Raw genomic sequence first — 71,417 nt, 5'->3', positions numbered from 1 at the left:
TACCCAATGCCATGGTGCTCAATGAATAGCCTTGCTTGGACAATTGTATCTTACAAGTCAAGATGCAAGCAGGCCTTGTGTCGTATGAGCCCAAGCCAAGAAACAGCCTTCCAAACATGGCCACATCTCTGTAGCTGTTTTATTTCTAACTGGATAATGGTACCTGTGTGTCTTCACTTAGCAGTCTGCCAAGAAATAAGTGTACTGATGCAGATGTTAAGAGGTAGCTTTGTTTCTGGGTTTTTTGTTATATCGTTAGGCATCACAGACCATTGTTTTAACCTGGGTTAGTGGAATCAGGAAGATCAGGCTGCGATAGATCCTTCAGTGCACATTCCATTTGAAATAATTGGTCCTTAGTTACAAACCAATGAGATACTGCATTATCCGAGCATAACCTTTGGTTGAAAGACTGGCTGAAGAGAATAAAAAGGCAGACACAGCATTGCAGGAGCTAAAATGAAGCAGCCAGAGGAAGAAGCTGTAGCAGGGCTAGTGCTGAACTGTTATTGTTGTTGTTTCAATTTATATACCACCGTTTCTCAGAAGATCCCGGGGCAGTGTACAACATCAAAAACACATTGCAGAATATCAATGATATAAACATAATAGCAACATAATAAAAAGCATACTGACAGACAGGCTAAGAATAAAATAGTCATCATAATAACAGTCCTTTCCCCCCAGTCCTTTTCACAGGCCATAGATGATTTAATAGCCATAGGCCTGGGTAAAGAGGAATGTTTTTGCCTAAACACATGTAAGACATGTAATGATGGCACCAGGCAAGCCTCTCTGGGGGGAGCATTCCACAGTCAGGAGCCACCACACACAGAAAAGCCCCCTTCTCTTGTTGACACCCTCCAAACTTTTCCCGGATGGGGGACAAAGAGAAGGGCCTCAGAAGACAAGTGCAGGGTCTGGGTCGGTTATAGTGGCAGCAGGTAGTGGCTGTCCAACAAATAAGAAATTTGCGCACCAGGGCTGAAATTTTATAAGGCTGATGCTGAGACCGTCTACAGGAAAGAAGGACTCCAATGAGGCGGGTGTGTTGTTTGGGCAGCCCATGACCTCCAAACACACTATCTTGGCTTGCGCCCTGGTGAGGTCACTTTGGTGCTACAAATGCAGCAAAAACAACTCAGGAGGCAGCAGTTATGAATTTATATGTACGCTGGACATATGACTTAGGTTGACACTGCATTCAATGAGGTCCTACTACAAATAATCATTTTCTGTGTGAAGGACTTAAAATAATGAGTAAAATACATAATAGCAAAGCACAGAACAAACAGAAAGGCCTCTCCTATGTAACGCATAGAATGAATACAGTATACAGCAAGCATGAGTGCACGCTGAGCATTTGAAAGTACGCAACAACACTATATGCTGGCGGCTCCTAATAGTTTCATGTGTGAAAAGATAAGCCAAAGCCAGTTTTAGATGCTCTGTTATTTTAAGGCATTAATGTACTATTTGTACATTTGCCAGTAACCTTATCTCGCTGCCGCACATGATAATTACAGCAGGGTCCTCCCCACCAGAGACTGTGAGCATGGCTTCACTTTCAGTCTTATTTTTGCAAGACTCCTCTGGTTCCAGTAAAAGCTCTTTATGAGCTTTTCGCAGCTCACACTTCAGCTGTTGTTCAGATATGTGCTGTGGTGGTTCTCCTGCCCTTTCACCCTACAGCTTCTTAGTTACATAAGCGACTTAAGCCATGCATTGCATCAGTCGGAGACATTTTGCACTTGATCTCTTTATTTCATTGTTGTTGAATCAGTACTCTGTCTGTGTGGATGTAATTAAAATGCTGTTTTATGAGAATGAAGTTATGCACTTAATTACAGGGCCTGGCATAGGCATGTGCAGGAGATACACCATACCGCTGCCTTGGGTCGAAAGGAGACCAGGGAACTGAAGGAGGGGAGCCAGAAGTTTTCTGGGACCTCAGAAAACGTTTGCATATATTGCGTAAAGACTAGCATTTGCATTTTGTGTAAGACTACATAAAGAGCGGGTGGCACTGTGGGTTAAACCACAGAGCCTAGGACTTGCCAATCAGAAGGTCGGCAGTTTGAATCCCTGCGACGGGGTGAGCTCCCGTTGCTTGGTCCCAGCTCCTGCCAACCTAGCAGTTCGAAAGCACATCAAAGTGCAAGTAGATAAATAGGTACTGCTCCGGCAGGAAGGAAAACGGCGTTTCTGTGCGCTGCTCTGGTTTCACCAGAAGCAGCTTAGTCATGCTGGCCACATGACCCGGAAGCTGTACGCTGGCTCCCAGGAGATGGGTGGGGTATAAATAATAAATTATTATTATTATTATAGTTGCATTGTTTCAAGTTATATTTGTTAAGGTATAATAAAAAGGGGGGAGCCACTCAAAATAAGAAAAGAAACCCACCCAGGATATTTCATAGTGCTCTGCTTCATTAATACTATGAATAGAAGACTGGATAATTATTCATCTCTGTGTACAGTGGTACCTCGGGTTAAGTACTTAATTCATTCCGGAGGTCCATTCTTACCCTGAAACTGTTCTTAACCTGAAGCGCCACTTTAGCTAATGGGGCTTCCTCCTGCCGCCGCTCGAATTCTGTTCTCATCCTGAAGCAAAGTTCTTAACCCGAGGTACTATTTCTGGGTTAGCGGAGTCTGTAACCTGAAGCGTATGTAACCTGAAGCGTACGTAACCCAAGGTACCACTGTGTTTTAATTTGGACTTTCTCTGACAAAAGGAGTAGTTAATTTGGAATTATTGGTTAAATTAAGAAACAGTGTTGCTCAGATATAATACACAAGGAAATGTGAAGTCTCTTTTACAGCTGTGCACAACTCGAGTTATTTCAAAGTTTGCAGGGGAGCTCTTGCTGCATTGTTGTCATTTTGATCAAACGAGCACAGCTGGGAGCTGCCATTTTTACTTATATTTATAATATTGCTTACAAATCTGAAACTGACTGAAAGAATGGTGAAGACTAGAAAACATTTTAAAAGCTGGAACAGAGGGAGATCAGTTATAGCATGAGGTAAAGGGCAGTTTTAGACAGTTGAGATTAGGACCTCTGTGTCTAAGTCTGTACTGGTATCTGCTGAAGGCTGGGATTCTAGTGGGAAGTGGCAGAAACTTCCCTACAGGATCCAAAAACATGAAAAAGATAAGTCACAGAGAATGTGACCTAGCTTGATGAGTGCTAAAAAGGTGCCTGCTGTCTGAGACAGGCGCTTACATCATCTTAGAAGCATCAATCAAAACTGAAACTGAAATGGTAGAAACTTTTAAAGTGCATCATCAATGTTGTTCTATTCTTGAGAGAACGTGGTCTAGCATTTACTGGTTTCATCCCCTAGAATTGGAGATTCAAACAATAGCAAATTTTTAGACTCATTAAACTGCTTTCTTGGTGGGACCCATCCTTCAAGAAAACTTGCTAAGTGTAGAAGGAAAGGAGTGAGCAGCTTGAAGTTCATTATCTGTCCCCTGGCTCACAAAATGAATTTATTGCAGAATGCCTGAATCTTGTAAAACAACACATTTTGCTTGAGAGGCAATCAGCAAAGTACTTTGCAGTAATAGTATATTCCACACACCAGATTCCACCCATATTGAACAAACAGCATTTCTTTTCAGGTGTATACTTTTAAAAGAAACACAGTATGAGATTGAAGAAAAATTTCTCAAGTTTGCAGATTGTAGCAACAAAAGGGGGGAAGAAATTGCTCAGTTGATAACTGATTCATTGGAAGAACATGTTGTTCCTCTCTGTGATTGTAGAGCTCAAGCCTACAATAATGGGGCAAATATGGCCAGAAAATACAACACAGCACAAGCAAGGATACAAGAACAATGTTCAACAGCATTTTTTTTTAACCTTGCAGTTGTCTCACATTAAACTTATCTGGAAATGCTGAAGACATACATGAAGCAAATGTTTTTTGGAACAATTCAAATTGTTCAGTTCTTTTCATTGTATGTCTGAAACATGTGGACCAGATTGTGTTGAATGTGTAAAACCTTTTGCAACTCACTTGCTTAGCATGAAATTGGCACTGGAATACCCCCTAGAACTAAATTTGATGGACAAAACAATAAATGAAGTCCATGAAGTTTTATTATATGTGACATCTTTTGCCTGTGTGTTAATGTCAGCCGTGTGGTACAAAATATTAGCTGGCATAACAAAACACACAAACAACCCCCCCCCCAAAAAAAAATTAGCTGGCATAAATGCAAGAAGGTCATTCAAGCTACAGATGCCACACTGGATATTGAAGTAGCAAACACAGAAGCTCTTCTCACAGAGCTCTTGGAAACAAGAAATAAAACTCTACCGTATACTACAGCACACCTGATGCTCACTTGGAAGAAAGAAATGACACAGATGATACTCCAGAAGAGGCCTGCTTCCGAAAACGTGTGTTTGACATTTTGATAGACCATGTTATAGCAGGATTAACCATTCATTTCAATGCTGTTAAGCAGTTGACCGAAAAAATTGATTTCTTGTGGAAATGTCTCACAATGTCCGTAAATGATGTGGAGAGAAAAGCTCTATCACAGCAATATCCTGCTGACCTTAATGGAGATGATTTTGGAAAGAAATGAAACATTTTACCCACAGCACATAACACACATTTGTAAATGCACAGTTAAAGCCATTAGATCTGTTGAACTTGTTAACAGAGTACAGAACTTGCCGACCTGTTTCCAAATGTTTGTGTTAGCTTAAGAATACTGCTAACAATTCCAGCAACAGTAGCTTCTGGAGAGAGGTCATTTAGCAAACTTAAGCTAATTAAGAATTATTTAAGGTCTGCGATGTCTCAGGAACATCTTGTGGATTTGGCCTGGCTAAGTATTAAATCAAACCTTCCAGAACAATTAATTTTCATGCTGTGATTCATTTTTTTTTTCCACATAAAAGGCCAGAAAAGCTTTTTTTAAAAAAAGTAAATCCTAAGTTTATCTACCTTTTTTAAACTAATACTAATGTCTTCTGATGAAGTGATCTGCATTGCAATATAAAAGGATGTTTCAGTGTAAATTCTTTCTGCTTATCTGTATTGTAGCATAAACAAAGATGTTCAAATCAAATGTGCTTTCTTATCTCTGCTCTTCTTTTTAATTTCGTTGTCCCCGAAGGGGGCAATGACAATAAAGATATTATTATTATTATTATTATTATTATTTTATTTTATTTTATTTTATTTTATTTTATTTTATTTTATTTTATATATATTTATTTGTGGTAACAAGTACTGTTGGTGCATCTGGTGCATATTTGCCAGAGGTAGTTTAGAAAATTTCAATAAAGATTGGGTTGGGGGCGGGAGAGATCTTGTTGCTTTTTAAATGGAATTTTTATCTTTAAATAATTTGTTGGATCCCGTATCTACCTGGCTTAAGCTGAAATCAAGTGTTGGTGGTTGTTCTGAGTGCCTCAAAAAAATAAGTCAGGTCTTTGAAGACTATTGAGTGTTGTATAAATTTACTTACGGTCAGGCAGCATTGCGGCCTGGTCAATGATCCAGCAGCAGGTCTGGGTCCGGGGATTCCCCAGGGGGCGGTCCCAACCAGCCAATGCTTAGGTCCACCCCCTGGGAAACAAATTGAGGCAAGCCCAGCACGGTTGTATTGGTGTTGTGGTGTTTGGTAAGTGGCACACGTGTACATTTTTGTAATGAATTTGTTTCCAGTGCAGACATTACAAACAACTGTGGAGAATGATGGTTGGGGCGGGGGACTTGCAGGAGAGGACTGGCAAGTCAGGAGAGGTGCTTCCCCTACTGCCTGTCAATTCTGTCCTGCAAATGCCCCTCCTGGCCATGATCAGACTTTCTTTTCCGCCATCGGCACTCCAAAACCAAAAAGAGAACTTGGCCACATAGAGCACAAGGGGGAGAAACTGCTCAAGGCGAGAAGTTGTGGTGGAGGGAAAGGGTTGAGCATCTCTCTTTCCTGCCTTCTGATTCTCACCTGCAAGCATCTCCTATCCTGTTACTGTTATCTCTGCAAACACAAGCTTACAGACATGTATTTGTCAAACTCCTGTACAGTGGTACCTCAGGTTACAGACGCTTCAGGTTACAGAGTCTGCTAACCCAGAAATAGTACCTCAGGTTAAGAACTTTGCTTCAGAATGAGAACAGAAATTGCGCGGCAGCAGCAGGAGACCCTATTAGCTAAAGTGGTGCTTCAGGTTAAGAACAGTTTCAGGTTAAGAATGGACCTCCGGAACGAATTAAGTATGTACCAGAGGTACCACGGTATGCAGGTCTACCCAAAGATGTAAAATGGCTGTTCTTTTCTAAGAGAACAGTTAGGCTGAAGTGTGTTGAACATACTAATTGTAAGGCATAGCCCTCTCAACCTGTTAGCCATTTTTTCTATATCCCAACTGTAAACTTTTATGTCTGTTAAAAGGAATTCTCCTTTTTCACACTTGTCCCCCACGCTGACCTCTCCCTCGCCATTTTCTCTGTTTGAAAACAACCATTGTGAGATTGAGAACATTTGTCTTGGAGGCTGTGGTGTATTCCAGGTCAGTGTAACCTCAGGAAGTTGCCTCATAAAAAGATGTCCTATGTCATCTGAGCCAAAGGATCTGTCAGCAGATCAGCTGGATCTCCCTGTACTGACAAGATCACAGATGACTGAGCATGGAGATATGTAAAGAAATACCCATGCCCTCTAGATACATCCAAGTGTGCCTCCCTTTCATAACACCATCTCTCTCATCGTCACCCAAACAAGGCACAGTGTCTATTGTGCTTTTCCACGCCATTTTAAGTGTTCTCTCGCTGCAAGTCTTTTCCAGTGATGCTCTTAGTAATCTTTATTTGCCTTCAGCAGGCTTTTTAGAAATTAGCTTCCTTTTAGAAAGCTGGCTGCCAGATGGTCTCTTTTATATTTTAGCTTAATTTAATCTTGAGGTCATTACTATTGGAAAATATTCTCTTCTTTGTCAGTTTCGCCCCCTCTTCAGCAAGACAGCAGAATAATTTCACTGTTGGTACATAAACATGAATGGCAACTCACTGTGACTGCATACCCTCATCTGCTCTTCAGGGCGACTTTGTGCATTAGGTTGGATATAGCTCCTATTAGTTAATTGCTCAGGATTTTATGCTAATTGCCAGATATACAGTAAATGATTTCTTAGTTTTGTTTTATATTACTTGCTTTGAAACACTCTCTGCGGAACTGGGTTGTAAATCATTGCAGAAAACTATTTAAGTTTTGATTTATACAGATAAAAGAGGCAATGGCTAATTAACAATGGTTTTATTGTAATGCATATACAGCTTTTTTTATTCCCTTCAGCATTCTCATTTCAGTACCAAGGGATGGTACTGGTAGTTTTATGCATGTGTTGGAAAAAATACTTAAAATATTTGGGGGGGGGGGAGGAATACTAATATTGAAGGATGACATATTTTGCAACAAACGTGTGCCTGGCCTATTCCAGATAACCTACATTTAGGCAAAACAGCCTAAAGGGAGGTAAAGAGATGCACAATTAGTGAGGAAGGAAGGGTACATAATGTAGATATTTACAATGAAACAAAACCAAAGATGTGTTTTTAACTGGCTCTTTTCATCCTATAGTATTACTTACAGGTGTAATGGGTCAAAATAAATAAATAAAATTTAAAAATTGTATAGTAGCACCTTAGAGACCAACTAAGTTAGTTCTGGGTATAAGCTTTTGTGTGCATGCACACTTCTTCAGATACAGTGGTACCTCGGGTTAAGAACTTAATTCGTTCTGGGGGTCCGTTCTTAATCTGAAACTGTTCTTAACCTGAGGTATCACTTTAGCTAATGGGCCTCCCGCTGCCATCACACATTTTCTGTTCTCATCCTGAAGCAAAGTTCTTAACCTGAGGTACTATTTCTGGATTAGTGGAGTCTGTAACCTGAAGCATCTGTAACCCAAGGTACCAGTGTACACTGAAACAGAAGTCACCAGGGTGGGGTGGTGTAATGGGTATCATTCACCACCCATGACCTTGTAGATCAGGCATAGGCAAACTCAGTCCTCCAGATGTTTTGGGACTACAACTCCCACCATCCCTAGCTAAGAGGATCGGTGGTCAGGGATGATGGGACTTGTAGTCCCAAAACATCTGGAGGGCCGAGTTTGCCTTTGCCTGTTGTAGATTATATTTGTTTCTTCAAATTCCTTTGTATGCTTCTGGCATAATAAAATCATGACTTTGTTCTCAGTGAGAAACTCTGGGCATTGTGTGTGCTTGTTCTGTTAATTGTGAATGGAGTGCAGAAAAAGGAAAGATAGAAGAGCTCAAAAGCCCTTGATTATGAGTGATGTATTACTATTCCCTGCATAAAGTAGAAATTGTGAGAAGTTTCTTCTCCCCGCAACCCATCAGAAAGTACCTGTATATCTTTCAAGGCAAAGCAACAGAAGGACACGGTGGCATAAAGCACTGAAGATTGAGACTTATTTAAAATTCTTTATTCCATTCAAGTAACAAGGGAAGTATGAACTATTTCCTTCCAGCAGGTTTTTCTGCCCAAATTCCATTGATTCCCCCCCCCCCCTTTCCCTGCCTCCTCCAGCCCTGCTTGGAACTTTTCCAATCCCAGTCTCTACAGAAGCTCCAATGGGTACATAGTTTGTCCTAAGATTTATATCTTCTCTTGTCTAAAACAAAATGTTTTATAATGCCTATTGGAGCATTGGGCTTAGCTATTTTGAACAACTGTGTAATTTCCACCCCAATTCTCTTGCTTCTTTCTTCCCTTTTGAAATTAAGGAGCTGCCACTCGTTTGGAATTTCCCTACATTACTTTGTGTGCATTGGAGTGCTGCCATTCTGGAAGGGAAATGTTCAGCTTCCTCGGAGTCTCTATTTCTGGTTCTTTGTTTTCTTTGCATGTTTTCTATAATAATAACAACAATCATCAACATCGACCATCAGGCCATTGAACTCCTATATTGTGATAACTAGTAATGGTTTCAGGCTGGTATTTAGGCTACGTTTTCGGAGCTCCTTGTGGAATGTTCTTGGAAACCATAGGGATAGCTACAGATTAATATTTTTGTCAGCGAAATGTAGCAAGGATATCTCTCATTACTTAATCTCCTTGAGAAGGCAATGGGTGCTATGATTTGCTGGTATTTTCATTTTAAAAGGAAATAATAACAGAAGAGGACTTTTCCCCCATTGCAAATGGACTCACTGCAACTTAACTTATAGGAGTCTTGTTAACTAGAATGTCAGGTCCTACACACAATACAAGATCTCTTAGCATTTGATCTGAAATGTCCAATTCACATTTTTCATTCTACTAGCACTGCTAAAAATTAGTACAAAGACCTGTTGAATATGTGAACACATATATGCATGAACCCCTCTGAAAACATCTGCATGTGCATTATCATAAAATGTCTCAAGTATTCACTTGATTGTCCTCATTATTTTCTACTGAATTTGCCTTTTACATATTTGGATAATATGGATAGCAGAGTCTGCCATTTTCAAATGTAAGTTATAAGTTAGACCAAGTTCTGCCCTCTTCTAGACCTGTGTGTTGAACTAGCCTGAGGAATGAAGTGTGATTGATCTGCTTCTGATTCTAACCACCTTCGGCCATCCCCCATTTTCCCCCATTCCCCCATTTTCTCTGGATTTAATTTCTCTATTTATAACCAGCAACTTAAAGAGTTGAGATACAGTCAGACACACCACTGGTCATTTTGAACATTTCTTGGGAACCTCTTTTGGCCAAAAGGCTCAACCCCTGGCCCAGCCTTTGGCAGACCAAGTTTGACAAGTGAGCAGGGCCACCCAGCTGTCATCTGATGTCATGATGTCATTGGGTGATGCTGCACATTGAAGCCCTGTTTGTTGGGACTAAACAGCACAAAGCACAGGGCAAGGCAGTTGCAACGTCCTTTTGCAAACAGCCCTGTGTTGCCTTTTGAGTGCTGTGGTTTTGGGGAAATGACCTCAAGGGCGAATTGTTACCCTGAGCAGGCCATGTTTGGCTCATGAACTAGATATTCTGCCCCCCTGATCTACACAGTACAGTTATTCTGTGCCTGAAGTTGGTAGAGAAGGTGATACACATTTGACATGGGGAACGCTCATTGGAGGTTGCTACTCGGTTTGTCCCTTCTCAAGATGTTGTCACATTATGCAATGTGTTGTAGATGGAGCTGCTTTTGAAAATGATCTAGAAACTCCAGTTGGGGATATAGTGGCAAGACTGTTAACTGGGACTGGGTGATATAAGCACATCACACCCGTGCTTTGCCAGCTTCACTGGCTTCCAGTCCGTTTCCAATCCTAATGGAAGATTTTGCAAAGTTTTTTTTATTAATTGTTATACATAGGGTATAGTGCAAACGTAGCCATGCTCTGATGTGATCAAGGTGAATTCACCTGTGTGACTTTATGCCAGGGGTTGTCAGCCTGGTCCCTACCGCCCACTAGTGGCCGCTTCAGGATTCTAGGTGGGCAGTAGGGGGTTTTACGGCACAAGCTGAATCCTCCTTCCATTGAGCACTGGTTGGCGGTAAGGAAATTTTACCATCAAGAAAGATGCATTAGTGGGCGGTGGGTATAAAAAGGTTGACTACCCCTGCTTTATGCAATGAAACAAATGACTGTAAACAACCCTAAAAGTGTAACAACGTGCAACTTGGCTCCCTTAGCTAGGAAGACTCTCTTTTAAGACAGAGGAATTTTAAAAGGCAAGGGGGAAATGGTAACTGACGGCTGATGATAAGACTGTGTACACATGTAACAAGTAGTTCTGGGGAGGAATGTGTCGTAGTTATTTTATCACAGTGAACACACTTGGAAGTCTTTAAATATAAAATATGAAATGTGCCTCTTAGAACAAAGCAGGGAGGAGAACTAATGCGTTTTATATATCTTCATGCTCCATGGTACTAGATGGCGTGGCACAGCACAGAAAATCTCTTACGAATGCACAGTGTATTTTGATGTGTGTTGCTGGCAACTCATAGATACAAAATACACAGTAAGCAGAGCTCTTCCACTGACCCTGTACACAAGAATACTAAGCCCTAAAGAGGCTTTGGTTCTGACAGTTAAAGGACATCTGGCATGGAAAGAATATGAACACTGCCATGATCTAATGGATAACTTGTACTGAACATATCTGAGAAGCAAACAACAGAACTTTGGTTTTGATTCACTTTCTTTTATTGTGCATTTACTTTTAGCTAATGCTCCTTTTCATGCTCTTTTCAATAACGTCAAAGGCAAACAAAAAAGCAATAGGAGGATCAAATATTTCTGCCCCATTCGTATTGTGAACTTGTCACTTTCTTGAAATCTTTCAAACAAAATTATATATTTTTGAATGGCACTTTACAGTAAAAATGTTTAAATAAAAAGTGCAAAAGCTTGGGACAAATCCTTGGCGTATTTGATTCTGTCCTCAAAATATACTCAGTGGTAAGCCTGCTCCACCAGCTAACATGCATTTCTTTCCTTTTGGTAACTGTGTAGCTCACAAAATAAAACAAAAAACCTTAACCTTGTTTTTAAGTAAATGCATTACATGAAAAATGGAAGTATTTTGCAATCTTCATGTATGTTCACCGAACATTTGTATAAATTGTACTTCAGGGCAGGGATAGGTGTGTTCTTCCAAGGGTTGCTATGGCAAAGTCAGAGAATGAAACTCTGGGAAGTGATTTGATAAAAGCCTTTTAGAGCTATTGAAGGAAATGTTAACTTGGATGCCAGCAGCAAGACTTCTTTTCTTCGTCACAATTAATGAGATTTGGGGGCATTTAATTTCGTAGGAACTATCTGAAGCACAAGTTATGCTCAAGGGCATGACATGTGCCTTAATAAATTAATTTAAATAACAGTTATGGGTTAATTTCTCTTAATAAATTGATTATACAACAGAAGGCTTTATACTAAAGCCCATCACACTCAAAGAACCAGGGCTTTTTAAACAAAACACTGAGTACAAAGTTAACAACTGAAACAATTCAGTTGTTAGGCATTTTCCTCACCAGGGATAGGGAACCTGTGGCATCAGATGTTGTTGGGCTCCAGTTCCCATCAGCCTCAGCCAGCGTGGCAAACACACAGGGATGATGGGAGCTGGAGTCCAGCAATATCTAAATGACCATAGGCCCCTGATCTAAACAATGAAAAGTACACTGGGTGTTATTCCTGTTTCTTTAGATTACAGAGTCTTCCTGTGACCAATCAGGCACACAGGGAGCACTTTAAATATTCTGTAAGGTCACTGGAAGCATACTGCTCAGGTAAGGTTGCAAGAAGATGTTCTTAACAAGCTATGCAGAATTCTTCTTTTTTCCATTAACACGAACTGTGTCTGAACTTGTGACTGCAGCTGAGTCAATATTTAAAATGGGGAGCAGCCCTTTGATATTCAGGTAGTGGCTCTTACCTATTTCGTGAATTGATCGAAACGATCTAGCAGAGACACACTTCCATGTAAGGACTGACATTATTTTTGCCAGGTAGTGAGGTTTTTGAAAATGAAGTGTTAGAAGTTGCCTTCTTGAACATGTGATTTCTTTCCAAACTAAAATACGGCAGTGGGGGATGTTAGGTGTGCAACATCACACATGCACAGTGCATACTTAGTGCAGGTGTTGGAATTGCATGAGTGTGCCACACAGTGCAACCACTGCAAGAGATTAAAAATGATTACAAAAGCCAATTTGGAAAATGTTTGTATGTATGATCTATGAGGAATATCCTAAGTTATTTTGACTAACCCCTGTGTTGGGAAAGGGAGCGTGGGAACAGCAGACAATATAAGACCAATGTGTTTTAACAATGTGAGGCAAAATTGGAACAAAATAAAGGGGATATCCTGCAGCGGAAAAAGTCTTTCTCATAGACAGCTGTCCATTTCAGTTTTCCATTGCTTCAAACAGAGAACATTAAGCTGGGTGAGTTTCTTCTTCCTTTCCCATTTCTGTTCCATGATTTCAGTTTCATTGGACATGTCATATAGATAGATACATAGATAGATGGATTAATTTCAGTGTGGTTTACAAGTTGCTAATGCACACAGTGGACATCTTTCACAGAGTGTTGCTCTTTGGATCTAAAGATTTGTTTGGCGGCATGTCTTAAATGGCTTGTTCCACCATACTTGTGGAAAAACAAGCATGAGTTCTAGTGCCTCTTTTGCCATTGTTTCACACACACACCCATTTGCCCTCTATTGGACCCCTCATGTGGCCACACTCTTTGCCTCTGCCATGTCCCTTACAACCACATCCATATCCCATTGAATCGCATCCACAAAGACCTTTCCCTTCAGAAATGATGGGAGTGTAGCCAAGCAATGTCTGGAGAGCCCCAACTTCCCCACCTCTGACATAGGGCATTTTTGCTCTGAGCAACTGATGGCCTCTGGGCCAAATCTGATCAGCCTAGTGTGGAAGTCAGTGGCATTGGTAGCAATGGAGCCTGTTGGCAGGCCAATGTGAGGCGTTGCTGTTGACTTCGCTGACCCAGGGTTTTATGCTGCATAAGGGACAAAGAAAAAAACGGCCGTTTTCTTCAGAAAGTAAATGGTGTGGGGGAGTGTGGAAATACAAGATGCCAATTATTTGTCTTTTTAAAGTAGCCTCTCTGATAGTCCCATTCATGCAAAGTTTGTCCTTGTTTCCATAGTGAGGCTGGTAATTACAACTGCCCTTTAGCATACTCGAGAATGGAAAGGGTTTGGCTTCTTTCTTTCTTCTCCCCACCCTTTTGCACAAGCAGTACATCTTATGTAGCATTCTGAAAAAAGGATAGAGAGCCAGGTATTTGCCTAGATGTCAATGTGTGCAATTAGCTGGAGAGTTCCTCTGTGCTCTTTACATGGCTTATGGCTCTACCAGCTGGGAGCTTAGTTTAAACATTTCAACATTTGGGAAGCAAGCAGGGCTCCATTAGAGCAAACAGTGAATAGAAATAAAGCTAGGAGGCTGGGATGTTTATGGTTTCCTTCAGTGCAGAAGTAGCTAATGATATAAACACAGGTTTCTGTTTTAAACCTGATGTGTTTTATTAATGAGCAGCTGGCTGCTTTTTCTTTTTCTTTTTTCTGTTTCTGAGCAGGATAAAGATTTTGTATCGCCAATGCTGGGTAGAAAATAAATGGAGTATTAATAGCATACCAGAGTGTGTCATTTCTGAGAACTCTGGTTATGTCACCATTTCTTGATAACAGTCCTGCCCCACCCCACCCACTTTTGATGCTCATATGCAACTTGGCCTGAGAAACTACATGCGCATCGGTCTTGGGTTGCTTGTTTTGTCCGTGTTTGTGAGATTGTCAGGCCCATAGTCTGTTGTCAATCCCTCCGTTAGTCAAGAGAAACTCAGGGTGTGGTGAGGAAATCAGAAATAAACCCAGGAATGTGTTTCTGTATAGTAGAGAGCCCCAGACTATACAAGCAAATTCACGTGATGTGTATGTAATCTAAAAACATTCTCTCTCTGCCCTCCTCCCCCCCCCCCGCCGCCCCAAATCCCAGTGAAGCACAGTAGCACTGCCAAAATGCTTCTTCCAAATGTTGGCAGCAGAAGAGCACACAGGTGCAAGCTTTCAGATGGCCAAGAGTCAAGCAGAAGAGTGGCTTACTGCTTGCCAACCTGGGAGCCAGATATATGAGAAGGGTGCTTCTTCCAGACCATCCTGGCCATGTCTTAAGATCTTCTACAGGAAACCTTCCCTATCCAGACTATGTTATCCAGCCATAAAAGAGGGTTGCTGTTGTTTTTCAGTGACGACACTCTGGCTTTGCTAGCCAGGCACCCACACGACAATCCTTTGGCTGCCAGGTTAAAAGACTTTATTTACCCAGTTATGTTGTTTAAGACAGGAGCGACTAACCCAGTGGCCCTCCAGATGATGGATTCTGATTCCCATCATCCCTAGCTAGCATGGCCAGTAGTCGGGGATAAGGCGAGTTGTAGTCCATTAAAACCTAAAGAACCACAGATTAGCCACCTCTGGTCTAAGGTTTAGCTTACATAACAGTTTTAATTGCTGCCTTTTCTCATATTTGTTGTGGATAAATTATGTATTATTAGTTTTTGTTGTACACTGTCATAGGGTGGATCGAGACCAGGGGTCAACAACCTTTTTCAGCCGTGGGCCGGTCTATCGTCCTTCAGACCATGTGGTGGGCTGGACTATATTTTGAAAGAAAAGAGAAAATGAACGAATTCCTATGCTCCACAAATTCTACTTATGATTCCCGGACCGGATTGAGAAGGCGATTGGGCCGCATCCGGCCCGTGGACCTTAGGTTGCCTGATCTAGACAATGAAAAAACCTGCTATAAATAAATCAGAAATTAGATTGTTATAACAAAAGAAAAAATTCTTTATGGAAAATTGTGTTTTAACATTCTCTGCTCTCTGGCGCCATCTGGTGCTGCATGTTTTTAGCACATTCAAATTGCTGTTTCTTTACTAATGTCCTTGGATTCTGAACCCAACAAAAAGTGGCATATAAATGTTTACAAATAAATATTTCAGTAGACTGCTTGGGCTTTGAAGTTTAAATGGAGAGTAGATTTTGTGGGAAATTGTGGAGAAATCATCAGTTCCATCACAATATGCTGAAGCTGCATAGTGTTCTGTTGTGTACAGAATTGTGGTATTTTTAATAGTGTAATTTAAGCTTGTGTTTTCTGTGGTGTTTATGATGAAAAGCTGTGTAGGATGGTTTTTAGAAAAGGTGCTGAAATAGTCTTTTAAATTGTATTAAACTGTATGTAAATACTGGTAATGGTGTGGTAGTATGTGAGAGTGAGTTTGCATTCTTTTGCACTTGGGTCGCTAGTGTTGCATTGATAACCCAGTTCTAACAATATCAATATCCATGGAGTGGTTATCTAGATTATTTTTTATGATTTGGCTGTGATTGTAACAGAGAGCACAACACTGGAGATAAGTGTTGGGGGAAGTGATTCTGTTCCATCAGGAGAAGACATGGACTGTTTAAAAAAGAGAGATCTCACTTCCCAACTTGCTTTTCCTGCTTTTAAGGCTTTTCTCGGGTTTCTAATTATTAATATTATATTATATTATATTATATTATATTATATTATATTATATTATATTATATTATATTATATTATATTATATTATATTATATTATATTATATTATATTTATACCCCGCCCATCTGGCTGGGTTTCCCCAGCCACTCTGGGTGGCTTCCAACAAAGTATTAAAATACAGTAATACATCAAACATTAAAAGCTTCCCTAAACAGGGATGCCTTCAGATGTCTTCTAAAGGTCTGGTAGTTGTTCATCTCTTTGACATCTGGTGGGAGGGCATTCCACAGGGCAGGTGCCACTGTCGAGAAGGTACAGTCATACCTCGGGGTTGAAGTAGCTTCGGGATGAATATTTTTGGGTTCTGCTCCACGGCGACCTGGAAGTAACGGGTTTTGCTGCTTGCACATGCGCAGATGCTCAAAATGACATCCTGCGTATGCACAGACGCACAGTCGCGTGTTATGTTTGCTTCAGGATGCGAACGGGGCTCCGGAACAGATCCCGTTTGCATCTAGAGGTACCACTGTATATGTAATCGTTGGATGCTTTACAAGCATAATGTTGCACCAGGCACAAAATGTATTCCTTCTTGATAGCTGAATTACTTGAATTTCAAAGAACCTGAAAAGTTCTTTGAAATAATGATAAACCTTAAAAAGAGATCCAGGTTAAAAGTATGTAATGTGTTTCCCATACACTCCCCATTCGCCCCATGGAATGGAGTATAAATCAAAATTTTGACTGCAGGAAAAGAATTTACAGGCAGCTTGCTTTTGTTTAAAGACTTGTTTCTCATGAGGCTTTCTATTTCAAATATGATTGTACATGTGTTCACTTGTGTACATGAATTCTTATATCCTAAGGAAGGTATCCTTTGTTGTTGCTTGAGGCTCAGGTGGCCACGGTGTCACGAAGTGCCTTCCATCAGCTTTGGCTAGTGTTCCAGCTGTGCCCCTATCTGAACAGGGACTGCTGTTGTTTATGCTCTGGTAACCTCTAGGTTAGATTACTGCAACGCGTTATACATAGAGCTGCCTCTGAAGATGGTTCAGAATTTGGTGGCCAGGTCGCTTTGAACCTATTCCCAGCCTGACTGCACTGGCTGCCATTATCTTATGATTGAAACATTCTACTTCACAGACAAACTAGCCCATTTGTACACATCCCTTTTGAAATAATGGGTTGCATTCAGATTGCAGTGACTTATTATTGTTAATTATTTCTTCATGCAGGTAATGTTTCCCCAACATTCAGTTTGCATATTACCATGGCTGCTAGCTAATGTGTATGCAAACTTTATGTAATGTCTTTTTTCAAATCTCTGCTTGCATACACTGTAAATACTGTGGCTCTCGTGACATTGGGAAGAACAGTTGCTCTTAGCATCCTAAAGTATTTAGCTGCTTTGACAACTCATGACCAGAGTCCATACAGACCATTCTGTCATTATTTCCAATGATTCCAATGTGTGCATTAAAGCTCTCTTTATTTTCCCCTCTCCAAGTGTAGCTCAAGAGTACTGCACTCAGTGCTACTCCAATCTATATTTATTGGGGTTTTTAAACAAATGATTCGTGTATAATGGTTTTGCCAATCACAAATCCCCTTGATGTTGCTGAATGGACTGGATTTGGGAATGAGAGGAACATAGCAAATTTTCACAGCTAAGAGAGAAAGAGGTGTTTGTATCTATTTGTAATCCTATTTAATGAGAGTGGCGTTTTCCTTTTGTAGATATGTATGAATCAAGTTAATCCTTAGGAAAAATGCTTGTTCAGTGTAGCAAGCTACTAAAAGTTTATTTTGCACTCTCAGTCTGTTGCTATGACTCTTCAGATTGGCCCACTGCCATGAACACCCCCAAAAACCTGGAAGCAAGCAGAGTTTGGTTTCTCACAGATCCTTTTCAGAGGGGTTTTGATGCATGGTCTTCGCAAATTGACACTGTCATCCTGCAATGGATGATAGTACAGAGAGTTACTGTTTCCTTTTCAAACTGTAAAGAATGCTAGTGGTCGCATTGAAGCAGGATGGATAGATCAGGTCCTGGGTTTATTATCCTGGCTTGTTAAATACATGTTAAATCAGGTTAATCGCTCTGAATACTCACAAATGAATTTTCCTTGAGAACTTCTGTGTAATGTGATAGTGAGTGTGAGAGAAGTGCTCCTCTAGAGTAATCCCATTAAACATAGGGGTGGCTGTTAGCCCAGGCTTCCCAGTGAATTTATCATATTTCCTTCTGTTCTTCCTGTATCCTGCTTATTTGTTTTGGAATTCTTCAATCAACTTTCAAAACATTTCTAAAATCTTTGGCCTTCCAACTGTGTGCTTGTTTAGCTAGAACAGAAGGTTGAGCGAAAAGAAAGCCCAACGTTCAATGTCTATATTGGACAATATTTTTATGATGGGAGGAAGAAACTTATATGCTAAAATGGGCACCACATTGACAGTATTGGTTGATTGATACCTTTGGGTATTAGAAATTCCTGTAAAATACTGTATATTGCCACTTTGTTCATACACCTGAGGTGATAAAGATGTACATGTAGATATGAAATTGGGCTTGAATATAATCATGGCAAACATGGGAAATGATTTCAGGACAGATCTGATGAAGCTGCAGTAAGTATGTCTAGAAATACTGTCCTAAGAGTGTTAAAAGCAATAAGAATAATAGGTCTTCTTAGGAGGTGGCAAATGAAGTAGTAGCAGTAGGACTGTAATCATCATGATTGGGTACACAAAGTGTTGGGAGAACAAAATTCTATGCTTGAGGAATAGTTTGTCATAATGGTTTTTGTAACTTGTTACACAAAAAATAAGTTTGTATGTCCAATTGTGCTCTTCTGTTTGTGAAAAGACTTTTGACCCATTGAAGCCTTCCACCAGTGGAAGTTGTGGGAGGGTGATTTTTGCTGATTTCCCCCTCCTTCCATGTGTTTCTCCAGCTGTTGTTGGACTAAAGCTCTCATCATCCCTAGCTAGCAGTACCAGTAGTCAGGTATAATGGGAGTTGTAGTTCAACAACAGCTGGAGAAATACTCATAGCCCCCCCAAAAAAAAACCTGCTCCAGAGAGTTTAGGAAACTTTCCAGAAAAGTGTGGGAGTGTGGAAAGTAGCAAAAAAGAACCTCACTAAATCAAAGTAGCAAAGTAGCAAAAAAAGAGCCGTCACTAAATCAGAGGAGGATTCTTTTATTTTTATGGAAGCAACTCACAATGGAGGGGGTGGACTCAGAACTCTTTATGTTCAGTACAAGTAAACGTAAAGGGACCCCTGACCATTAAGTCCAGACATGGACAACTCTGGGGTTGCGGCGCTCATCTCACTTTAAAGGATGAGGGAGCCAGCATCCGCAGACAGCTTCCGGGTCATGTGGCCAGCATGACTAAGCCGCTTCTGGCAAACCAGAGCAGCGCACGGAAATGCCGTACCTATTTATCTACTTGCACTTTGACGTACTTTTGAACTGCTAGGTTGGCAGGAGCTGGGACCAAGTAACGGGAACTCACCCCTTCGTGGGGATTTGAACTGCTGACCTTCTTATTGGCAAGCCCTAGGCTCTGTGGTTTAGACCACAGCACCACCCGCAATCAAAATGGAAGAGAAAGAAACTATTGCATAGTGATCCACATTGTGCCACTGTGGAATATGAAGGAGATACAGTCAGCAGAACTAAACTTGGGCAAAAGTGGAAAGGATGTTGGCTGTTTCTTCTGAATTTTTTTTTTTTTAAATCAAACGTGCCCTCTCTTTGCATGAAATAATCCATTTTCTCTTAAATTCAGTATATATGCATCACCCTTTTCTGCCATCCCATATGTTTAATATCTGTGTTTAAAACACAGTGTTTTGTATGTCACCAGGGGCTTTAAGAATGACCGGATTTTTGTTGTTGTTGCAGCTCTTAGGCATTAACCAAGAACAAAATGGGGAAACAGAACAGTAAACTGAGACCCGAAGTGCTCCAGGACCTCCGAGAGAACACAGAATTCACAGACCATGAACTGCAAGAGTGGTACAAAGGCTTCCTAAAAGATTGCCCGACTGGCCATTTGACTGTTGAAGAGTTCAAAAAGATATATGCTAACTTCTTCCCCTACGGCGACGCCTCAAAATTTGCAGAGCACGTGTTCCGCACTTTTGATACCAATGGCGATGGGACGATTGACTTTCGGGAATTTATAATCGCATTGAGTGTCACTTCGCGGGGGAAACTTGAGCAGAAGCTGAAATGGGCATTTAGCATGTATGACCTTGATGGCAATGGCTACATCAGCCGTGCAGAAATGCTTGAGATAGTACAGGTAAGTAAATCGATACAGGAAGGGCACAGGAAGTTCACCCAGTACAGTATAATTCATTTACCTTGTATACTTGAGTATAAGCCGACTTTTTCAGCACATTTTTTATGCTGAAAATGCCCCCCTCAGCTTATACTTGAGTGAGGCGGCGGCAGCGGGACAAGCAGCCCGAAAGGAGCCCTTTCTCACCGCTGGTCCCGCCGCCGCCACCCGCCTCTCACAAGGGCAGGCACAGGAGCCACATTTGGGAGAGGGGCTGTGCTGTGCTGTGCCTCTCCCAATCGCAGCTGCTATGCCTGCTCTTGTAAGCGGCAGAGGTGGGCAGTGGTGGAGGGACGAGCAGCGAGAAAGGCGCCCTTTCAAGCTGCTCCTTCCTCCACCACCGCCTTTGCCGCTGTCACCAGCAGTGGAGGAGGAACCAGCAGCCAGCTTCCTCCGCCACTGCCGCCACCACCAGGTTTGTGGTGTGGTGAACCAGCTTATACTCGAGACAATAGATTTTCCAAGTTTTTTGTTCTAAAATTAGGTGCCTCGGCTTATACGTGAGTATATATGGTATCTTTTGTTAACAAACATACATACTACATATTTTAACACTTAAAGGTGTGCATAATCCAGATCAGTGTGCCACATGCCTGAAGCACATTACAGATTAAATTCTTGTCATCTTGTACCAGACTACCAAACAGAAAATATTTACCGTATTTTTCGCCCTATAGGACGCACTTTTTCCCCTCCAAAAATGAAGGGGAAATCTGGGTGCGTCCTATGGGGCGAATGCAGGCTTTTGCTGAAGCTTGGAGAGCGAGAGGGGTCGGTGCGCACCGACCCCTCTCGCTCTCCAGGCTTCGGGAACACATCCGCAGCCTAGGCAGCCCTGCGGGAGGTCCCGCAGGGCTCCCCACGCTGCGGATAGCAGCCTGCCGCCCAGCGCGAGGGGCGCCCTGAAGCAGAGCACCCCCCGCGCCGGGCAGACATCCGCAGCGTGGGGAGCCTTGCAGGAGTTCCCCGCACGGCTCCCCACGCTGCGGATAGCAGCCTGCCGCCCAGCGCGAGGGGCGCCCTGATGCAGAGCGCCCCGTGCGCCGGGCAGACATCGGCCAGCCCCACAAGCTCGGGGGACAGCAGAGAGGCGCAGCGCCGCCATCCCGCTGTTCCTCGACCTGGTTCGGTTTCCCCGACCTGCTTTTGGGGGGGAAATAAAGGGAATTTTTTCCCCCTTTATTCCCCCCCCAAAAAACTAGGTGCGTCCTATGGGACGAAAAATACAGTAGGTACTTATTATATATTTTACAGACACAAATCTTAGAACCAGTTCCAAATGTGTAGCCCTCTGCATTCACGCATCATTCCTCCCAATGAGTACACAAAACACACACACAATCTATCAAAATGATGGGCATTTTCTAGGAAAACATAAGGGCTGTGTATTTGTTATGCCTAAAAATGTAAGTTGGCATATAAACAAGCAAATGCAGTATCTGGAGAATACATTATGTACATATCATAGTGAGTGTCCTGATTTTTTTTGCAACAGCATAAACAACGACCAACATGTTCTGCTTTTTGTTTATCACTTATTTCCCATAACTTGCAAAATAAGCTTCCACTGCTTCCTTCAAGGATGCAAAACTGACTTCCTGTATTTTGCTGTTCCTGTAGGCAATCTACAAAATGGTGTCTTCGGTAATGAAAATGCCAGAGGATGAATCAACTCCAGAGAAACGAACAGACAAAATATTCAGACAGATGGACACAAACAATGATGGTATGTTTTTTTGCAGCAAGTTCCTATAACAAACACAATTGGAACACTGGTACGTGTATGCATGTGCTCATCACCCCTTAATCTCTAGGGACTAGAGATCTACATGGCCACAATCTGTGACAAATACATTTAAAAAAAACACCAAAAAAACCTGAAAATCTTACATTTCCATTTTTTAAAACCAAACCATGTTCTAGCGCTTTGGCTGCAGAAAATGTAGTCTGCTGAAAGCAGCATTTGTGAGGAGTGATGCCTGGGCATGCATTTTTAACCCTTTCTCCATGCCCTAACTTTTCTCCTCCAGGACCACAGTCCCTGCCAAGCAATGCTTTGCAACTGAAATAAATTTAGGGCATAAGTGCCAACCTAGCAGTTCGAAAGCACGTCAAAGTGCAAGTAGATAAATAGGTACCGCTCTGGCGGGAAGGTAAACAGCGTTTCTGTGCGCTGCTCTGGTTCGCCAGAAGCGGCTTAGTCATGCTGGCCACATGACCCGGAAGCTGTACGCCGGCTCCCTCGGCCAATAAAGCGAGATGAGCGCCACAACCCCAGAGTCGTCCACAACTGGACCTAATGGTCAGGGGTCCCCTTTACCTTTAGTACTTTTAACCTCGTTTGTACAGTTTATTCTCACTGCAGTATTTTGAGCATTTTAGCACATATATTTAGTTAGCTACTCTTTTGCATAACACAGCACTTGTACAGGTTAAAATATTGTGTCAAATCCATTTTACCCAGTGCAGCACAGTTAAAACTGTCAGTGTGCTGCATCATATGAAAAGGGTAACAATTCAGTTATAACTTCGAGTCAAACGATACATTACCCAGGAGAGCCTAACTGCATCACCAAGTTTCTCTTTTTTTTGCTTTTACAAACTGCTGTGGTGGAGGACTCCAATTCTGATTAAGAAGTGGGACAGTCTTCTTCCAGGTGTTTTGTTAATGACCTGAAGAAAAGGGGGAAGGACCAAGATGTTATTTGACAGTTGCCACTTAGTTGGATTCTTACCCATCTATAAAGAAGTGAACTAAAATTTGATAGGACAGTGGGTGTGACTGCTCTGAGACCGCAGTTTGAGACCAGCCTAACCTCAGGGGATTTGGAATCAGTATTTAATTACAGACAGTGGGATCTCAAAATATATCCCCAAATGGGGTTTCTCCATCCCATGACTCATATCCCAAACTGTGGAGCCATTCTCAAATACTAGTGGTGCCTTCAGGGAGATTGTAACCATAAAGAAAGACTTACCGTATTTTTCGGCCCATAGGACGCATCACGTTTTTTGGGGGGAAATAAAGAAAAAAAAATATTTTCCCCCCAGGCGCTTGTGGGGCAGGCAGCGGGGAGAAGCGCTCTTCTCCCCCCCCCCGCCTGCCTGGAGATCAGGTCCGGGGACAGCAGGGAGACGCAGCGCATCTCCCTGCTGTCCCCGGAGTGGTGGGCAGGCAGCGGAGAGAAGCGCTCTTCTCCCCCCCCCCCCCGCCTGCCTGGAGATCAGGTCCGGGGACAGCAGGGAGACGCAGCGCATCTCCCTGCTGTCCCCGGAGTGGTGGGCAGGCAGCGGGGAGAAGCGCTCTTCTCCCCCCCGCCCGCCTTGCGATCAGGTCCGTGGACAGCAGGGAGACGCAGGGAGTGTGGGGCAGGCAGCGGGGAGAAGCGCTCTTCTCCCCGCCGCCCGCCTGGCGATCAGGTCCGGGGACAGCGGGATGGCGGCGTTCCGCCTCCCTCTGTCCCCCGACCTTGTGGGGCTGGCGCTGGGGCTCTCCTGAAGCCTGGAGAGCGAGAGGGGTCGGTGTGCTCCCACCCCTCTCGCTCTCCAGGCTTCAGTGAAAGCCTGCATTCGCCCCATAAGACGCACCCACATTTCCCCTTCATTTTTGGAGGGGAAAAAGTGCGTCTTATAGGGCGAAAAATACGGTATTTGGGTATAAATCACCAGTGTAGCTTGCCCCATAAGCTCCGGGGATAGCGGGGAAGCGCAGCGCGTCTTCCCCGCTGTCCCCGGACCCCTTTTGAACCAAGGGGCGGCAACGGGGAGAAGCGATCTTCTCCCCTCCACCCCTTGCTTCAAAAGAGGGGACAGAGGGGAAGGCACGTGCACCTTCCCCTCTCTCCCCGGACCCCTTTTGAACCAAGGGGCGGCAACAGGGAAAAGCGATCTTCTCCCCTCCGCCCCTTGCTTCAAAAGAGGGGACAGAGGGGAAGGCGCGCGCACCTTCCCCTCTCTCCCCGGACCCCTTTTGAACCAAGGGGCGGCAACGGGGAGAAGCGATTCTCCCCGCTGCCCCTTCCCTTGCTTTAAAACAGGTCCGGGGACAGAGGGGAAGGCGCGCGGCGCTTCCCCTCTGTCCCCGGACGGTCTCCATAGGATTTTCAATGCATTCCTATGGGAAACCGTGCTTCGCAAGACGAAAAACTTGCAAGAAGAAAAAACTTGCGGAACGAATTAATTTCGTCTTGCGAGGCACCACTGTACCTTTCATTTGCTGACTCCCCAGTTTTCACTGAAGCCCTCTGCTGGCTGGTACTCTTAGAAGAACATTTACCCTAGAAGAGGTGGGGTAACAGTTGTTGGATGCACCGTATTTGTACTCTTTGAATGCTCGGAGAGCTTCCTCAAGGTTTTACAAGCATTTCATTAACTCTTCTGGCGCCAGTGCATTTTGGAGTAGGCACAGTGCATCTTTCTCTCTCTAGTAGCATCAAGTTGTGGAAGAAATTAATTGAAGGGCAAGTATAACAATTTTAAGTCAGAGATCCTGCTACTTTTAATTGTGATTTTCTGAAAGGCTATAAAAGAGAGAGAAATAGATGCATGTTTCCATTGTGTAATTTCTGTCATGCTGTATCCCTGGGATTTCTAGGATGATTTGATCAAGCACAGATGGCCTCCACAGTATGTGATGTCTATGGAGGTTATATCTGTGTTCAACCAAATCATCCTAGAAATAACTTCTAGGGCTGGGCGCTATATCGTCCAAAACCAGTTTGAAGTTCACATCGTGATAAGCTTCATAATATTTGACCTGGCAATATATCATGAACCACAATGCATGTGATAGTTAGGTGGTACCTGGTTTTCCACATCGCACTACATCACCAGCTGAACGTTGTAATCTACCATAATATCTGAAATAAGGATTGAACTATGCAGAGGCGAAGAAGCTAATGTCCTGGCAACTGCTACTGCTTAGGGGTCTAAAACAGATAAATGACGATATTATCAATCACCACACAATTTCATCAGCAGGCAAGCCAAAATGCACCCAACAGGACTTTTGGTTTGGGGCTTGGCTACCAAATGGTGGTATTCAGGACAATCCAAAGCATGGCAATGAGTCATAGTGAATTCAAATAATCTGGGCCTGCAGCAAGGGTGTCACTTTCAGAGGTTGCCCTGTGTTTCTCATAATGTGTAGTTCTGCTCTAATTTGGAATTAATGTAAGCCATTTACTGAAGCACAAATATTTCCATTGATGCAGATAGCCAAGCATGCAAATAAGCTAAAGTAGAGTAGTTGGTTTTTATGTCTACTTAGTTTCAAATAGATCCCATCTCTTGTGGGGGCGCAATTAGTGCCAGCACCGTCCGTTAAGAGTTTGGGTGTAATCTTCGACACCTCCCTTTCCATGGAGGCGCAGATTGCAGCTATAACAAAGGCGGCATTTTTTCATCTCCGCCAAGCTAAACAGTTGGCTCCTTACCTCTCTCGCCCTGACCTAGCCACTGTGATCCACGCGACGGTCACCTCCAGACTGGATTATTGTAACTCGCTCTACGTGGGGCTGCCCTTGAGACTGACCCAGAAACTCCAGCGGGTGCAGAATGCCGTGGCGAGACTCCTTACGGGGTCCTCACTGTGAGATCACATTCACCCGGTGCTATACCAGCTGCACTGGCTCCCGGTGGAGTACAGGATCAGGTTTAAGGTGCTGGTTTTAACCTTTAAAGCCCTATCCGGCCTAGGACCCTCGTACCTATAGGACCGCCTCTCCTGGTATGTCCCACAGAGGAACTTACAGTCTTCAAATAAAAACATCTTGAAGGTCCCAGGCCAAAGAGAGGTTAGGCTGGCCTCAACTAGAGCCAGGGCATTTTTGGCTGTGGCTCCGATGTGGTGGAACGCTCTGTCCCAAGTCCCAGGCCCTGCGTGACTTGACATCTTTCCGCAGGGCCTGCAAGACAGAGCTGTTCCACCAGGCCTTTGGCCAGGGCACAGCCTGACTCCCTCCTTTGGCAATCTTCGCGGAGCTCTGGCCCAATGGTTGCCATTGGTTTGATTTGAATTAATTTTATAATGAATGATTTTAGAGTGTTGTGTTGTACTGTTGTACTGTCTTATTGTTGTTAGCCGCCCTGAACCTGGCTTCGGCTGGGGAGGGCAGAATATAAATAAAATTTATTATTATTTTTATTATTATCAACATCACTGGTTTGTATGCCATAGTCCAAGAGCAAGGGAGGTGTTCTACATTTGTTTCAAAAACATATATGTCTGAGTGAGATTCAGCTGCTGTCTGGATTTATTCAGGTTCACACCTCTACAAGATGTCAGTTCAAGGAAGCAATGAAGCACTACTGAGATTAAATATTCTTTTCATGTCAGTTCCATTAAAAATATCTGCATTTGTCTTGAGTGTTTGGGATACGCAAACGGATGTGAAAGTCTTATCTGGTTCACACTCTTGATTATTGTTCTATTGTCTACATCATATCAAGATTTCCTTACACAGCCCATCCCAAGAACAGTCTGCTAGGATCTTTGGAATAAGGATTATTAGGAGGAACTAGGAATATTGTTAGTACCATCATTTGGAATGCAAAGTTCACAATCCTATCTAAATGCACCCTGAACTGGGAAATGTTAGATCTGTTGTAATAATTGCCTGGGTCATCTTTTCAAGATTATATATTTCATCTTTAAACTCATTGGCAACTAATTAGATATATTAAAAGCCAATAATTGAGAGGCTAAGTTTATTTTTGTAAGTTACTTTTGGCTGCCATTTACTGGCAGAGAAAATGATTTGATTTTGTATCTTTCTCTTGTTTCCCTTCAAGGTAAACTATCTCTCGAAGAGTTTATTAAAGGTGCCAAGAGTGATCCCTCTATCGTGCGGTTGTTACAATGTGATCCAAGCAGTGCAAGTCAGTTCTAATTAAACTCTGGACAGTTTGCAAAGAAAATTACTGGCTTGTTCAAGCTTTACTCGTAAATGGATGCCTTCTCAACCATTCCTCAGTGGCTAGTGGATGAGATTCCACTGCCAGATTGTCTGTGTATCCAAGTGAAAAAGAGCCTCCCTCCTCTCACCAACATTGATGCAAATTCCTCCTTCCACTATCCCGTCCTTTGTTTCTTCCCCTTATGAGTCACTCTACACATCTAACATAATTGAAGGGTATGTTTACAATGGCAGGTTAAAGAGGGGTTTATTGCACATCACTTGGTTAATATGAACAGATGACTTTCTAGTTAGCGCCTAAGAAAGAGATGCCATGTGTTCCTTTTGACCAACACAAATGGCAGGCATTTTAATTTGCTTCCCAGAAAATGGATATAAAATGTGGAATAAATTGAATAGAATTTTCTTAAAGAGCATGATACCAGTTTCCTGCTACTTAATGGTCTTTCCATTCATTCATATATATATATATATATATATATATGCTTTCGTAGATTTTCACGGGTACAGGAATGCAGGTTTTGGTGTCTTCGGGTGTCTTCCCGTGTAAGAGTCGGGGTGTCTGTGCGACGTTTCGACGAGGTCTCACTCGTCATCTTCAGGCTGGTGCTTTCGGCTTCTTATTCCAGTTTCTTATTCCAGCTCTGTTCCAGTAATAAGAAGCCGAAAGCACCAGCCTGAAGATGACGAGTGAGACCTCGTCGAAACGTCGCACAGACACCCCGACTCTTACACGGGAAGACACCCGAAGACACCAAAACCTGCATATATATATATATATATATATATATATATATGGTGAAGTATTTTTTTTAATATTTAGGTCATATTTAATATATTAAGTAGAATCCATGCTTCATTTCTTCTAGTTGTCTGTGATTATTCAAATCTTTTTTTAAAAAAGTGATATTTATGCATAGCAAGGTTGCCATTAAGGCACTGCATGATTAGCTGTTTGTGGATAATAACACTGTTTAATTACCAATTGCAACACTTTGTTCATTTTTACTGTTGATTGTTCAAGCGTTTTACTGTATTAATGAAATTTAAAAGGAATATTTTTCCTTATGTGTTTATCAGTGAAGTGCCACTTTACTGTGGCTGCAGCGTTTTTAAAATGGCATTTGAGTGAAGTGAGGTGATTTGACACACACTTGCTATGGCCGTCCTACCTTGTTGCGGTCCATCTCTGTTAATAGTCTTGTGCATTCCAGTGTTATTTAATATCTGCCTAATGCCAAGAAATGTTAATTGAAATAAAGACTTGATTTTCTTGTCTCTCTGTGTCATACTTCAATGTTTCAGGATTGTGCATGGCAAGGTTTCTCTGAAAAGCAATAAAAGGGCCAGTTGTGAGGAGCTAAATGCTTGGTTTAAAATATCGTTCTCCCAGTTTAGGAAAAGTGGGGGGGGGGATAGCCATAGTGGTCAGCAGAGACCTACATTTTAAAGCCACAATATTAAAAGGTAAAAAAAGGTAGATTCATTTTTGCCAAGGGATCACTAGATGGAAAAAACAAACTGACAATTGGTTCTGTATATGCTCCAAACTCAAAACAGATAGACTTCAATTCCTTATCTGAAGGGAAGCAATTCTAGGAGGCAACCTCAACTTAGATGGCAGAGGCATCTCCCTGGGAGACATCCACTACACATCCCCATGGGCAACATTCCTCTGAGAAACCTCCCCATCAAAAAACCCTATAAACTACTAAAATGCTTTTAAAAATAGAAGACCTATATGATATATGAGATCAACGAACCCAGGCAACACCAGCCACACATTCCAATCTGGGCACCATGGCACAATGTCCAGACTGGATAGCATTTTGCTCACACCAGGTCTGATCCCCCTGGTTGAAGCAACAAACATCACTAACGTTAAAATCACAGACCATGTCACAGTAGAAGCTACCCTCAGAATAGGGGAGGAAATACAAACCACCCCATCATGGTTATTTAGCCCCATACTGCTCACAAATCAAGTAACAAGAGAGAGTCTCAAAGACCCTCCAAAACAATGGTGTAGCCAGCATAACAACCCCCCCCCCGGGATGCAGTGAAAGCAGTTGCCAGAGGAGCCTGTATAAAAGAAAAGGCATCCCTTAAAAAACAAACAAACCTCCTGAATAATTAGAACAGGGTATCACGGCCCTCTCAACATGCTACAAACAAACAGGAGCCAAAAACAAAACAAAACTCATTAAACTCATAGAACAGAAAAGGGAGATTGACTCATTAGAAATTAATAAAACAATGATCAACATCCTATACTTGAAACAATGCTTTTACAAATATGGAGGGGGAAACTCCAGACTATTAGCAAACAGGTGCAGGGGGCAAATCACTCCAAGCATGAATACAGTGGTACCTCGGGTTACATACGCTTCAGGTTACAGACTCCGCTAACCCAAAAATATTACCTCGGGTTAAGAACTTTGCTTCAGGATGAGAACAGAAATCATGCAGCAGCAGCGCAGCAGCAGCAGGAGGCCCCATTAGCGAAAGTGGTGCTTCAGGTTAAGAACAGACCTCCGGAACGAATTAAGTTCTTAACCCGAGGTACCACTGTACATTACCATCCTTTTTGGTGATGCAATGTAACATTCTCCTCCAACAAATAATATCAGGTTTTGCTAGATTCTACTCTAACCTATATACCTCCCACAACCTGACCAAACAGGAAATGAACTGCAGTTAGGGTTAGGACTGACCATCTTAACCCTAACTGCAGAGAAACAAGAATTCCTGGACAGTCCTAATACCACAGAGGAAATGGAGACGTTCCTCAAAAACCTAAAGCCACACAAAGCCCCAGGCACAGATGGCTTTACAACAGAAATCTACAAGAAATTCAAAGAAATCCTGGTGCTCTACATGATCCACATGTTTAACAACATCATAAAGGGGTCCCCATCCCTAATTGCATGTCCTCAGAAACAGTCTCTATCCCAAAGCCTTTCAAAGATAGTCTCAAAGTAGAATCATACTACCCAATCTCACTGATAAATCAAGACTATAAAATATTCACATCAATCCTGGCCTACCGCTTTAAATGCTTCCTACATAAACTTAATAACCCCAGACCAGCCTGGCTTTGTCCCTGGTTGCAAATTAGGAAATTAGTGGATTTGCTTGAACACAGCAAAACAACCAAATCCCCACTGATGATCGTGTCCCTGGGCTTCCTTAAAGCCTTTGCTTGTTTGGAATGGAAATACCTATTGGAGGTATTAACCAATATGAAATTTGGCCCCAACTTACAAATCCCTAAACAATTTTACTCTAAAGCTTCAGCAAAAAACAGGATTAACAGAATGGACTCCAATACCATAGCAATCCAAAGAGGCACAAAACAGGAATGTCCACTATCTCCCTTTCAATTCATCCTAACCCTTGAACCCTTAGCATTCTGACTCTGAGCAGCCCCTGACATCAAGGGAGTGGGAATAAAAGACAAAACCTGATGGCCACAACACCAGACCCCATAAACACAGCAACCACCTTAACCAAAGAACTCAACATCTTCACAATGTTGTTGGGCCTACAAGTGAATTTCGCAAAATCTGAGGCTATGTGTTTCAACACCCTTCACCCGCATATCCCAAAAGAATTCACCGACACCAGAAAGATAAACTGTGCTGCTCTTAATTCAATACCTTGGGGTACAAATAACCAGAAACCTCATCAAACTATACCACTCCCTAGGGCAGGAAATCAACAAAGACTTAAATAAATGGAACAAAACCAACCTCTCAGACAAGATAGCCATGATCAAAATGATAATTTCCCCAAAAGGGACCTGCGTATAACAAACCCTTCCAATCTGGATTCTCCCAACCCAACTCTAGGTGGCAGAAAAAACATTTATCTTCTCACACAAAAAGCTATAAATAAGCTCCCTTAGAAGGAGGATGGGGAATTCCCAGTATAGAACTATACTACATTGCCAGCTAAGTGCACCCATTCCTTCAAAACAAACTAAGGAAAATTCCCACAATATTAAACAGGTTCACACAGTCCATGGACGGAAAAAGTAGAGAAAATGTCCCCAAACCCATTCCCACTAATCCCCTCAGCCCACCACCCATTAGTCCACCATGAAGCCTGAGCTTCCAAATAAAAACATGGCAAGCCAAAGGCTTCTACAAAAATGACAAACCCTTGCCAACACAAGAAATACAAGACAAACTAGGGGGCATTCTGGCTGATACATCACCAACTATATGCCTTCTTAAATAATCCAGCAATAAAAGCAGCAGCCACCAGACCCCCAACCACCTTAGAAAAACTTCTGACACAACAGAGGGACATAGTAAGGGGTTAGCATCAACAATATACAAAATACTACTCCAAGACCCCACAAACCCAGTGGTCTAAACTCTGGCCTAAACCAGTGTTTCAAGACAACAATGCACACACATGCTATAAAGAACTCATGAGCCACCTACTCTCAGCTGCTAGAAGTGTCCTAACTAGACATTGGAGGGACCTGTCAAGAATGAACATAGACCACTGGTACCAAACTATATGGGAAACAGCCATACTAGAAAAGCTAACCAATCAATTGAAATTAGCACAGGGACAAGAGGATGCCTTCACCCTGGTGTGGCTTCCTTTTATTACATATACAACAAAGCCCAGCAATACAACAACATAACTCCCCCGGCAGTATACAGATTGATATGGCTAATTTGACTCAACAACTCCCACCCCCTTACACACAAACAAAATTTGCTGCAACCAACCAAATGCAACCAACCATGTTCTGGGCTCCCCAATTTCCCACAGAGCCAACAAAAATAAATGAATAGAGAACCTATCCACGTGACGCTGACAGAAAACTCTGTACATACATTATGCAAAAGATGGAAACAGCAATGACATTCTCAGCTGCTGTCAGACACATTTACTGCAGACAACTGGTCTGCCTATATAGCAGCTTCCATGTGCAGGCACAGACAGAAACTGCTCAGAAGCGGCTGGTGCCAATGAAATTCCCTGTCACAAAATGTGTCTAGAACAATGGGAGTTTCAAACACTGTTTGCATTGTATTTGTTTATAATCTGTTGTAAGCTGTTTGGAGACCGTTTGAGCAAAAAGGGTACACATTTTTAAACAGGCACTAATGTCTAGTTGAAAAAATCTAGCATGCCTCTGAGTTGCTGCAAATGTGCAAATAACAGCAAAGGGGTTAAAAGGAAAAACAAAGCTGCTAGTAATGCCAGTGAACTAGGAAGAATGGATGGCGGCTAACAGATTGAGGTTGAATCCTGACAAGACAGAAGTACTGTTTTGGGGGGACAGGGAGCAGGTTGGTGTGGGGGATTCCCTGGTCTTGAATGGGGTAACTGTGCCCCTGAAGGACCAGGTGCGCAGCCTGGGAGTCATTTTGGACTCACAGCTGTCCATGGAGGCGCAGGTTAACTCTGTGTCCAGGACAGCTGTCTACCAGCTCCACCTGGTATGCAGGCTGAGACCCTATCTGCCCACGGACTGTCTCACCAGAGTGGTGCATGCTCTAGTTATCTCACACTTGGACTACTGCAACGCGCTCTATGTGGGGCTACCTTTGAAGGTGACCCGGAAACTGCAATTAATCCAGAATGCGGCAGCTAGACTGGTGACTGGGAGTGGCCGCCGGGACCACATAACACCGGTTCTGAGAGATCTGCATTGGCTCCCAGTACGTTTCCGAGCACGATTCAAAGTGTTGGTGCTGACCTTTAAAGCCCTAAACGGCCTCGGTCCTGTATACATGAAGGAGCGTCTCCACCCCCATCGTTCAGCCCGGACACTGAGATCCAGCGCTGAGGGCCTTCTGGCGGTTCCCTCATTGCGAGAAGTGAGGCTACAGGGAACCAGACAGAGGGCCTTCTCGGTAGTGGCACCCACCCTGTGGAACGCCCTCCCATCAGATGTCAAAGAGATAAATAATTACCTGACATTCAGAAGACATCTTAAGGCAGCCCTGTTCAGGGAAGTTTTTAATATGTAACGCTGTACTGTTTTTAACACTGATTGGAAGCCGCCCAGAGTGGCTGGGGAAACTCAGCCAGATGGGCGGGGTATAAATTATTATTATTATTATTATTATTATTATTATTATTATTATTATTATTAGAATTAGGAAGACTTATTTGTTGTTTTACCTCATCTCCCACACAGTGCAGTTGGAAATCCAAGAGATGCAACCACTGAAGTTGTATGAACAAAACTCACCACAATAAAATCTCTGCATAAATCATTGCAATTTCCCACAGGCAGAAGAGATGACAGATTTTGTAGGTAACTTCGTAGTACTCTCCTCCATACTTCATATTCCAAGGTCAACCTATTCTCTCCATTCTTGGGAGTGATGCTGAGGGCAGGAATCAGCTAGATAGTCCTGCTAGTGGAAGCCCACACAAAGACTTAGGCTGGGGCAATGGGACTTCCCATTCGGTACCCGACCCCAATTTCCTCAGGGTGTAGGGAGACTTCCCAGAACAGGGGGAAGAGAAGGGCTTGTTCCATCTGGCAAGCTGAAAACTTGTGCAGATGGAACAATTGGCATAGTGCTCCCTGTGCAAATATTGGCATTGAACAGGAGGACCACCTGCGGGCAAATGTTTTTGGTTGATATAAAAGCTATTGTTCATAAGAAAAGATGTCGGAAATACATGGGAGATGCAGCATACTGTATATTTAGATGACACTGCTCACTTGGCTGTACTCTGAGCATACATAATTGGATAAATGGCTCGGCCAGGAAGCATAAATAGGCCATGGTCCCAACATTATATACCATGGAAAACTAATGAGATGTGTGGACATACAGTTTGTTCAGGGTTAGGGTTTTTCACTAGGACTATTCTTACTAGCGTCGCACCAGGCGTTTATCAAATTGTGGGCTATCCATCCCAGCACAGGGTCCTGTTCTAGCTAGCAGGATCAGTAGTCAGGGTTGATGGGAACTGCAGTCCAAAAACAGGTGGAGACCCAAGTTTGGGAAATGCTGTTTTAGCCTGCTGTTTTCCCCAAATAGTGGGCTATGTAGGAAAGTAAGGTTGTTTTAGGGAAATGGTGGGCACCACTGAATAAACTACTACAAATCAGGTCTTTAGAGTCTGATTTACTCATTCACGTCCAGATGGCTGCAGTATTGTGTGATGTGTGTGTGTGTGTTTGTGTGTGAAAGAGAGAATGAATGAATCAGCCATCTTAGAACAAAAGCAACAAAAAGAATCTTCATGCCTCAAGTACAATGTTTTACAACTGAACTGGGTCACACATTCATCATCCCTGAGTCACCAAGTGTGAACCAGCCTACAGTCATAGATAAACAGATAATATTGCCATATAACGGCCCAGAAGGCACAGCGTGTTTGGGAACAACCAGGACATACTAAGTAATTAGGACTGTTTGCCCAAAGAGAAGGCTCACCCATAAGTGCCCTGGTACTTTTTAGCATATAGGGTCTTGATTACAGAAGCTTTGCCAGTTAAAATAGCAAACGCTTGTAGCTTCCTCTGGCCGCATCCAACAAAGTCAGCCCACAGCCTGATGCTATATTTTTTATGCATTTGCCTCAGCATTTAATCACTTGCTGTGCCACTTTCTAGAACAGATCCTAGAGAAAGGCTGTGCTCCCAACTCCCATCCTGCAGAGTCTGTCCAGTAAGATACCATGGTCAACCATATCTAAATCTTCAGAGAGAACTAGGAAAATCAATAGAGTCACAGTCTTTCTTCCACATAAGGTCCTCAGTTAGGACCTGTTTCTGTCACAAACCCAAGCCTGAAACCAGAATGGAATGAGACTAGATAATCCATTTCCTCCAAGAAACCAAGCTTTATGAGGAATGATTGAAGGAGCTTGATATGTTTAGCCTGGAAAAGAGGAGACTGACAGGAGATATGATAGCCATCTTCACATATCTCAAGGGCTGTCCTATGGAAGAGGGAATAAGTTTGTTTTCTCCTGCTCTAGAGGGTAGGACTCAAAGTTACAAGAAATGAGATTCCAACAAAACAGCAGGAAAGGCTTTCTAACAGTAAGAGCTGCTTGACAATGGAACGGTCTCTTTTGGGAGGCTGTGGAATCTCTTTCCTTGGAGGTTTTAAGCAGAGGTTGGATGGCCATCTGTCAAGGATGCTTTAGTTGAGATTCCTGCATTGCAAGGGGTTGGAGTAGATGACCCTTGGGGTCCCTTCCAACTCTACAATCCTATGATTCTAAGGGGTTATTTGCAACTTAGTGGTAGATGTCATGCACCTCTGGGACCACAGTCTCTTTAAAGGCTGCAGACTTTGGGCACCCCCCCCACCATGACGTAAGGAGAGTCAACCCCGTACCCTCTGCAACATCAACTAGTGTCAGATTATAGCCAATATTGTGAAATCCATTAAATTAAATTAAGTGCATATCATACAAATCTACCAATGCTAACATTGCAAATAGACCTATAAAAGTTACCGGCTTACTAAAATATTATCTAGATTTACTGCCAATGCAGTAAATTATAATCATATATGAACTGTGATGCTTTGGTCAGAGGTAGATTTAGGGCAGCACAACAGGTTCCCAAGCCAAGGGACACGCTGCAGGGCATCACAACTATGACATAGTGCACATGCAGAACAGAAGGCGAGAGGCGGGGGGCCCTGAATTTTGGCCTTGCACAGGGTGCCACTAAAATCTGAAATGCACCTGCTTTGGTGGCCTTACATCTCTTTAATTAACAAAATCTTCCAAGCTCAGCAATACTTATTTGCCATAGACCACCAGGCAAGTTTCTCTCTGCAGATCTGTCCTATGCAATGCTGCATGGTTCACTAATAGAATATTTGTTTTGTACATGATATTACTAAGAATAAGATGACTGGTTGAGGTAGCCAAGTCCAGGAGCCCAAAATAGTGTGACCATTAACACATCACCCAAAAAAGGGAAATACAATACAAAAAAGGGGGGCAAAGGTGGATTCAGATTTGCATATGCTGATGTTTGTGCACAGCAGCAAATTGAAGGAGAAATACTCTAATTAAAACAGAAATATAATTCACTGCATACTGGGCAAGACAGTGATCAGCTGATCTGTAAATCTACTCGGTCTGGTGTTTAGGTGCTAACTGTTGATGTGCAACTTCTAGGCCCCTATTCCTCACTGTTTTTATAGTTCCTTAAGACTCTTCAAGCAGAGGAGCTTTTCAAATAGAGAATTATCCCCTATAAAGTAGGACACAAGGACAACCTGACCATTGTAGTCTATGCATCAATAACCTCAACTGGATTACTGCAATGTGTTCTTTGTTGGGCTGTCCTTGGGTCTGGTCCAAAGCTTTAGCTAGTGCAGAACACTGCAACTAGACCGGTGATGGTAACAGATTGCCTCCAACACATTACATCAGTGTTAAAAGACCTTCCCATTTGCTACCAGACTAGGTTCAAAGTTTTTGTACTAGTCCAGAATATCTTAAGCCCTGAATACCTTAAGGAACACCTTACTCGTATGCCCCAGATCAATCCCTGAATTAGGGAGAGGACTGTGAGTGGTCCCTCAAGACCAGAAACACAAGTGCCTTTAGTGCAGTGGGTGCAACCCTATGGAACTTATGGGTCAACGATGCAAAAAGGTCCATGAATGATTCAGCACAGGAGCCCTGTGTGTGTTCACCCATGCCCAAATGCCTGGATACAATGGATTTTAAAATATTCATTGTACGCATCTATAAAATACACAATGCATAATGTATCATTTAGATGGTTTTTTCCTGAACTCTTCCAACCAAAAGCAGAGAGGTTAGGCTGGCCTCAACTAGAGCCAGGGCCTTCTCGGCTGCAGCTCCAAACTGGTGGAATGCTCTGTCAAAAGAGACTAGGGCCCTGCGGGACCTGACATCTTTCCGCAGGGCCTGCAAGACAGAATTGTTCCGCCAGGCCTTTGGTCAGGGCGCAGCCTGACTCCCTCCTCTGGCAACCTGCACATAATTCTGCATAATTGGTTGCCATCAATTTGATTTAATTAATTTTATAATGAAATATTTTAGATTGTGTGATTATTTGACTGATTATTTGATTGTTGTTAGCCGCCCTGAGCCCGGCTTTGGCTGGGGAGGGCGGGATATAAATAAAATTTATTATTATTATTATTATTATTATTCAGTAGCCACCCTTGCTCATCATGCTACAATAGGTCTTCTTCTGCGGGGCAACATTTGAGGCCAGATACAAGTGAAAAGGACACATATAATCCTGGCTCCAATATAGGTCTGGGAATGGAGAGATTTCATGTTCTAAGAACATAGAAGACACTTGCCAGATCAGACCAAAGGTCCTTCTAGTCCGTAACAAATTGTGGTAACCAGACTGCTATTCAACTTGAAATACCGTATTTTTCGCCCTATAGGACACACCTAGTTTTTGGGGGGGGAATAAAGGGGGGGAAAATATTTTTTCCCCAGGCGCGGGGCTGGGGCAGCCCGATCTTCACCCAAACAGGCAGCTCTCTGCAAGCCGTGGGAGCCCAGCAGTGGCTCCCACTGCTTGCGGAGAGGTCCACGAAGCCTGGACGCGCTGATCTCAGCGCGCGCAGGCTTCGGGATGCCTGCAACTCTCCCCAAGCAGCAGGAGCGTTCCCGCTGCTTGAGGAGAGGTCCGCGAAACCTGGACGTGCTGAGATCAGCGTGGGCAGGCTTCGGGATGCCGGCAACTCTCCCCAAGCAGCGGGAGCGTTCCCGCTGCTTGCGGAGAGGTCTGCGAAGCCTGGACGTGCTGAGATCAGCGCGCGCAGGCTTCGGGATGCCGGCAACTCTCCCCAAGCAGCGGGAGCATTCCCACTGCTTGCAGAGAGGTCCGCGAAGCCTGGAGAGCGAGAGGGGTCGGTGCGCACCTACCGCTCTCACTCTCCAGGCTTCAGCGAAAGCCTGCATTCGCCCCATAGGACGCACACACATTTCCCCTTCATTTTTGGAGGGGAAAAAGTGCGTCCTATAGGGCGAAAAATACGGTACACATCTTAACATAGTGCCAGCTAGCATCCTTTTATAAGAGTAAGATATATATTACAGTGGTGCCTCGCAAGACGAAATTAATTCGTTCCGCAAGTCTCTTCGTCTTGCGAGTTTTTCGTCTTGCGATGCATGGTTTCCCATAGGAATGCATTGAAAATCAATTAATGCGTTCCTAGGGAAACCGCCTTCAGACCAGGTCCGGGGACAGTCTGTCCCCGGACCTCTTCTGAAGGCTGGGGGGGGGACAAGGGCTTTTCTTCCCACCCCCAGCATTTTAAAAAACCCCGGGACAGCGGAGGACTTCTCCGCTGTCCGGGGCGATTTAAAAGCCCCTGGGAAGGCAGGCAGCGGGGACAAAGACTTTCGCCCCCCGCCCGCCTTCAGAAGGTGTTCCCGCCCCGCCGGCCAGCTTCGGAGCAGCGTTCCGAAGCCCGGTGGCGGGAGGAGGCGTTCCCGCCCCACCGCCCGGCTTCGGAGGAGGTCCGAGGACAGTGGGGAAGACGCGCTGCGCTTCCCTGCTGTCCCGGATATTTCCCTATGGGCTGTCGTCTTGCGAAGCAAGCCCATAGGGAAATTCGTCTTGCGAAGCGCCTCCAAAATGGAAAACCTTTTCGTCTAGCGGGTTTTCCGTCTTGCGAGGCGTTCGTCTTGCGAGGTACCACTGTATCTGGTTGAAATATATATATTTAAATACTCTTGTTCCAGGTACCCTAGCCAAATACTCCAGAATATATACTTAATTCCTTGCTATGTAGCAGCATAGTGTCATTATACATGGTTAAATAATGAATGCTTTTTGCTCCAGTGCTGATTGCATTTCACTGGTCAGTGGGCTGTATAGTGCTTGCTCAGAGCTTTACGTTTACTCGGGGCCTGTGTATGCACGCACACATGTACGCCATTTCTAGCCCTGCCAGACAATTCAAACATTGCAACTGGGTCTCTGCTCTTCTTGGTGTTCTTTCACTTTAGTAAACCACTAACTTTAACCACCTCTTCACAGTGCCTTCAGTAAGAAGTGACTTTTTTTGTGTGTTTTTTTGCAAATGTGAACAAATAGCACATAGTCTTCTTCATTGTATTGAACCACTCTTTGCCTTCAGCTCTTTTGTACTACAGCTCCCATCAGCTCCAGCTGTGTAGGCTGTGGCAGATGAGAGTTGTAGTCCAAACCACCAGGTTGTCAAAGGCAGCGCTAAACCATTCAGAGCACAGGTGGGAGGTCCTATGATTGAATGCTCACTCCTGTAAAAGCATTTTTATATATGATGTGTGTAACCCCATCTCAAAAATTCCAGGGAGTAAAATGCTGGCCAAGCCTTCTTTTTGACATACTAAATATGAACACTTTGATGTACCCATGAAAAATTCTTTTTCCTGTTGCATATGTGTGGAGTTAGTGAGGCAGACGGAAAGGCCCCACAAAGAACAGACTTTTCTGCCTGGCTCAGTGTGTACCTGGACAGATTAGCAAGATTGTTAGTACATCAAGAAAGGGCAAGAAAGAGGTTTAGGTATATGAGTGAGACGCTTCAGTTTCTAATACTGGAGTAACCAATAGGGTGCTTTCCAGATGTTCTTGTTTTCATCAGCCATAGCCAGTATGGCCAATCGTCAGGGATGACAACATCTGGAGGGGACCACAATAAAAACATAACACACACATAAAAAAGTAAGATGTCTGAATATTATCCATTAGCTCTGATGCAGAGCTATGGAATGTGCACTCCAGTATTTTGCTTAGGACAAAGCTAAGGCTTCCGTGTGAGACTGTAGAACAATGGAGCACACAACTTACCTTCTGCATTTTTTATATGCAACCACCCCCCTAAAAAAAAACCCCAGCAAACAGCTTTCACCTTTACCAAACACAGGATGGTATATACATTGCATATTAATGGGATCGTTGCATCCTGTGTGTTTCTGCGTGAATGCAATTTTCTTTCTTTCTCACAGAATCACGTTTACAGATGGATGGAACAGTCTCCAGACAAGCAGTTGGCAAACAACATATGAATCACTTGAAATGTTTAATGAACATACTTTCAATGCCTTAGGTTTAGGCTGGAATCTTAAAAGATTTAGAGCCTAATTGTCATCTCCCATGTATGCACTTTATGCTACTGTTTACTACAGGATTGGCTGACATGGTGCCTTCCAGATGTTGCTGAACTACAACCAGAGGCGTAGGAAAGGGGGGTGGTGGTCTGCCCCAGGTGCCATCATGGAGGGGGGTGACAAATTATCAAGGAATTATCAAGGAACAATTATCAAATTATCAAGGAACAATTACTGCCCTACTAGGGCAGTTCATAAAAAACTTTTTTTTTTAAAATGCCTGCTCCGAAGGTCTTATCTTACTACACTAGGGATTATATAGCTATATCTGAAATTTCATGCATATCAGTTAATATCTTGACCCTCCTCCATGAAAATAGCTGTTTACTTGGCCGTTTTCCTATGTCGTGAAGGCTGAAATTTCAATTCAGTGGAGCAGGGTCAGGATGTTAACTGATATGCATGAAATTTCAGATATAGCTATATAATCCCTAGTTTAGTAAGATAAGACCTTCAGAGCAGGCATCTTTTTTTAAAAAAAGTTTTTTATGAATCACCCTACTGCCCTACCCTCCACTGGGCTTCCTGGGTCCTGGAAAGTCGGCCTATGTGAAGATTAGGCTTTGCCTAGCCTTTGCCCCACCCTCTGCACACAGTTGATTTTTCTTGATTTTACTGCTGTGGGTTTTTTTTGGGGGGGGGGTTGTAAACCACTTTGCAGGTTTTTTTTAAAAAAATATTTTTTATTAAATAAATAAACAATAAATGTAAATAAAATAACACAAGCCAAAACACAATCCATCCTGTAGATTTAAGTATCTGTCCATAGTCGCCTACTTATTATCAGAGGCCCAGAATCCACATTCCTTTGTAAGAACATATGAAATAACGTAAAACCATTTTTGTAGGCAATATATATATATATATATATATATATATATATATATATATATATATCAATGTGGGGGGGGTGACAATAAATTTTCTGCACCAGATACCACCTGACCTTCCTACAGCTCTGACTACAACTCACCTCATCATTGGACTGGGACTGATGTGAGCAGCATCTGAAGGGCACCACACTGGCTGCCCCTGGTTTCCTACATCACATGGACCTTCCATTTGAAACAGCAGCTTCCAATGAACTCTAGTAGAATGGTGCTCTTACCCAGGACTGAAAGGATTTCTGCTTTAATATTAGGATTCAGCTGTGCATGTAGAAATCCTACTGTGGACTCCACATTCATTCTACAGATTATCTGGGGATTTGGATAATCTTGCATTGTTTTCTAAAAGTCCAACACACACGGCTGCTATGAACAGGCATGCTGGTGCCCTAAGGATGAGAGCCAATACATTTTATTCTTTCTCCCTCTACGCAGCTCTGAGTTATGAGAGTTCAAGCAGTCCTCTGAATCTACCCCCTGCATTCTGACATGCTTAAGTGTAAGGGACATTTTGTAAGACAGTCTTGTTTTGCGTTTGGTTTAGGTCTCAAAGGCCATCTGAAAAGTAACATTTTACAGTCTTGTTTCTCACAGTGGTTTAGGGAGCAGCTATAGTTCACTGGTAGGGTGCTTTATATTCCAGAGATCACAGGTTCAATCCCAAGCATCTCTAGGGTGGGCTGGGAAAGGCTTTTGCCTAAAATAAAGGAAAGCTACTGCTATTCAGTTCAGACAATACTGAACTAGATAGTTTTCTAGGCTTCTGTTCATTTTATTTGTTTGGAATCAGAGTATTTTCCCATTCTGGTTTGTAGAGGTGATGAGCCAAGCTAGACATTCAGATAATATCACACATCTCTTTCAGTGGGTCAGCTGTTATTGATGTAACGCTAGTTCAATTTATATGCCATTACAGATGCAGAAAATTGGTCCCTTGAAAGGTGTCACCTTAGCTATTTTATCTCTTCGCAGTTTTCTGGGACTAACCTGGCAAGAGTTTTTTGTATACGGTTACTTTGCTTATTGAATAGTGGACCAGAAACCAGTGTGCAGCTCCCTGACCTGAGAACAGGTGAGATATGCCCTGTACACTTGCTACTGTGTTTTGCACAAATTGTAGTTAATAAAGGGTCCTTAGCAATAGTCCTAAGTACAGCACGTTGTCCCAAGTGCAACACATTGTAATAATCTGAACAAGATTTACCACGGCATAGGTAACTGGGACTAGGCTATCTCTATCTAAAAGGACCTGTTCTATGCAGACCTCTGAAAGATATTTTATGCTGCAGAAAAACCCACTAGTTTCTGTAGATAAGGCTGAAGGTAACAGGCGGTGTGCAAAGTCATCCAAAAACAGGTTGAATACTAGAACCCACAGAACCTCTACCTTATCTGGTCTGGATTGAGCTTCTGTTTTCTGGTCTCCATGCTGATCACAGACAATTCAGAATTTCCACAGCTTCATCTGTATTTAATGAAAAAGAGAAAAAGAAGCAGGTGTCGTTAGCATACTGATAATACCTCACAATGAAACTTCCAACATAGAGCCAATGTTGCCATTCCACTTACACAACAGACTTTACTTCCTCCTCCTCCTCCTCCTTTGTAGCTCCATCCCCTCAAAATCACTGGAAAGTGTAGGATAACATTTGCCCTCCAGCCCTGAAGGAGCTGCTCCAGAGGAAGAACTGTGAGGGGAGAGACTTTCTGCTGCTCATCAGGCAATGGCTTTTTCCACCTGCCTTGCCCCACCCTCCAGGCCTAGGAACCTTTCTCATGCCATTACTTTGAGAACAGCAGAAACAGCTGGGAAGAGAGGAGTACAGGGACATAAATAATAATAATAATTTTGTAAGTTGTGTGCCCTTGTTTCTCAGTTTGATCCATTTACATGGTTTTGAATTTTTTGTGTTATTTTATGCACTGTGACTTGCTGTTATTTTTATTGATTATAGTTTACTAATTCTTTATTATCATTGATAAGTGTAAACTGTTTAATAATTTGCAGATATTTAATTTTACTTTTTACTATTATATTTTAATGGATTATTGAATGTTGATTTATTTGATATAAATTTAAAACTATGCCCTTTTAAAATGTGTTTTTGTAGGGGGCGGCTATTGTGACTTTTTTGTAATTACGTGTGTTAACTTTGCTGTCTTGTTTCTTCAGCTTATAAACCACCTTGCATATAGTAATGTAGAAAAGCGGTATACAAATTAAAAGTGAAATGAAATGTCAGTTTATCTCCCTACAAACCAATCAGAATAAATGCTCAATAAACAGGTTGTCTGGAGGCATCATTATTGATTTACATCCTGAAAGGATAAAATGGGAGAAAATACAAAGTGGCACTTTAATGACAACAGTGTCATGCAGATGCTGCCAAAAAAAAATGTATGTGTAAGATAAAGCCATCTGACTTTGCAGGGAGTTGGATTAGAGGACCCACAGGTAAAAGATAAAGAATTAAGTCCAGTAAAACAGTTAAGTCCAGTCAAAAGCAACTATGGGGTTGCAATGCTCATCTCACTTTTCAGGCCGAGAGAGCCAGCGTTTGTCCACAGACAGGTTTCCAGGTCATGGGGGCAGCATGACTAAACCACTTCTGGTGCAACAGGACACCGTGATGGAAGCCAGAGCACATGGAAACACCATTTACCTTCCCGCCGGAGCGGTACCTATTTATCTACTTGCACTTTGACGTGCTTTCGAACTGCTAGGTTGGCAGGAGCTGGGACAGAGCAACAGGAGCTCACCCCATTGCAAGGATTCAAACCGCCGACCTTCTGATCAGCAAACCCAAGAGGCTCAGTAGTTTAGACCACAGCACCACTCGCATCCCTTAGTGTCCCATCCAACCCTACAATTCTATGATTCTATGATAAAAACACCCATCTGGAATCACCCAAAATTGAACTTCTTCAGCTATGTTAAAGCTCTTGCCTTCTCATCTCCCATCATTGGTGAGCTTATCTGGCTGAAGATATGAACCGTGGGAAAACATGTTTGTGATTCCAAAAATGTAGCTAAGCAAGGAGCAGACAGAAATAAGTACTGCATGTGGCACTGCTGCCACCTACTGGCAAATGACGTCAAAACTGCATAAAATAAAGTTTTTTATTTTAAATTCAAGGGTTCTCAATATTTTCCTGCCCTAAGACCGATTTTGTATGTTAAGTCTACTCTTCCTGGTGTTCACCCTCAGACCCAGATGTAACTTTTGAGCGTATCTAAAGTTTCTGGCCATGTAATAAAACCAACACAGATGAAATTAAGGATTTAATGTTGGAGCCTGATAATTATTTATGGTTTTGTTTCTGAAATGTATACCCAGTCCTTAAATGGCCAATTACCATTCCTAGGACAGGTTTGGCAAAAAGAAAAAGTTATAAATACAAATATTACAAAACAGCTGATGCAACAATATAACAATTGCTGAGGATAACAATTGCTCCACTCCCCCCCCCCTTTAGCACTCCAGTATCCTTCCTCAATTTTTTCCCCTTAGTATGCTTCCTCCATCTCTCCTCCACTGGCTTTATTGCACCCTTCCTCTCAGGCACCTACTTTATTATTATTATTATTTATTGAATTTATATACCGCCCTATACCTCAGGACGGTTCACAGAAACCTTCCTCTGTCCCCTTTCCATTGCCCCATCTTTCCCTTCCTTTCCTACGTCCTCCTCCCTCCATCTTCCCACCTTTCCTAGCCTCCCCTGTCTCCGCCTGCACCCCTTTCCCTCAGGCCCTTGTTTAGTTTATTTATTTATTCATTTAATTTGTTTGCCTCGCTCACTTTTCTTTATCCCCATTGAGCTAACTACAGTCCATCCCAGTTTTCATACATAGTGGTATTTGTGAAGAAACCCCGTTTAGCTGAAACGGCTAATGGGCATTGCCACGTATTCTGTCATTTGTATTGTCATGTGTTTGATGGGGAAAGCGGAGTAAATTAACTGCCGCTGAGGAACCTCAACTGACAACTGAGGTGACCTTGGAGATAGAACTCTCCATATGCAAAAGGACAGAAGGCAAGACACACTCTGGTTGGTTAAGGGCAGGTTTAGAATTTTCAGTTCGACAGTGTGATTGGCTGAGGGTAGACAATGAGAACCAGAAGAAGATAATAAAAGCCTGAGAGCAACTCAGTGCGGGTCAGTCTGTGTTGGTAGGTGCTTGGTGTTTGTAGTGGGCAGCCAAAATTAGACGGCAGCAGAGGAAGGGGAATGAGGAAGCAGACCTGAAAGGGAGCAAGAGTGGCTTGGTGGCCAAAGACTTACAAAGGTAGACAAATCGCTTGGCTCAGAAATAATGGGAGAACCAGCCTCCAGCACTGAGGGAGAAGAGAGGGAGCCTCAGTTTGGAAGGCTAGGCTTGTTGAGATCCTGAAAGCCAAGTTTGGGGCAAGAACTGTTTGGTGAGAGAACCACAACAGATATTTAACTTTGCAAAACATGCAGCAAAGAACTAAGTGTGGAAATAGAGGCTGCAAAACCTTTAAAATGTGCCCTGGTACAGAGGTAGACCACCCACTTGGTAAGTCATAAAATGGTTTACTTACAAAATTCTTCTAAGGTCAGATCCATGTGTTTTTCCACGCAGCTGTAAAACGTTGCTTAGTTACAAAAGGTAAAAGTTTATAAACTATTGGTATAGAAAAAATACTAGTTTCAAGCTCCATTCTTGTCTGAAACAAAAGAAGCTGGTTGAAAAATCATTAAGGCTGGCTGCCTCAGACCTCCTCACATGTTGAATTCCACAGGTGAAGTGGGATAAAAAAAGGCTTGATTACCTATTTCCTCCCAAGGTGAGGGGAAGTGACATAGGCTAAGCCTCACAGGGCAGCTTGCTCTATGGTTTTAACCCCTTCATGCACTAATTAAGAGTCAAGCATACTGGTTTTCTGAGGCTGTTTACCCGACAAGGCTCTGGTGTGTAGTAGGAGAGCCAGAACAAGATTTCAGGATAGTATAGCAGAAGCAGACCTGTGCTTAAATAGGTCAGTAGGGATTGAAACAGATTTTAACACAAGTCCTCAATTATAGTGTTGGTTAGGCTTAACTGGGATGGGGTAAGTGGCAACAGAGTTTTAATAAAGTCCTTTAAAACTGTCTAGACTTAGTAATAATATAAAATAAGCCTAGGGTATAAGTGATACTAAATGATAGCAGTGGTATGGTTTAGAAAAAACATTGGCATGGAACCTGGGTTTTCTTATTAAGTATGGAAATAGCCCCCTTCCCTCCACAACAGTAATTGTGCAAATGTAGCAGATAGAGCAAGGGAAAGAGCACCCACTGATATTTTTAACGTCTGCATATCTATAGCAGATAACACCTATGGAAGATGGAATGCATTTTTAATTAACCTTGTCCAGTGCAGAGCCCCAAATGTTTAGGTAACTGCAGTGCTGCATAAAGTAGGAAGCAACTGCTTTTGGCAGCTGGATAGTGTTTTTGGATAATCATAGCTCACTTTGTAAGTCCAAGGAACAGAATGCACCATGTGGGACAATACGCTATTATGCTCCAAGTTCTAATCAAGGTGTAGTGACTTTGACCCTTAATATCTCCAGTTTTAGGTTATCTGTCTGCTTTTCCTGTTCCATTGTATTTTAAAACTGAAATAACCTCTTCTCGTGTAATTTATACTCAATTGACCAGCAAAGCTATGCATGACTAACTATTGCAGAACTCCATTGCCTAGAGATCCAAGGAAAATCAGAAACTGAATACTAGTGCCAGCTCTAGTGAGCTCTTTCCCTGCAGGACACCCAGCTCCTCAATACTACCTGCTCATCCTCAGGAGTACAGGTAAAGCTACTTCTCTACCAGCTTAATAGCTGTCCTAAGTATGTTCTCTAAGTACTTTTGGGCTTTAACCCATCATTCATAGCTGAAATTAAGGAAAAACTGTGTTGCAAACAGCTTGCTTTTCAAAATGTTTGATTTACATCCTGGTTTTTATAAAACATGCTTTAGTTATTTTGTTTTATAGCTATTATGCACCATTCAGAACACCAGGAATCATAGAATCTGAATCAAGTATTAATTTCTAAGTTCCTGCTGATCAAGATGATGCTTGTGCAAAGCTCTCCCCCCCCCCCCGTTTTGTGATGCTAACACCACCACATACAAGAAAAGTCAGATTCTGATGTGGCAAAGGCAAAAGCAGCATTTCATTTACACTTAAGCGGTCAAAACCAAAACTCATTCTCATGAGGATTGCAAACGTGCTGTTGTGCTTCCAAGTCTTACTTTGAAATCAGTCCCACTGATTTCGCATTTACTTTCGAGACTATGTTTTATAGTGGAATCCAATTCTGAGCTACGATTCATACTAAACTTTTAAAAAAATACCTGCCTTGAAAAAGCAGTTCAGCAGATTCTTAAAGTGTTCTCATTAGCTAAATGCTACATACGGGCCATTTTCCCACACAAATGCTTTGCAGAGAACATTTTTATTGTTCAACAGAATAAACCAAAGAAATCATACAAGCTTATGTGCCTGGGCAATTTACAAAAGTTCTGTATGCAAAGTATCGTTGACTGGCATTTCTGTAATTTGAGAGAAGCAGGCTTGTATTGGATTAAAATTCAGATAGCCAAGAACTAAAAGATACTTCATATACTTTAAATGGGATGTTACAGGTATATACATAATTACAACATGCAAGCCTTATCTCAAGAGTCTCTTCCCTTCATTTTGGGTGTGTCTTATCATCAAGTAGTTAAAAAAATCAAAGGCAAAAAAGAAAAGCAGCACACAGTGAAAGCCAGCTTGAGGGGAACCACCTTAGTTGCTTTCTGGGAAGGCCTAATTATGTAGAAATATCAAAATAATGTTCAAGCCCGGAGGTGGTGACAACGCAAAATCTTAAAATCTATTCAGCCCAGATTTTTGTTCATATACAGACAAGGAACAGCTACCCAGTTATTTCAATAGACTTTATTGTAAAACAGTCAGGTCACAATACTACGTCCAGACCATTCTGCCAGATATGCAAGCTACAATGCTTGACAGGCAGAAAGGATCAGTTTTAGTAGTATACTTGAGAAGTGAATAAAAATCCATATAAAACAATATTCAAATAGTTTCCATAGGAACACAGATAAATGTGACCTCCCCATCTCCTAGTTGTCTATTCAAGTTACGTTTACGCCACCCTAGCCATTCAAAAACATTTAAAAATTCTAGCAAGAATTAAGTTAATGGTCCCAAAAGCCCTAAAAATCCATTCCTAAACTTGCATGTTAGCCAAAACTGTATCTATACATTAATGCTAGCTGAAGCACAAGCTGCTGGATAGTGTTCAATCCCACTTTCCCAGGCACATGAGAGTGGCAAAGTGACATCTTGCTCTTCCACTTCAGCTTGAAAACCTTGCTCCTTTATCCGCTGCATCAATTGCCTAATAAGGGGGAGAGAAAGAAATAGAGTAAGTAACCTAGATAACCATGATTGTGTGTACCCTCTACTAATCTCTTGCTAGATTCTGCACCAAAAAGGATTGCGAACAGTACAAATCACTGCACTTCCTAGCTATGGGAAAGTGAAAACTATGTACCACAAACCTTATTTTGAAAATGCTCTGCCTTCTGAGTTTTAGCCAAGCACTGCACTCACACCCTTGAGGATTTATTTTTAAGATTATGCTGAGATTCTCAAACAGGTGAATTCTGCACTCAACATGAGCTTCTGCACTTTCATAGAACTGTGACGAAGTCATAATGATAAGGCAAGCCTTCCAAACAGCAGCCCCCCCCTGAACTAGAGAAAACATGACAGCAAAATCGGCTGTCCAGTTCTCTCACGTTAAACTATGGTTTAACATGCATGAGGGTTTTGTTCCTCCCCTGCTATGTGTGGGAGGAAACAAACCTATCTTGTTTGTTGTGAGATATGAACCCTGGCTTGCGTTTAATTTTCTTCTACAAACAGAAGTCAAGGTTTGTTCTTAGCTTACCCCTCATGCTGTTTGAAAGACACAAGCCCACAGTCACAACTCGTAACAAACCAAACCGGCTTGTTCCCTCCCAAGGCAGTCAGGAGTGGTGGTGGTGGTGGTGGTGGAGATAAATAATAATAATAATAATAATAATAAATTTAATACCCCACCCATCTGGCTGGGTTTCCCCAGCCATGACTGTTAAAATGAACTATGGATTAAAACTGCATGCAAACCAGGCAACTGGCTAGTGAGGCAGGCTATTACCGTATTTTTTGCTCTATAACACGCACCCGACCATAACACGCACGTAGTTTTTAGAGGAAGAAAATCCGTAGGCATGCCACCCGTAGGCATTCCCTCCATAACACGCACAGACATTTCCCCTTACTTTTTAGGAGGAAAAAAGTGAGTGTTATGGTGCAAAAAATACGGCAAGTAAGTCAACCAAAGAATCTGAATGTGTTCTGTGCACTCAGGGTGGAGTGCACAGTCTATTTATATTCTATCCTATCATAATAATCTACATAACCTTTCTCAAACAAGAGTTTACTCAAGTCAAACTTAAGAGTGTACTTTCATTAAAAGCAGAACTACTAACCATGCTGGTCTTGACATTACATAGTGTATTGTTGGCCTCTGGAATCCATTGAAAGTAGAAGCAGCTGCCACTGTGTAGGCACCCATGTTTTCAAACAACATCCAGTCCCCAACCTGCAACTCTGGCAAGCCACAGCGCTCAACAATGCGATCTAGGCCATCACAGGTTGGTCCCCATATGCTGCAGGAATAGTACCTCTCATCTGGCTTAGGTCTCTGAAAATAATTTAAAATTTAAGTAGTTATTGCATACATACTGCCACAGCAGTCAACAATAAGACAATCACGAATAATATGGTATTTAGAATGTGCTCCATTACTACATAATGCTGAGATGAGTTAGAATAGGATTGCTCAAACTGTGGTTTGTGTCATCTGTGGGTTTTTAGCTGAAGAGGGGAGCAGGCACATCCATCACACTGAATAGTCATGCTGATGTTTAAATTGTATTTTATTTTATTTCTTATATTGTATCTTATTGCATCACAATGTGAATTCTATGGAATTGCAGCTGTTACAACAAGCAGAACAACAACTGAGCTCCACCAAGACCCATAGTATTTTTCAAAAGGTCCTGGGGGATGTGGGGAGTCAGTGTCGCTGAGTTAGATCTACATTATACCAGTTCTGCAAGAACCGGTGCCCTTTTGTTTTTCCTGTTTTAAGTATCTGGCATAGATAAATGACAAGTAACAGTTACCTACAGCACAAATGGGCTTAAGTTTAACAGTATACTTTTATACAGAAATACACTATATAATACAATACAATATAAAATATACACATAGTACCTTTTGCAAAACTGGTTTGACATGTGCATGATCATACAGGATGCAGTTAAAAGAGCCATAAACCCCATCATTTACATAGTACATAAGAGTTTTGTCATTTGCTTCCTCTTCATCTATTTGGGGGAGAGGGGAAAAAAGAATATTAGAATAGAGCAATTGGCTAGATATTTAAAAGACAGTTCCCAACTTTGTCATGCCATGCCATTACCAAGCAACAGAAACCTGGGATAGTGCTGTGCATTGTTACTGTCATCAGGAAAAATTGCCCGCCTAGCCCCTGCTTTTGAAATTCTTATGAACAAAACAAAACACTGACTTTCACTCCAACACTGGGTGGCCCAGCCCCCTCTAAGGACCTCTCCTCTGTTCCCACCATCAATTATGAGTATTTGCAAAACTAGTGGAAAGACTTCAATATAAAGACAGTAGAGATTTTAAGGACTGGGAACCATTTATATTATATATACAGAATCAATATAAAAAAAAATTGACTCACTTGCAGGGTTTGATTAAACACTTGCAATTTACAAAATAAATGTAGAACTAGAAACAAGATGTTAAAATGATAAGTGAAGAATAATAAGAATTAACTAATAAGCAGGATGAGATAATATGCCAAAAGAACCAGAAAAGGAAGTTGAGGGAAGTCACAGGAGGGAGGGGGAAGCAGAGGATTTATAATGTATTTTGTTTTTGAAATAATGATTGTGGTGATGATAACAATTGTAAAAATCAATAAAATTATTTTTTTAAAAAAATATATGTTAACTGCCCAAATACTCATAATTTAAGGCCCAGGATGTTATTTAAGTATTACATACCATCTGATCCAGTGTGTTCTTTTATTACTACTTTCTTTGCAATGATATTAACAGCAAGTGTAAAAGCTGATGCAACATAGTATCTGCCAGGCTCTGCAATAATTCTCACTCCAGAATCAGAAGGAAAATACTTGTCCAAGGCAGGATTGATTACGTTAGTTATCTTTTTAAAAAGAGAGAAATGGGTTTAATAGAGTTGTTAAGCAACATGGATATCCAATAAACAATTAGCTTGCACTACATTCTCAATGCAAGAGACTGATGGGTTGGAATTCAGCAACAAACTATTGGCTCTTTGTTGAATAATCTACTAAAAACTTGGATATGATTTAGAACAGAAACATAGAACTTCCACACTAGGGAAAGGAGGTTGCTTTGAATTTGATAAATCATTCACAACAGTGCTCTAAAAAAAGTTATGACTTGGAAAATCAGTTCATGATTTCCCAAGCAATCTCAACTCGATTTAAAGCCAACAGAAAGTTTTTGTGAACTTTCAGCTATGCACATCTGGATTGCTCAAATGAACTAGAATGTGAAGGACTTTGGCTGCAATCCAAACTCCTTTTGCACTGTTGGGGGTGAGAATGGGACAGAGATGTCCCCTCTACCCAGAGCGACACCAGCATCACATTATTTTCACAGTGGTTTGTACTGTGCCCCAATATCGGGTGTTTTGGTGGCAGGGACAGGCAGTCAGCCCCACTGTCTGCATCAGCTCCAGGCTAGCATAGCAATTTGCCTCCCCCTCACTTCAGTGTGAACAATGGAGTTGAGAGATGTGGCAGCGGCTATCTCCTTCCATTGTTATCCCATCCCTCCATTCACCCTGCCCACTTTAGCTACTGTTAACTCATTCTAGAGTGTATTCACTTATACTAGCTGTCTAATTTAAGACTGAAGGTTCAATGTTTTGCAGCAGAACTGAAATAGCCATATATGGAAGAGTTCCTGTAAGCATTTTTTTCAAGCTTAACACAGGCCGTATTGCCACTTTAGCAGTATGGAGGCTATGCAACATAGCAAGTAAATTTCTACTATGCTGTAAAATGTATCACGGTGTAGCCCAGAAATTGATGTTGCTGTAAAGCAAAGTATTTCAACTTGAAAATCATGATGCAGATTTCTCTTCCACAGAGGCAAGGTAAAAGTTATTCATGTAGGTAAAGCTATTACTTAGTACAAGTTGTTTTATACTTGTAGACTGCCTATAAGCTACATCTATTATGCAGTATAAGTAAATATATATATTAGAAATAATTGAACTGGTGGCTTCACTCTAAGCAATACTCTTAAATTTAGGCTGACAAACCTTTTTTGACTCACAGGCACATTTGCAAACTGGAGAAGCTGTCATGGGCACCACACATGCTACAACCTGTTCTATTGGCTACAACAAAAGGCTTCTTTCAAGTCTCGCTTCAGTGGGAGAAGGAAACTGGCAGCCGCCATAGACTCATGTGCTTGTTGGTACTTCAAGAAACTTATACAAACATCTTTTGCCTATAATAGTGAAATCCCGTCCATGTCAATTGGAAGCAGATGCTGGGAGTTGTTTAATATGATCTGGGGAGCAAAGTTTGAAGAATGCTCTTCACAAACAAAGCACTTAAGGTTATGTACCTCTTCAAACTTAAGTTTCACATCTTCAGAGCCAGGAAAACCACCACCAATGTCAAGCAGGTACATGTTGAAACCAAGCTCAACCTAAAAGGCAGAAATATTGAAATGTGATTCAAATCATACTTTTATTGATAGTATTGATCAGTTTCACCATCTGAACTAATGAAGCAAACAAGAATTTTAACTAATCTGAATTAGCATCTTAGACCAACAGCACAAAAATGTAGGTTTCCCAAGTTTACTTTAAATATTTTGTATTTCAGACCAATTCTGGCAATCTCACAGTACCATGACTCGTTAGTGCTATAGGAAATGCTCTTAAAATGTACTTACTCCCATATCAAAGACACAACGGGCATCAGAAATAGCTTGCACAAACGTCTCAGGATCTGTACAGCCACTTCCAACATGGAAACTAGAAAAGATGGGTTGATTTAGTGGGAGTTTTGCTCAACCTTCTTAACAAAAGCAGAATTTGTAAGTAGCAAGTGTGCAATTTCTTCCACACAACCCGGCTGCTCACCTCACTCCAATTATGTCGATATCAAGTTCTTTTGCTCGTTCAAGCAGCAACCTGCTGGTTTTTAGTGTAGCTCCAAACTTAACACTTAGGCGACAAACAGCCTTTGAATCATCTGTTGCAATGCGCAAGACCAGCCTAGAAAACATTTTAGAACATATAAGCACATGCACATGTATTTCAGAACACACATTTGTAGTTGCTCTGAGAAAAAGTAGCTTAATAGTTGGGGGTGGGGAGCTACCTTTATTCTGTCAAAAACAGCAATGCCACCTGTTTTTTGCACAGATCTGCCTAAATGGTCACCGTCTGTTACCTGGGGCCTCACATTTACCTAGAGAGAACATATAGATTGTACTAAAATAAATTGTAAATGTTTCTTACTTTGCTTTTGGATGGGCTCTTGCAACTTTCATCAGCTCAACTTCACTATCAAATGTCATCATCTGCACACCATTGTTTGCAGCATGCTTAATTTGAGAGACTTGCTTGCATGGATTTGCATATATTATACGCTCTGGAGGCACACCAACACTCTGGACCAGCTGTATTTCAGTCTGGGGGAAAAATCCATTTTTTTAGTTTGCACATTAGTTACTAGAAATGGTTTCTCTGGAAAGAAGACAATTTAAATCAAAGGCAGACATATTTTCATTTCTAATACACAGTATTTAATCAAAACATTTAAAAGCAGTCACTTACTTTACTGGCACAATCAAATCCTGCCCCAAGAGCAGCCAGAGTTTTCACTAGAGCTATGCTATCATTACATTTGACGGCATAGAAAGGAGATACCCTAGGGAGGGCCTTGTACCACCGCAAATGTTTTTTGAGAACATCCCCAAGGTCAGCAACATAGAATGCATCTTTATCATCCTGGAAACAAAGAAAACATTCATCTGTCAATATGCAGTTGCCTACTAGTGTATATTACAATAGCAACAACCCTACGTTTAGTATAAAAGAGTAAAAATATTCAATCTATCTACCATACTCACCGAGGAAGAAACTTCATTTATTTTTTGGTCTAGGATATCCTTTGCAGTAAAGCCTTCATCAAGGAAAGAAAAATTGAATTCCTCACCACAGAAGTCATTCATCTTGCTTGATGTTGTTATACCAAAGTGATTTTCAGTGAAAAACTGCAAAGACACAGGAAAGAGTTTATTAGTTCTCCCACCCGTCACAGTGAGACAAGGGAAATGGAAAATACAGTGGTACGTCGGGTTAAGAACTTAATTCATTCTGGAGGTCCGTTCTTAACCTGAAACTGTTCTTAACCTGAGGTACCACTTTAGCGAGTGGGGCTCCCCGCTGTCACCGCGTGATTTCTGTTCTTATCCTGAAGCATGGTTCTTAACCCGAGGTACTATTTCTGGGTTAGCGGAGTCTTAACCTGAAGCATCTGTAACCCGAGGTACCACTGTATAGCAACTTAAAAAGCCATCTCTCACAGTTCAAGGTGCAATTTTGAAGGCAACTACTTTTAGTTGTGCTCCAAGGAAGTCTCTCCAGGAAAGGAAGATCCTGAAACAGGAAAGTAACCTTTATGCTCCCTAAGCAATTTTCATATGAGAGTTACATGAACTGTTCTGGATTATAAAAGGCTTTTAGGCATCAACATTTATGCCAAAATGTGTCTTTTAAAGAAATTGGACCTAGGAGCTTCCTGAGTAAACCAGTACCAAAAGACAAACAAACTTTCTTGCAGTGAACATTGAGATTAGAAGAGGCAAACAATAGGAAGACAGACAGAGCTTCCTGTGTTTGTTTCTGTTTTACTCATAAAAGAAGAAGTCTGTCTACAGGTGCATGTAGTTGCTACAATTTAAGTGTCCATTTTCTTCCACAGCTTTCCGAAAACTCAAGTTCTCCATGGAGTTTAATTAAGCTATTACAAAAAGCCAAGTGAGTTGTCATACTTGAGAATTTCATGTAGTATTGCTTTGACTCAACTAAAAGGAGGAGCCCAGAGTACGGAAAAAGTGTTTGTGAGGAATTGCAAATACAACTTCCAAATACACAGTCCATGCTGGTCACTCAGAAGGAGTTTAAATATACTCCTGGCAGGAGCCCAGACAAGAGGGGGGGGGACTGGTTGGCAGAAAAATGGAGAGAAGGCACTCTGCAGTAGCTGGTAGCTACAGATTAAGGGTCAAGAACCAGCAGCTGTGTACACAAAATCTGTATAACATTAGAGAAAACAGCCTGTTTCTTTGCTCTAATATCACTACAGATTTAAGGCTGAAATCCTTGGAGTAAGTTCCATTAAAGACAGTGGGAACATGCTGCCTATACTGTAATTCTGCTGTCACTCCTAGTGAATAACAGCACACATTTTCACACAACTTGGTGATAAAAAGCAATAAAAAGCTGAATTATGGCATTAAACAGCTTGACCCACTCTGGTTTGGCTTGATGCCAGACTCCTGCATGAATGCCTGCAGGGCATAATGTCAAAACATTCCTGCCACCTCCAGGCCCTTAACAGTAAAACAATTGGCAGATGTAGAGATCCTAGGGGAATGAATGGCATAATTGGGGACAAGGCAGCTAATGCAACATAGAAACAATCTGCTGTTGTGCTAGCACAATCTCTGCAGTTCTGCAGTCCAACTTGCTTCAAAGACAGACAAGAAACAATTTGTGCTTGACTTCAGTGGCACATTCCACCATGCCTTTAGTAAACAGCCACAGGAAACAGAGAAAAGTGAATACAAATATAAATAAAATTCACAAGGTGATATCAATTTTTATATTTAATAAGCATTTAATATGCATTGATTTTAATTATGTAATTAATCTTTTATTCTTTCATTATAAGTTTCTTAGGGAGGATCTACAATTCTGAAAAACAGCATAAAAATAATTTAAACAGAGCAAAATGTACAGGCCTGAAATTTAACTCAAATTTCAATTTATTGTCAAGGAACAAGATGGATGCCATTAAAATGACTAATTGTGTTTGAATTCCTAATTTGCATTCAGTTCAGTCTACTTTCCATCTCTGAAATCACCATTAAAAGATTGGGAGGGAAAGAACAAATGAGAAAATGTCTGAGAAGTCACTAATGTGGTACATTACAGCCTGCACAATTGATTTTAGAACACAAGATTCTAAAATACACCGTGCTTTTCCAATGTTTGACCCATATTTTGAAAGTGTATCTTAGCAACCAACTAAGTATGTTGAAGAGCAGTAATTTTACTGAAGGAGCAAGGTAAGCAATTTTTTTTTTAGTATGTCCCTACTGGCTCAATCTTTCTATGCCCTTTCATCAATTATACAATATCTTTTATAGCCTTATGCTTATGCTCCACTAATAACATTGAACCTTGGGCATAAATGGAAGCTATTTCACTAATACCAATGGCCTTCCAATTGTATAACAATAGAATTTGAACTCTTAAATTCTTATGGTGGGCAAACCCATAGTAAACTGAACGTATCTTTTTGCTATAGATCCTGCTTAAGAAATATAAATCAACAGAAATTCAGGAGTACATGCTCACATGCCACTTCAAATTCCACAGAAGCAAACCCTGTGCATAAAACTTTCCAAATAAATCCATACATTATTTTATGGAGAATTCTTCCAAGTAACCCACACACGATAGTATCATTTATACTTGTTCAACAGCTTTAAGTAACAGCATACACATTTTAGTTTAAACACTAACTGTTCCTAGGATTGTAGCAGTCACTATTTACCACCATCAAGATGGCAAAGAGTCCCTTCTTTGGAACAGAGGAGGAAGGCCAGCCCATAAGCTTTACTGGCTCGCATTTGAAAAATGCTGTTTACTCTTAAGCACCAGACATAACAAGCCATCTCCTTTCCAGCACTCAACTTCAGCTGTACACCCGGCAGACAATTCCTACAACCCAAGCAGCTCCTCCTCCCTCTTGCCTTAAACATATGTCTAGCTGTCACCACTTTGCCAGATCTCCTCGCAAATTCTGCTGAGGAGGGTCAGGCTTTTGTCTTTTGCATGTGTGGCAGCCAAGAATGACTAAGTGCTACCTCTCTCCTCCTCCCCTAACTGATAAGGTAACTGTGGCAGGGTGAAGCACACACCAGCTCCAACATGTGAAGGGGGTGGAGCAGAGAGATCAAGAAGAATAGAGCCGCATCTGCAGTCGCCCTTTATATTGCAGGGGGGTGGGGAGAGAGAGAAAGAGAATGAGAATGGGTTGGCCCAAGTCTGGGGCTCTGTAACCCAGTTCAAACTGACTTCTTGAAACCATGCCATCATTAATGCTAGCTTTCAGGACAGAAACATGCAACAAACCAGCTTCTCAACCTCCACCCCAGACCCCACCTGAACGGCAGCTGCTCAGGCTAGCACCTACCCCTATTAATATTTCCATTTCCAAAGGTTTCTCTCACCCCATTATCCCCACTACCCCCTCGTACCAGTGCTGGACTATCATACTGCAGTGAGACCGAAGAGGGAAAAGCACTGCAGTATTTCCTCTCTCCCTCCCTACCCGGCACAAATAAGGAATAAGAGCCCGCAGTTCCGTATACACACCGTCTCCCCACAAGGCCAACCTCGGAATGGTAGTTACCCTACTAGGAACAGTAAGTCATCCTCTTTACCGCAACGACAATCAAGGATATTAGGGAGATGGGTGGGGGAGGGGAAGAGACACGCAAAAGGGGGGGGGGGTTGAAGTGGAACTTCCAATACATTACTAATCTCACCGGGGGAGGGGGCAAGTTAGAAAAAATATGGGGTGGGAGAGAAAAGAAATACTTTAAGGCCAGCTTAGAATCTGCTAATAAAGTTAATTAGGAGACGGCCATTATGTACCAGAATTGGGGGAACCATAAACAATCGTTCTTAATTAAATGTGCGTGCGAGCAAGTATTAAGCCCCATAACGAATACTAATAATAATGATAATAATTACTAATAATAATCAATCACCGAAGCCCCTATTTATGGGAGCGCGGTGGGCTACGCCACGTTGTTTCGCCAAAATCCTCCACATTCACCCCTCGATTCGGCCCCACGCGGACCCCGCTCCCTCCGCCATCCACAGGGCGGCCCGGCCTGCTCGGCGGCTGCTCTTCCGCCCACCCCACCATCCACGTGGCCGGCTTGCCTGCTTAGGCCGGCCTTACCTCAGACTGCGGCGGCGGCGGCGGCGGCGGTTTCTTGTCCTTCAGCAGCAGCAGCCTCTCCTACCCTGCGCGGCAGCCGGTGGCGGGGGGACGACGACGGGCGGGTCGAGTCTACCCAGTCGCACCCTGCGGGACTTGGGGGAAGAACCGGCCGCTGTGGAGGAGAGAAGGAGCCGGAGCCCGCTCGCCCGCCGCGCAGGATAGCGGCTGCTGCTGCTGCTGCTTCTGTGGCCGCCTCACTGACAAAGCCCCGCCAGCCTCGCAGAGCCTGTATTTATAGGCCCGGCGGTGTCGCCATGACGACGCACCAGCTCAAACCAGCCGCGTTCGGCTGCGACCGGGCCAAAGGCATTCGCCAACCGCTATTATGACGTCAGGCAAGAGGTGGCGAAGGCGAGCGTGGCATGCCAGGAGACATGCGGCGGTCATCCCCGCCCATCTTCAAAGGGGAGGGGAAAGTGTAGGTGGGGCGGGGGGGGAGGAAAGCTTCACTTCCACGTTCGCATTCTAATCCTTCATATGCGGTGCAAGAGTAGTGGGAGGATCAATATACAGTATAAGGATCAGTGTAGACGTTTAAATTAATGTATTAATGAAATGCTAATAATATTTTCCCACATACACTATGTTTCATTTATAGCCTATTTTTGTTACTGCACCCCCCCCGCAGCTGTGTAAAGGAGGGCAGTTGAAATCTTTTAAATACAGTGCTGTCAATAAAATAAGGAAAGGCACTGAGTGCTTTGAAACAGTCATTTCTTGGGCCATTAAGTTCAATCAGGGTAAGTCATAGCTGTCAACCTTCCCTTTTTTTGCGGGAAAGTCCCTTATTCCAGTGCCGTTTCCTGCTATCCCGGATTGTTAGATATCCCGTAGACTGTCCCCGGGACAGGTGAGGCTGCTGATCACTTATTTTCAAATCTGAAAGTTGACAGCTATGGGGTAAGTAGTGTCCAGCTGGCAACATGATTAAAACAACACATCACTTCTTACTTGGGATTCTACTGTTTGTAAGAGGGACAGTTACAGTGGTACCTCGGGTTAAGTACTTAATTCGTTCCAGAGGTCTGTTCTTAACCTTAAACTGTTCTTAACCTGAAGCACCACTTTAGTTAATGGGGCGGCTGGAGCACGATTTCTGTTCTCATCCTGAAGTAAAGTTCTTAACCCGAGGAACTATTTCTGGGTTAGTGGAAATAAAAAAATTCCTTCCAGTAGCACCTTAAAGACCAACTAAGTTAGTTCTTGGTATGAGCTTTTGTGTGCATACACAGCCTAGAACAGCACAGAAGTCCGCTTCCTTCTCCAAATTTAAAGCCTATATAGTTTTTGTGGGGGGAAATATATGATCCTGTTTGTGGGGCAAATAACAAAGGAATTGACTGGATGCCTTCTGGAGCCACCCTACACAATTCTACCACCTGCCTTTCTCCTCTTTAGTAATAATTCAAGCTGCTGCCAGTGCCATATTTAGGGCGGTGTGGCAGTTCCCCACACAGGTAAAATGGTAAAGGACCCCTGGACTGTTAAGTTCAGTCAAAGGCGACTATGGGGTGTGGTGCCCATCTTGCTTTCAGGCCGAGGGAGCCAGCATTTGTCCACAGACAGCTTTCCGGGTCGTGTGACCATCATGACTAAATAGCTATTGGCGCAAGGAGGACCGTGACGAGTGCCAGAGCGCATGGAAACGCCATTTACCTTCCCGCCGCAATGGTACCTACTAATCTGCTCTTGCTGGTATGCTTTTGAACTGCTAGGTTGGCATAACCCTGCACAGGTCACCAAGCTGACAGGTGCAAAATTGAGAAGATCCATAACTCTGAAGATCCATTTGGGGGTGCAAAATTTTGGCCTCACAGCAGATTCCATATTACGAAAGATTACACAAGTCGACCCCTGCTGTTGCCCTTCCTATGACTTTTACATTTCTACAATCCAAGAAGAATATAGTATTTCAACACAGTTTTGAATGTGTTTGTGCAACAGCCTCCTTTCAGCTTCCTCAGCTACAAGGTTAGTCATGCTCCAAATGCAGGAAACAGGGTCATTGGTTTGGGCCTAAAGCAAAGCCAACCACTTCAAGCTAAAATTGGCAGGAGGAGGAGTTGATGGACTTTGAAGAATCTGCGCTTTCTGTCTTTTTTAGACTTACTGTATATATAGCCTTGGCCTGAAGTCAGGCTTTGATCAAGAAATTCTCCAGATCATTGTGGACGATATACTGTGTTTTATCGTCCTCACCTAAGATGCTGGTTGATTTCTAAGAAGAGTTACATAGAATTCTTTTTTAAGAATAATTTTTTAAAAATTGTACCAGAGAAAGCATTCTGTGCAAACATTGGTGTCGCATTCCACAGAGCTACAAATAATAATTTCTTCAGACAGGAAATTTTAAAAGGCTTCTGTGTAACTTGAAAGCTCACAAGTCTGCTAACATATTATTTGTCTAAGCGCCAAGGTTGCAGGTTTGATCCCCGTAAGGGACAGCTGCATATTCCTGCATTGCGGGGGCTTGGACTAAATGCTCCTCAGGGTCCCTTCCAATTCTACAGTTCTACAATTCAATGATTCTACGAAAGCAGCACTTTTTCTGGAGGTACTCAACGATATGCAATACTGGCACCTCTCTCCCCCCCCCCCCCGGCCTATGTTAAAAGTGTGGCACTTACAGTAACAAATTCATGGTGAGTACTAGCACCTTTTTAAAAAAAGAAGAAGAAAAAAGCACTGTATAAAAGTGCATCTGAAGCACTAAACAGAAATTTGCTTTTGGGCCTTGCAGTATCTCCACCGACTTTCCAGAGGCAATGTGATCAGACAAAACAGATCTGCTGTCTACCCACGACTCACATGCATACCCATGAAATTCAAGGCATATATATATATATATATATATATATATATATATATATAGCATGGATCCAACATTTCATGATGTTTCTACTGTACGAAAACATAGATGGAGACGATTTCACCGTAAAAATCAGATTTAGTGTTTCATGGTACTGTGGTGGATCAAAAATTAAGACCCGAGGCGCAGAGCTTCATGGTTTTTATAGTCAAGCCAAACAAATCCAGTTTCTAATCATAGAACACATCAGATGTGGGCTTTCGCACCCACAGTACAGAGGGCCTCTTATTTTCACCAGGCAGTCTGGGGGCACGGATGCAGGGGATGACTAGATGATACATTTGAAGCATCCTATTATAAGCGTGAGGATCTACATGTGTTTCCTACTTTAAATATATCTAGGTTTACGTGCCATGGCAGGCCACAATTTAATCTATCTGTATTTCCCATGAAGCAAGAGGAACTGTGATTAGCTGGCGAGTGTCCTTAGGGTTTGCGTTCTCCTAGTAGAACTCAACAAGTGGTAGGACTGAGACAAAACCTGAATGAATTGGCTCTACCTGTCATTCACTCTGGCCCCTGCCTACTGTTGGTCTACCTGCCTTTCTGCCCTACCAGTCCCAAAGACACTAGCCACTGTGGAACTCTCCCCCCTATGAAACAATGTTTGTCAGCCATTTTTCTCCCTATGAGGCTGGGTGATCAGAAATAATCGCCACTGGCGTGGGTGGAAAAGATAAGAAAATGAGTCCTAGGAAGGTGGGTGAATGTGGAGTGAACCTGCCCTGCTACCCATTCTGCTTTACAATCCTGACAACAGGGGATGCCCACTTGCAGCCTGAATCAAGCCTTTTGAACTCTGTGACTGGAACCAAAACATCCTCTTTGAGGCAAGAAGCAAGTCCAGCTAATGAGAAAACTGGCACGGAGATCCAAATTTGATGAAGTTATCCTTCCTGTAAATTTCTGGCTCTTAGAAGTAGTCTAAGTAACACAAAATGCACAAATGCGGCCCAGTGTGTTAAATTCCCGTTTTACCATTTGTAGTGACTGGATTTCCCAGAAGTAGAATTAAAATGGGGGTCTGAGCAGGAGAGTGGTGCAGGTTGCATGGAGTCCTGGTTATCAGTTGCCCTTTGTGTGCCTTTCCAGTGCTACCTGATCCAGCCCTTCATTACAGAGGAGTTTCAGAGGACAGGCTGCTTCTTTGTTAGGCGAGACGAGAGGCAACGCAGGTGAGACACATATTACTGGCCCAGTTCCTTTGGCAAAAGTTGTGTCGAACATCCTCATGTGGGGCAGTCCGCACAGGAATTCAGTGTGTCACGTAACACTTTTGGAAAGAACTTTCTCACCAATTTATTCCTTTAGTCCATCTGTATCTCACCCCATCCATCCTCCGAGAATCTCACAGCAGCACACACTGATCCTCTCTCCCCACCCCCCTGCCGCTGCCTTGCTTTATCCTCACAACTCTGTGTGGTAGGTTAGGCTGAGAAATTGTACCAACTTGCCCAGGGTTACCCAGCTATGGCTGGGGAGGGGGGTTGAACTTGACTCTTGCTTTAACCTCTGCACCACACAGGAACTGTTAGGTACAGAGTTGGTGTAGTGTAGGGACTAGGAGTATGAAGAATATCTCTGCTTCGAATCTCACTCAGGTATTGTTGGTTATGATTAGTTTGAAGAAGAATTCCCTGGATCCAGACGTGGGGCATGCACTCTCCAATAAGAGAGCTCAAGCAGAAGTTTAAAATCACAAAACATGCAGCGAAGTAAAGTGTGGAAATATAGTCTGCTACTAACATGAGCTTGACCAAACTGCAGGAGGCAGTGGAAGACAGGAGTGCCTGGCGTGCTCTGGTCCATGGGGTCATGAAGAGTCGGACATGACTAAATGACTAAACAACAACAAATACCTTTAAAAATCCAGTTTTTAGAATCATAGAATCGTAGAGTGGGAAGGAACCTTGAGGGTCATCTAGTCCAACCCTCTGTAACGCAGGAATATGCAGCTGGCCCATATGGGGATCGAACCCATGACCTTGGCATTATCAGCACCATGCTCTACCCAACTGAGCCACCTTCTTTAAAGTCTCTTTCAAAGCAACTTTTGCATAGAAAAAACTGAATAGTTTGGTAAGTTAAACAAAAATGGTTTACTTTCAAACCTTTCAAAGGTCACATTCATGTGCTTTTTCATAAAGCAGCAACAAAACACAGGCAAAAAAGGTTAGTCATGTTTCTAAATACACAGTCTGGGCTTGGAGTGATTAGCCCAGATGTCTTCTCTGGTCAGATTCACATGGTAGAAGAGAGCACTGCTAATGCAGTGGTTTGACTTCACCCCTGGAGGAGCACTCCATTGTCTCTTGAGACAAGACGGATGCCAAAAAATGTCCTCAGGTAAGATCTCTCAGCCTGAGTTCTCTCCCTCATATCTGCAATAAGTCAGTAATTCCAATCTGCTCCACAAGATTGTTGTTGCTGGGACAAAGTATGAGAAGAGTGTCAAACAAATTGCCATTGTTTGCTATTTAGTTACTTCTCTTTTTTCGAAAAGGAAATACCTGGCTCTGTGCATATTGCAGTAAGGAACGTCAGGCAGCTGCCATTTTAAATACACTCCCTAGGGGAAGCGTGTCCATCAAACATAGTGGGAGTTGCTTCTGACTAAACATGTATGGGGTTGCCCTTTCTGTTTTAAAGTGCTCAGATCCATCCAGAAACAAATATTTATTCCACTAACCTCATGTCCTTTCCATAAAGTTTTGAAACCTGGTTGTTGGGTTTTTTTCCATTCCCTTTGAAACAAATGCAATTTTTGGTGTCTGAAAGTCAAAGCTGCCAGAGGGTGACTGGAAGTCTGTAAGAGATCAAATAACAGAGAGATGACTGAATCTGAAGCAGAAATTTTCATTGATGGGGGGGGGCAACCCAGCTGCTTCACCTTTCCCCTTTTGCTGTGTTTCCAGTCACAATTGCCTCCCAGCTTTCTTTTGCCCATGGGGAAAAATATATACAGCTTCCAGAGAGCTGCTGTTTTCCGATTGTATACACACTCTTTAAAGTACATGTCAAAGCACATTCTCGCCTCCAAAGTATTCTGGGCACCGTACTTTACTCCTCCAATTTCCATAAACTGCTAACAAACTACAGTGACCAGAATTCTTTGAGGGGGAAATGTGCTTTGAAGCTGTGTAGTGTGCGCACAGCCACATACTGGCAAATTAAGGTCACGCAATTAAAGTTGATTTGGTGCACAGGGTACACCTCCTTTCCCCAAAAATCAGACGTTTCGTGATAAGGAAAGTCTCAAGAAAATGTTCTAGAAAGCCTGGAATATCAAGTATCACCTCCTTGCAAACACTTCAGAATGGATGCTCGATAAACAGTTGCCTCACCTCTCCCCAGACTTTGAGCATATGAAACAGGATGACTACTCAATAAATAGGTCACCTGGAAATGTCCTGTATCTTCTGAGAAAAGATGCACAGGTTTGACTTGGTATGATGATGATGAGGAGGAGAAAGGTAATAAACAGCTTTATGAAGTATGACATGCAACATTTTATGCAGCGTTATGGGAACATGGATGTAGATATTCGCTTGTTTGTTTTTCAGAAAACATTTTCACAGTGAGAACTCCCCTACCCCTAACTGGATTGGAGTTGTTTTGAACAACAGATGTACTTAGTTACCCATCTTATTTACTCATCTTGTTTTAAACCAGTGGAGGTTTTGTGGGTGGGAAAACAAGGGTTCCCAACCCATCTTAATTTGGTGATTTACAGCACAGCACACTTTGAAGCAAAACCCAGTAGCTGATCTTGGGTGATTAACAACTACAAATGAATCTTTGCATCTCTATAGTCTTCTAGGATGCAGGTGGCGCTGTGGGTTAAACCACTGTGCTGCTTGGGCTTGCCGATCGAAAGGCCGTGGTACGAATCCCCGCAACAGGGTGAGCTCCCGTTGTTCGGTCCCAGCTCCTGCCAACCTAGCTGTTCGAAAGCACACAGTGCAAGTAGATAAATAGGTACTGCTCTGGTGGGAAGCTAAACAGTGTTTCCGTGTGCTGCACTGGTTTCACTAGAAGCGGCTTAGTCATGCTGGTCACATGACCCGGAAAAAACTGTCTGCGGACAAACGCCGGCTCCCTTGGCCTTTAAAGCGAGATGAGCGCTACAACCCCAGAGTCGTTCGCGACTGGACTTAATTGTCAGGGGTCCCTTTACCTTTATAGTCTTCTATTGTAGGAAGTTTTTTTTTTAAGTTGATTAAAAAATATTGTAGTTCAGAGGACTTTATAAAATTCTGATTGATTCAACTCCCCCACACCTCTGCAAAGATGAATAAGCAGGGATTATTAAGGAGATACGTTTGAAGCTACCGTATTTTTCGCTCTATAAGACGCACCAGACCACAAGACGCACCTAGTTTTTGGAGGAGGAAAACAAGAAAAAAAATATTCTGAATCTCAGAAGCCAGAACAGCAAGAGGGATCACTGCGCAGTGAAAGCAGCAATCCCTCTTGCTGTTCTGGCTTCTGGGATAGTTGTGCAGCCTGCATTCGCCCCATAAGACGCACACACATTTCCCCTTTTTAGGAAGGAAAAAGTGAGTCTTATAGAGCAAAAAAAAACCCAGTACTTTCTATAGCTTTGCATTTCCCTCTCCTTTATTTGTCAAGATTGATTCAGCGCTTTACATTTCACATGTGTAGTCCTGTCGTAAGTCGGGCTCTTTCTCTTCATTTTAAAGCAAGCTTGAAAGATGCCCTGAAGGAGCTCAAGCTGCACATACTTGCTGATAAAGGGCTCTAGGTAGGTATGTTGCTTACATCATTTCCTGTTATCACCATCAGGGGGTTCGCAATAGCACAAAGCTTTTGCCATGGCAACTGCCTTGCGATATGATGAACCTTTGTCTCGTGATGTAGGAAATTGTTGTCAACTGATTTTTTGTTTTGTTTTGTTCTGATGTTATAAGGAGGTGGCACGCATCAGATGGTAGAAGACTCTCGTATAGCAAAATAGATGAGGGGGGAAATCTAGGACAGAATAAATATGACTCCCAAGCTGTCCTGAAATCATACTGAATGCTGGACAGGGGTATAAATAAATAATAATAATAATAATAATAATAATAATAATTATTATTATTATTATTATTATTATTATTATTATTACTGTGTGTTGCTTGTATTATGAAGTACAGCATTATTCTAGAGCTCAAGCAACAGGTAAACTTGTGTCTAGAAACCCCAAAAGGGCTTGTGGATCAGAATTAGATTTGATTCAGAATGTTATGGAACAGGGCTTTGAGCCTTCAGGCTCCATCCTGATTGGAAGGGGCTGAAATGCCCCGATATTTTTCCCTAAAGAGGATTTTCCCACCAGATTTCTGTAATTTATTCTCAATGGGTGTCTTCTTCTTTGGCGATTACTCGTAGCTGAGTAAGATTGTCTTCCATAAACACGGTTTTAACAATGAGTCCGTAAGTGACTGTGGAGGCCAATTCTGGAAGCTTCACAAGGCCGTTTTCAATAGCGAAGCCTACCCCATGTATTCGATGTTCTTGTTCAGATAAACCTTTCCAGAAGAATGTGTAGCCTCCTTTTTCTTCCTTCAGTTGTCCCTCGCCTGCTCTTCAAGTCTCTTGAAGCGCTGCAATATCGATGTTAAAACGTCGCAGCTCTCTTGCAATGGGTGTATCACATTTCCAGTCAGTGTGGTATTTTCCACACAGGACTTCCTTACCGGTGTCCAGTTTGTTGCTGCTTATTAAATAGAATTTTCCCTACACTCAATAATTCAATTTAACTCCCCCACCCCTCCACACACAAAAAATAAGAGAATCAATTATGGTGCTGATATATACAACTGCAAGTTCAGAGCACTATGAAGCCTACAAAAAGGCTTTACGCACTAGCAGACTAACTTCCTTCACAGAAAAAGCAAAGGTTGTTTTTAGGGCCTTGAGAATAATTGCAAAATCCACAGTTGGGCAATACTCAGACGTCTTGGGTGTTCTCACTTCCATTTCTTTAAATGAAAATCTTAGGCATTTTTGCACTAGAAAACGTGGCATAAAGAAAGAGAGAGAGAGATTTGTGCTGACATCTGAAACTCCTCTAGGACAAGGCATGAGCACAAGCGTAAATATTGTGGCCACAAGGACATCTCATCCACCGGAACACCCAAGGTTTGTTCTTAATTTCCTTAACAGTAATTCCCAGTGCTGACATATCAAATTACTTTTACTTTAAAAAGCAGGTCAATGGTTTAGTAGTGAGAGCAGCTGAGGTGAACATTAGAAGGAAGCAGGAGCAAGTTAGCACATGGTAAGCTATTGCTTATACAACAGGCTTCTCCGGAACATATCTATGTACGTCAAAGCAAATATCACTAGTTTCAGTATAACTTGCTTCTAAGGAAAGGTTTGTCACATTACCAAAAGTCCACCATTCACACCCTAAACAGGCAGGTCTGTGGTGGAAGTTTCAGGGAATGAGTTTTCCGGACAGTCAGTGTGCTAGATTCACTTCAGGTGATCCTGTGTAAAGGGTGTTTTTTGTTCCAAGTGGATGACCCCAAATCCTATTTATTTTGTAGTCTGTGACTGTAGGTACACTTTCAACATTATCTGGGCATGAATTCACCATTACTAGGTATTTATTATTTTTATCTTGAAACGAGCTCATACTGCTGAAGTTTTGCCAGGGCTCCAAATCAATTTTTATTGCATAACCTGAGTTTTACCCATATATGAATAAATCCCACCCGAAAATAGCAACAGTCTGGAACAACAACAACAACAATTTTATTATTTATACCCTGCCCATCTGGCTGGGTTTCCCCAGCCACTCTGGGAGGCTTACAACATATCTAAAAACATCCTTAAAAATGTCCCTAAACGGGGCTGCCTTCAGATGTCTTCTAAAATCTGGTAGTTGTTTATTTCCTTGACATCTGAAGAGAGGGTGCTTCACAGGGAGGGCGCCACTACTGAGAAGGCTCTTTGCCTGGAGCAGCCATTACTTTCAAGTAAAGATTAGTTGCTTGTGCATTAAAAATGAGGTTCTTGTGGATAGTAGATAGCAATTTAATAACTCCAAAACTGGGGCAGTGGGTTTTTCTTTTGAGCTACTTTGTTTCCAGAGCATTAATCAGCAGTACTCCCATCAAACAGTGGTCATGATACAACTTTGCAGTTTCTGGTCTTCTGTTATCTTGATAGCTATATGGAGCTTTGTGCTTAATATAGTTCAGGGGTCAGCAAACTTTTTCAGCAGGGGGCCGGTCCACTGTCCCTTGGACCTTGTGGGGGGCTGGACTATTTTTTTATTTTTAAGAACAAATTCCTATGCCCCACAAATAACCCAGAGCTGCATTTTAAATAAAAGCACACATTTGACTCATGTAAAAACACGCCGATTCCCAGCTGGATTTAGAAGGCGATTGGGCCAGATCTGGCCCCAGGCCTTAGTTTGCCTACCCATGATATAGTTGTTCCCCATAACGCACAAGTTGTGTGCTTCAGTTTGCATTCAAAGAGATGAGCACTTTCCCCTCCTTACACCAATTTGTTAACTTATATTTAGCCACTCTTTTTCCTTTTCTAAATCTCTTCCTACACTTCCACAGACATGCCCCAATTTTTAATCGTGTAAAATGTTTGCGGGCACATTCTATGCAAGGGGAGCTACACCTTCCAAGAAAGAGAATGAAGACGCACATGCACAGATTGCACAAAGGTTCAAGGCCATTACTGTTGGGAGAAGGGTGGTTTAATTGTGGCAGTGATATACCAAATCCCATGTGCCTGCTATGACGGTGGACAGCAAAATGAGGGCAGGTTTCGCCCAAGACAGAAAGATCTCACCTGGCACAGAAAGGTGAAAAATATACCTTGTCAGCAAGAAGTGCCCTTCAGCATGCGTACGTCTGGAACTTAACACACCCAAGGTACGCATAGACCTGCTGAATGACACACACCCAAGAGCGTCAAACACAGCTTATTAACTTATTTAATGGTGCCCATAACTTTTGAAAATAAAAGACATTAACAGGCTATTAATTCATGCGAGCAAATGGTCATAAAATAAAAAGAGACTATAAATATAAAAGCCTGTCATTAAATGCAAATGAACTCATAAATAATAAAAGGCAGAGATACTGGTGAAACCTGAGCTCAGGTCAAGAGCCAACGGAGATTAGGTTTCTCTTTTCTTTAGATACCTAGTTTCACTTCACAGTCCGTGCAGTACCTATACTTGAATGACATAAGGATGAAAAAAGAGCTTCGCTAGATCAGCCCAACAATCTGTCTAGCGCAGTCTCCTGTTTATAACAGTGGGAGCCCAATTCCCCTGGGAAATTTCACGAGCAGAGCGTGAATAACAGTTGCATGAGCTAATTTGCTAGATGTGACTGCAATCCAGCGAGGCATCCATATGTATGCGCAGGTAGGGCCTTCCCCGTTGCCTGCTATGGAAATGAAAAATGCCTGAGGACTCAAAAAGGTTTGGATGGCATAGCTGCCCCTACTATCTCCATTATATGTGCAGTCACTGATTTCCACCACCACCTCCAAGAACATTCCAAATTGGAAGTGGTTATGATGTTTCCCGATCACTTCCACTCATTATTGACTTGTGAAGGATCAAAGACATGCAAGATCATCCACATCACCTGTTGCTATAAATTATTTAGACGACAACTGGATTCATTCCATTGGCAGAAATCTTGCACTCTTCTCCTTCACCGGTTAAATGGGCAGAGCATCCTCAAATGATTGGCTGGCGCTGTTCAGAAAATTGTTGTCATATATCCATGAGCTGAACCAAGCTTAGCATACTTAAGGGCCAGTTCCTAACATCTCAAATGTGGAAATAACTGCACAAGAGATAGATCTCTGGGTTTATGCATCTCCAGCGTACGTCTGACATAATGTGATATGACAGGTGGACCCCAGGTATTATCTGAAGGCAAAGGAGACTATCACTTTGCTAAAAGTTAAGCAGGTTTGAGCTTGGTCAGTGCTTGGATGAGAGACCACCTGGGAGAAGGTGGTAGAAGAAAGAAAATAAATAAATGTACAATATTTAGAATATCTGTAACGCCGCCATCCTCTTTTGAGAGGGAAGCATTGCTAAAGAGGTCTAGTCATTTGTACAAGCTTAGCCAGGCAGATTTGTTAGAAGTGAGGGGTTTGGCCATAGAAGATCCTCCTAATAGCCAGAGTTCCTTTGGGAAGGGAGCAGGCTTCCCGCAGACTACCGTGCTCCCTGGCTGGAGGTGACGTCATCAAGGTGGCTGTGGTTAAATAAATAATCCAGATAAAAAGCCACTGTAGCCACACCCCTATCCTACAGAATGACGTTTTTAAAGAATTTCTCCTCTTCTTGGCAATATTGCTAAAAATGCTGCTCCATTTTTGTGGCCTGTGAAACTGAGCTGCAAAAGTGGGGCGGCATCTTTGACTCAACACTAACTAGTTGGAACATTTCCACATTAAGGACATGGGAACTTAGGAACAGGGCCTTTTCGGGGATGGTCCCAGCACTGTGGATACGCCTCCTTTAGGAACTGGGACCGTGTACTGCACTCCTGATTTTAGATGGCCATAGTCATTTAGGAGAGCCTTTCAGGCACTGAATAATTTCAAGGGAGCGCAGGTAATGCTGGATGGTTTTGTTGCTTCTGTTGTGTGTCATTTGAGGCTTTATAAGGGCTTGTTTTTAGTATTGTTCCTCATTCTTTTAATACATCTTGAGACACTAGGAA

At 42.4% G+C, this 71,417-nt stretch overlaps 2 protein-coding genes and 5 long non-coding RNA genes across 8 annotated transcripts; 4 read left to right on the top strand and 3 right to left on the bottom strand.

Moving 5' to 3' along the window:
- Positions 1–17,847: 17,847 nt before the first annotated feature.
- LOC309529939 lies at positions 17,848–45,371 on the bottom strand. Of its 2 annotated transcripts, none has more exons than XR_014218528.1 (4): positions 45,138–45,371; positions 42,722–42,799; positions 22,968–23,090; positions 17,848–18,019 (listed from the first exon to the last, which is right to left on the bottom strand). It is a non-coding gene; the product is annotated as an uncharacterized lncRNA (long non-coding RNA). The 2 variants fall into 2 exon arrangements; XR_014218529.1 differs by having other exon boundaries at positions 45,187–45,371.
- Positions 19,670–27,763, top strand: HPCAL1 (hippocalcin like 1). Its single transcript, XM_082218399.1, has 3 exons — positions 19,670–20,378; positions 22,038–22,143; positions 27,210–27,763. The coding sequence occupies exons 1-3, from the start codon at positions 20,001–20,003 to the stop codon at positions 27,305–27,307; spliced, it is 582 nt and encodes a 193-aa protein (XP_082074525.1). The 5' UTR covers positions 19,670–20,000; the 3' UTR covers positions 27,308–27,763.
- Positions 45,372–45,629: 258 nt separating the features above from the next.
- Positions 45,630–53,033, top strand: LOC309529938. The gene is made up of 3 exons (XR_014218527.1): positions 45,630–45,877; positions 47,033–47,154; positions 52,830–53,033. It is a non-coding gene; the product is annotated as an uncharacterized lncRNA (long non-coding RNA).
- Positions 48,275–59,082, bottom strand: ODC1 (ornithine decarboxylase 1). Its single transcript, XM_082218342.1, has 11 exons — positions 58,776–59,082; positions 54,643–54,786; positions 54,347–54,520; positions 54,029–54,201; positions 53,648–53,782; positions 53,458–53,539; positions 53,125–53,208; positions 51,502–51,664; positions 50,681–50,793; positions 49,891–50,105; positions 48,275–48,752 (listed from the first exon to the last, which is right to left on the bottom strand). The coding sequence occupies exons 2-11, from the start codon at positions 54,742–54,744 to the stop codon at positions 48,611–48,613; spliced, it is 1,383 nt and encodes a 460-aa protein (XP_082074468.1). The 5' UTR covers positions 54,745–54,786; positions 58,776–59,082; the 3' UTR covers positions 48,275–48,610.
- LOC309529977 lies at positions 50,800–51,427 on the top strand. Its single transcript, XR_014218575.1, has 2 exons — positions 50,800–51,065; positions 51,228–51,427. It is a non-coding gene; the product is annotated as an uncharacterized lncRNA (long non-coding RNA).
- LOC309529965 lies at positions 54,793–57,936 on the top strand. Its single transcript, XR_014218563.1, has 2 exons — positions 54,793–55,552; positions 56,469–57,936. It is a non-coding gene; the product is annotated as an uncharacterized lncRNA (long non-coding RNA).
- A 4,470-nt stretch (positions 59,083–63,552) lies between the features above and the next one.
- Positions 63,553–66,130, bottom strand: LOC309529952. Its single transcript, XR_014218547.1, has 3 exons — positions 65,031–66,130; positions 64,376–64,492; positions 63,553–64,113 (listed from the first exon to the last, which is right to left on the bottom strand). It is a non-coding gene; the product is annotated as an uncharacterized lncRNA (long non-coding RNA).
- Between the last annotated feature and the right edge of the window lie 5,287 nt (positions 66,131–71,417).

The sequence above is a fragment of the Podarcis vaucheri genome (genome assembly GCF_965113315.1).
Source record: "Podarcis vaucheri genome assembly, chromosome: 3".
In the NCBI taxonomy this organism is placed as follows: domain Eukaryota; kingdom Metazoa; phylum Chordata; class Lepidosauria; order Squamata; family Lacertidae; genus Podarcis; species Podarcis vaucheri.
Note: the sequence above shows the minus strand (reverse complement) of the source record. Positions and strands in the feature narration are given on the sequence as shown.

Coding starts and splice junctions, on each gene's coding strand:
- HPCAL1 (XM_082218399.1), top strand. CDS start 20,001: ATGGGGAAACAGAACAGTAAACTGAGACCCGAAGTGCTCCAGGACCTC. Junction 20,379..22,037: donor AAATGCTTGAGATAGTACAG/GTAAGTAAATCG, acceptor CTGTTCCTGTAG/GCAATCTACAAAATGGTGTC. Junction 22,144..27,209: donor GATGGACACAAACAATGATG/GTATGTTTTTTT, acceptor TTTCCCTTCAAG/GTAAACTATCTCTCGAAGAG.
- ODC1 (XM_082218342.1), bottom strand. CDS start 54,744: ATGAATGACTTCTGTGGTGAGGAATTCAATTTTTCTTTCCTTGATGAA. Junction 53,783..54,028: donor AGAGCCCATCCAAAAGCAAA/GTAAGAAACATT, acceptor AATGTTTTCTAG/GCTGGTCTTGCGCATTGCAA. Junction 51,665..53,124: donor TGAAACTTAAGTTTGAAGAG/GTACATAACCTT, acceptor CTTTTTAAAAAG/ATAACTAACGTAATCAATCC.